The sequence below is a fragment of the Cannabis sativa genome, chromosome 9 (assembly GCF_029168945.1).
Source record: "Cannabis sativa cultivar Pink pepper isolate KNU-18-1 chromosome 9, ASM2916894v1, whole genome shotgun sequence".
Lineage (NCBI taxonomy): Eukaryota > Viridiplantae > Streptophyta > Magnoliopsida > Rosales > Cannabaceae > Cannabis > Cannabis sativa.
In genome coordinates this window covers 7,911,125-7,983,213 of record NC_083609.1, presented here as the reverse complement: position 1 = coordinate 7,983,213, position 72,089 = coordinate 7,911,125, and the positions used below count along the sequence as shown (strand labels likewise).

Sequence of the window (72,089 nt, the reverse complement as noted above, 5' to 3'; positions counted from 1 at the left end):
CACTAATTAGTAAAAAAAAAATGTACGATAAATATTATAATTATTGGGGAAGCTTTTGAAATATTATAAAAAATAAGATGTAAAAGACTATTTTTTTTTAAAAAAAAAAATTGTGAAATAGTAAGAAACATAAATTAGTGTAATTGTGTTGTTTTCTAATCACGATCTAAGAACTAAGGAGTCATTTAATTCTGTTGAAACTAATGTAAGGTTTCTCGTACTTTATATGTATTTAAGTTTCATTGTTTTAGACATTCATATTTAAGATGTTAAAAACATACTTGTTAGTAAATTTAGGTTCGTTAAAATATATTTCAAGGTTCAAACTTGTAATCTGTGTGGTATTATCTCAAAAGTAAATACAACTAAATGGGGAGTAAGTCGTTACCCGATAATCAAAGGGGTCGAACCACTATAAATTCATGTGTTACTTTTATTATTATTATTATTTATACGTGGTGATTATCAACAATTAATAAAGCTCTGCTGTCAATTAACCAAATTATGAGTCAATAATATAGAATATGACAAATATTGGGTAACATCAAAGTAAAAAAAAAAAAGAATTTTATTTATTGACTTCATGGGCAACACTTAAAATATTTTTAAACAATGTGAAATTTTTTACTAAGTTAGTAAACAATAATATGACTCTTTTCTATAATGAAAAATTAAAGCTTCCAAAACATTGAAAAATATGAGATGACATCTCATCATTCTTAAACTTTCCTTCATATAAATATATAAATAGAATCTTAAAATTTTACAATATTATTTTCATACATAAAATAATAAAAATAAAATAGTTTTTTTAACTACTAAATTATTAGTCTGAAATATGGAAATAATTTTAAAAATAAATTATCAACTCTCTATGAACTCGATATATACAATATAGATATAAGTAATTAAACTTAAATATATAAATATTATATTAGTTGAACTAAATTTTTTTATAATAAATTAAGTAAAACATTAATCAATAACCAGTATAAGTAAAAAATAATTAAATCTTATATTAGGTCATATCAAAGTAACAAAACTAAGAGTTTTATTTATATACTTCCTCCACAACACTTAAAATATTTTTAAATAATATGAATTTTTTTATTTAGTAAAAAATGATATGACTTTTTTTTTTATAGTGAAAACTCAAAACTTCTAAAATATTAAAAAAAAAATATGAGATGACATTTCATCATTCTTAAACTTTTTTTCATATATAGAATCTTAAAATTTTACAATATTATTTTTATATATAAAATAATAAAAATAAAATAATTTTTTTAACAACTAAATTATTTATTTAAAAAATAAAAATAATCTTAAGAATAAATTATCAAGCTCCATAAACTCTATATATAATATAGATATAAGACCATGAAATGTAAAAATTGTACTATATTTAGCACAAAAAGTAGTTTTGTGATAAATTTACACCAAATTTTAGCTTTGTACTCTAATGAACAATTGCAAAATTTTGATGTAAAATTTAATATCTAATTAATGTTTTATTAAAAATAAAATCTAATCTTTATAATCAATTTTATTATTATTTTAATATGTAAGATAATAAAAAAATAATATAAATGTTTCATAATTTAATGTGATAGTTAAATATACTAATAAAATAATAGAAATGACATAAATATAAATGAAAAATTAGTGCATTTATTGTGGTGTAAATTTTACATTAGCAAATAATGTGCCAAATTTAATTTGACACAAAATTTACTATGTGCCAAATTTACATCACCTTTTGGCACACTATTGAAGCACACTTTTTGTTAAATGAGCTATATTTTTTACTTTTTACGACTTATTTACACCTATATTGGAGATGCTCTAAAGTGGTGTTTGGTTTACTGAAATAGTGTAATCAATTTTTTTTTATTTGGTTTAGTATAAAAATAAAATTGAATAATTAATATATTAACCAAAATATCCCCATTTTATTTATAGTCAATGACATTTGATAAAGAGGTAAGAGAGAAAGGTAGAAAAGTCTTTTTGTAATGTATTGGTAATTGTAATCCTCATTAATGAGTCATACTCATGTAATGAGAATTCATGCAAGTGGTGTAATACTCGTTACAATGTAAAAGGATTACAAAAGTTAAAAGACCTAACCAAACATTGCGATTGTAATCTCCATTCCATTCCAATATTGAATACACCATAGCAAACATGCTCAGTAATTAAAGTTAAAGATAAAAGTGTGGTTTCAATAATTGTTGGTTTGAAACCTTGAGATGATTTGTTTGGTAATCAGGTTCATACGATGTACAGATTGTTGATGATGGAATGTTTCATTTATTTAGCCCAAAAAAAAAAAAAATTCGACTAAATGTGATAAAAATGACGACACTTTTAATATCTAAATATTTTGTGCGTATATTTGGGGACTTAAACCCCACGCGAATTAATCTACACGCGCCATCTATTTTCTTCTGATTGGTTTAGAGATCGTGGAGTAGGCGCGTCACAAGAAGCCTTGCCAATGTGCCGAAAGTCGCGTGACCACATCTTCCCGATCGATGGGATCACGTGTCTTTCTCTTTACCCCTTCGATCAGTTCGAAGCTTTTTATTTTTATTTTTTTAATAAAAAGGAAAATTAAAAAGCATAAAACAAGATGAAAGGAAAAAAAAACAAGATAAAAGGGAAAAGGAATTGAACTTTTTGTCCTTTTCCACTTTTTTTAAGTTTGGCGTTTCGAGTTGCCCAAAAGTGAGAAATTAAAAACCACAATAAAATATGTTTTCTAATTTTTATTAATACAAAAGGAATTAACACGTTGGCCTCTCTTTCTTTCATTATTATTATTATAATAAAATGGAACTATAAATACTCAAAGTTTTAAATCTGTAAGCGACATAAATATTAATTTATGTAATATTTATACTGTTAAAATAAACATTAAATGTATGACACTTACAAAAAACTTTAAATATACCGCTATTTATCCTTATTATTAAAATAATGATATACACACATAATTTACAAACAAACATTATACAATTATGCAAGAAGTTACTTTAGATAGGGGAGAACTATTCTTTTTCAAAAAAAAAACAGATAAGAGAGAACTATTATAAACATAATTTACACACAAACATAGCATATATTTAGGAGAAAAAAGATTATTGAGCCATTTATTTAAAAAATATATGGTATTGTTGAAAACTACTAAAATATATGTATAATTTTAATTAAAAAATATATTTTTTGAGCCCCATAGTTTGGTGGATCTTAGGCGCAGGTCTAATCCGTCTTAGCCCAGATTCGACCATGTGTGATAAATTACTTTTAATAAGTGAGAACCATCTTAAATAAAAATGATTAATTGACGTTAATTACTACATAAATATGTGTCATGTTTATGTGCATGTGTACATATCATTACTCTTTTTTTACCTACATATCATTACTCTTATTATTATTATTGCATTTTTTTAAGAAAATTTGCGGCAGAAGTACTTAAAAAGTTCACTATGATGCAGATTAGTCTCCAACCTCAAAAAATAGAGGCAATAGTTCTTAAGGTCACATATTTTGTAATTCTGTTAGCCTTAAATTTGACAATCCGTTAAGTTATTCATAATTAACACATGTTGAGTCATATTGGTCTAAATAATAATTTTAATAAAAAATAATTAAAATTAAAAGAATTAAAAATATATTTCAAAATATAATTTCTTTTAATATTTTTTTCTCCTTCTTCTTCTACCTCCAGCCACACCTGACCCATTTTCTTCACTTTTTTTCCCTCAAGCTCAATCCTCACATAGCCATGGAAGAACTGTGGAAAGACAAACATTTAAGCCCCGACCACAACTCCAAAGCCCTAAATCTCTCTCTATCCGAGGCTCGATATTTTTCACCACCGACGAAATCTCACAGTCAAAAATAGAGGCCACCACGGGCCTCAACGTCGTTCTCTGGAGGCAAGGCCACCATGGCCTTTGTCGAGTTTCAAACCACGAGCTCCGAGGTTCCCGTAGTTCCCTTCGCCGTTCAATCGCCGTCAAAAGCTCGTCGGAGTAAAAAATCTTAGGTCCGATCTAGTCGTATTCGAGATCCATTGAGTAAAACGACTTTCAAAAATATATTCTATTCGTAAAGATCTTTTAGACCTCGTCAATATTTTCTGTAAGCTTCGCCTTCGACGGTAGACGGCCACCGTGCGCGGTGGAACTCCGGTTAGCTCAAAGACCGTAGTGTGGCTGGAGAAAGAGGTGGGTCGGGGGTTAGGGTGTGGCTGGAGGAAGAAGACTAGTTGGGGTGGTGTGGTTGGAGAAAGAAAATAATTATGGGGTGGTGGGGTGGACTGTTAGAGGTAGAAGTCGAAGGAGAAAAAAAGAAAAAGAAAAAAAAATATATTTAAAAATATTTTTTTATTATTTTATTATTTTTTATTAAAATTATTATTTGAACCAATAATGGCTCAACGCGTGGTAATTATGAATAACTTAACGGATTCGTTAAATTTAAGACTAACGGGCTTACAAAAAATATGACTTTGAGGATTATTACTGTTATTTTTTGAAGTTGGGGATTAATATACATCATAGTGAATTTTTAAGGATTTTTGGTGCAAATTTTTTTTTATTAAGGATGCCTTTGAAAACCTTACCCAAAAAAAAGCCTTTTGGAAAAGTATCCTTTAATAAATTTGATTTAGTTTGAAGTAATTACTTATTTGATATATGGCTAGGCTAACTATTAATTACAAATAATTAAGGAATTAAGGAATCTCAATTAAATTGTGGTGTAATTATATTGTATAAATACAAAATTTTCATTTAAAATATTAATTATTAAATAAATATTATTTTTCAATATAATTATTAATTATTTTACCAAACACATACATCTAAATACACTTTATATTTTTTCGAAAAAAAATACAATATATTTTAAAAAAATAAGACAATACCTAATAATTCCATAATAATTTCTAGACACACTCTAAATTTAAATTAAATAGGAGGAGAACAAAATAAAAAGAAAGATTAAATTTGAAGAAATGAGTAATAAATAAGATAAAGTGGTTTGATTGTCAAAGATTCCATCCACTACTTACTTAGTAGTGATTGCAATAATTAGTTGAACCAAACAATGTCAATTGAGTTAGTTTGGTCTTTAGGTGGCCCCTCCTTTATTCCAAACTTTTGGTGATGTTTTGTCCATTCATCTCAAATCTCTAATTAAAATATTATTTATTTATGGCTAATGACAAAAAAACAAATCACATTACTAGAATGCAAGCCATAAGTTCATGTTTGGTTTGTCATTTAAGTAGGGAATATGGAGTTTTGAGATGAAAATTAAAAATTTTTTTTTTTATAATAAAATTAAAAAATATAATTGAATTATAAGTAGAGATGTTGACATAAAACAAGCATGCAGCATGCACAAATGTGCATTCCGACCGATGACCGATTCTCAATCTTTCACAAACATCTCTATAATAGAATTTTTGAATGTCTAAATATTAAGGTAGTATTTAGTTGGAGGTAATGAATTAAAATAGAATGGAAAGAAAATAATTTTTATTTTATTTATTTATTTATTTGGTTGTATTTAAAATTATTGGAATATCATTTCAACAGAATGACGTTTCAACTATTTTGATGGAATGATTATTTCATTTTGAAATGGAAGGAAAGACCATTCTAAAACAAGATTTGAAAATTTTTAATAATTTTTTTATTTTATGCGTTTTAAATTTTATTCCATTTCATTCCTATTTCAATTCTCATTCTCATTCTTATTCTTATATTTTCATTTATCTAAACCAAATGTCACCTAAGATCTCAATCTTTCACAAGTCTTTAATAGAATTTCTTTCTAAAAGAAACCTTGGATGATTCAAAGATAATATGAACATAAAGCATCTCTAAATCAAAAGTACAAAAAAATATCTAAATCATCTCTATTTTATTTATCTTTCACATTATTTTTAGCATTGTTAGACCATCTCTATTACACTAATTTGGTATAAAATCTTTTACTTTTAGTACAACAATCCCAATAATTTACACTAAATATGTAACGCCCTACTAGATTAAATACGTTGTCGTGATTTTAATTAAATGTGCACACTATTACTAATCAATGAATTTAATGAAAAATGTAATTAATTTAAATTTTTATAACTAAACTATTAAACTTGAATATATAAATATTTTACATAATTCAGGATCATGTTTTTAAAATTACAACTGTTTACAAAATACTTAATTACAAAAATTGTCACCTAGCGACTATCAAAATAAGGCATGTTCTGCCTATATCTACAAATATAAACAATATATGTGAGTCGATAGACTCAATAAGAAAATCATAATCATAACATAACGTCAACCAGATTATAACTAGGTGTCCATACACCTAATTACAATCCTATCCCACGTCCCACGCGTACTAAGTCTAGAATGTTTATACGACAGTACGATTGACCATAATATAAGCCTATACTCGATACTATAGTCGTACCGATGTAATATCATCAATACGTACTTTGCTAAACATATATCTTTCGGTATTCAGTGCAACTCTATGTACACTAATATCGCTCTTACTAATATATTATCTAATAGGAAATAATAAAGCATGCACGCTAAATATGTAAACACATATGATACTATTATACTAATCTTACCTTGATTTCGAATCGTTCAACCTGAGTGGAAATTGTTGCTTGATGATTTATAGGCCCCTAAGCCACAACATATATAAAACTGATAAGTGATACGCTAAATCACTTTTCGAAGACTTAGACTTAAAATAAAAAATGTCTCTATCGATAGATAATATGACAACCCTAAACATCGATAACATACCAAAAAATGAGATTTCTAAGAAAATACCACAAAAAATGGCAAGCCATTTTCTAAAAACGACAGGCCATTTTTTCGGGTCCTTGGCTACTAAAAATGGTAGACTGTTTCTATAACAACGGTCTGTCATTTTTTACTGCAAAAACACAAAGAACCTCATTTCTCCTAGAAGTTTACCTTAAATCTCACCAAATGCTCCAAAATACCCATTTGAGTCATAAACAACGTAATCCAAGTGGAAAATTCAACATCAAGGCACTAACTCAAAAATCACCATTAAAGAGCTAAGTTTGAGCTTCAAAAGCTCAAACCTAGTTCTTACTTGCTACAGCTCACCAAACAAGCATAAAATATGTAAAACAACCTTATAAACTCAATTCCAACAACAACAAAACTTAAAAGTAGCTTAAACCCAAAACTGCATATAAAAACCTAATTTTTCTTTTGAAATTCTAAGAGAGCTTAGGGTTAGAACTTACCTTAGAAGTCCTTGAAAACTACTTGAACACCTTAGAAGAATTCTCTCTTAAAGACCAAAAGCTAGTGGAAAAACCCTAGGTCTTCCTTGGGCTTGTCTTGGCTGAACACAAAAGGGAAAGGGAGAAAGAGGTTTGTCTTGGTTCTTTAATATTTGGATAAGAGATAACTATGAAATTAACTTATCTTTTATTCAACTTAAACTTAATTAATCTAACTAAGGAATTATACAAATTCCCACTAATAAATTAAGCTAAAAGGTAACTCCCCACTACTGACCAAATAATTAAATAAAAAAATGTCCAAATCATAACCCCAAAATAACCTTACATTCCAAACATCTAACTAAAATGCCCAGCTATTACTAAGATACTAAACCATATCTAAGTGATTCTATAGGCCAAAATCCATGGTGACATCCACCCATTTCCACTTAGGAAGAGTTAAAGGCTGCAACAACCCTACAGGTCTTTGGTGTTCAATCTTAATTTGCTGACAAGTCAGGCATTGAGATACATATTCTACCACATCCTTTTTCATACCGCACCACCAGTAATAAGGTTTTAAGTCTTGATACATCTTGGTGGTATTAAGATGCAACAAATAGGGAGTGGTATGAGTTTCATCAAGAATTTCTTTTCTAAGTTCCACACTATTTGGGACACAAACTCGGGTTTTGTAAAGTAAAATCTCGCTAGTTGATATCGAGAAATCTTTAGTTTGACTAGGTAAGACTTCTTATTGGATCTTCACTAATTCTGGATCCACCAACTGAGCATTTCTAGTTATGTCTAACAAATTTAATTACAATGTCAAATTATTAAGTTTGCCTATCACAAACTCAATACCTGATTTGACCATGTCATCTGCCAATTGAGGTAAAATCATAATCATGCTGAATACATGCCCGAGACCTTTCCTACTTAGGGCATATGCCACTACATTGGCCTTCCCGAGATCATAATCTTTAACCAACTCCAACCATCACCTTTGTCTCATATTCAAATATTTTTGAGTAAAGAAATATTTGAGGCTCTTGTGATCATTATAATTATCACATTTTCTCTATAGAGATAGTGCCGCCAAATCTTTAATGCAAAAACCACTGCAGCAAGCTCTAAGTCATGAGTTGGGTATCGCTGCTCATGTTCCTTCAACTGATGAGAGGCATAAGCGATAATCCTATCATCTTGCATCAAAATGCACCCAAACCTTGTCTGGATGAATCACAGTAAACCATAAACTTTTCCTATAATGATGGTAATGCTAATATCGGAGTTGTGATTAATCGGTGCTTTAGCTCTTGGAAACTTACTTCACACTTGTCCGTCCATAAAAACCACCGATTCTTTTTAGTTAATTCTGTTAAAGGCATTGAAATTTTAGAAAACCCTTCAACAAACTGACAGTAGTAACCAACTAAGCCTAGAAAACTTTTGACTTCAGTGACTGTCTATAGTCTCGGCCAATCCCTGACAGATTCAATCTTTCCTGGATCAACCATGATCCTATTCTTACTGACAATGTGTCCTAAGAATGACACTTAGGATAGCCAAAATTCACATTTCTTAAATTTGGTGTAGAACTTATGTTCTCGTAGTCACTGTAAAACTATCCGTAGATGCTCCTCATGCTCCACTTCTAATTGAGAGTACACAAGGATGTCATCGATAAATACTATAATATATATATATCAAGGAAATCCTTAAATACCATATTCATCAAGTCCATTAAAGCTACCGCTTTACCTGTCAGGCTTTGAACCTCTTTAGGTTTGGTAGAAGATCATATCTCTACCAATACTTTTATTTTTACTAGGTTTGCCTCGATTCCCCGTTGGTTCACCATAAATCAAGGAATTTTCCCGACCCCACTCCAAAAATGCACTTTAATGGATTAAGTCACATTTTATAGTGACGCAGGATTCTAAACATGGAATCTAGGTGAAGGACATAATCCTTTGTATGTTGAGATTTTACGAGCATATCATCAATATACACTTCCATTGTCTTCCCTAAAAAATATGCAAACATCATGTTAACCAATCTTTGGTACGTTGCACCTGCATTTACTAACCCAAAAGGAATTACTTTATAACAATACAAACCTCAGTCAGTGATGAAAGAGGTGTGCTCATGGTGTGGCTCATACATCGAGATTTGATTATATCCCGAGTATGTGTCCATAAAGCTAAGGAGTTCATGACCTACGGTGGCATCAATAAGCTGGTTAATGCTAGGTAAGGGAAAGTTATCCTTGGGACAAACTTTGTTTAAATTTGTAAAGTCGACACATGTGCGCTATAATCCATTGGGCTTTGGTACAAGAACAAGATTAGCTAACCAGTTTGGGTAAAACAACTCCCTTATGAAGCCGCATGCCAGCAAATGATCCACTTTCTCTTTAAGTGTTTGGTACCTCGCGGGGTCCATTTTGTGGCGCTCCTGTCGTACTCCTCGTACTTCGGGGTCAATGTTCAAATGGTGAAACATGACCTCGGGCAGTATTCCAAACATATCTGAACGTTTCCATGAAAAAATATTCAGATTCTGCTTGAGAAAAGTGATAAGCTTTTCTCGCTGCTGAAAAGTTAGTTTAGAACTATTTTTAGCACTTTAGTATTATCAAAGGATTCAATAGGTATCTCGATTGTCTCTTCTTCGGCTTGCACAGTGTTGGTATAGTCGAGGATCCTGGGATCCAAATCGTGTTTCTCTACATGCGATATTTCCTCAATTTTGAAAAATTCATGTCGAGGGGGAGGAGCTTCGAGAAAATAGATGATATTTATCGACTTCTTCTTTTTTGCGATTTTCAAAGTAGTATTATAGCATTCCCTTGAGTCCTCCTGGACTCTTCGCATTGATCCCACACCCCCAGGGGTGGAGAATTTCATGGTGAGATGATAAATTGACGGGACTATCTTCATTTTTTTTAGAATGGGACAACTTATCACTGCATTATAGACAGAATGTTGATCAATTACTGTAAAATCAGCCATTAATTTGGCAGTAATAGGTGCAGTCCCTAGAGTTATTGGTAATTTTATCATCCCTTTCAATGCGATTGTATCCCCAATGAAACCATATATACTCGAGGTCACTGGTCGCAAGTCATTTTCATGCAACCCCATTTGTTTAAAAGCATATAAACTTAGGAGGTTGACGAAACTTCCGTTATCAACTAAGACACGATGTACATTATCCCCTCCTATGTTAGCGACTACCACTAGGGCATTGACGTGTGGATGATGTACCCACCTCGCGTCACTTTCCATGGAGGTAATGTCATCGCATTCTTTTTTGAACAACTTCTCTAGTCGTTCACTTAAATTATTCACATTTGTAAGGGGTTTTTCTTTTGCTTCTTTTGCATAGCGCTCCTGCGCCTTTCTAGTCTTTCCACCGACATGCAATCCTCCTATAATAGTTAAAATATTGTGAGGAGCTCGAGAACCACTCATATCATTTGTATCATTGTTATCATCCGCTCGGGGATAATTTTCTCCATTCTTCTTATACTGGCCGAATTTCCCTCGTCTAATTAATTCTTCAATCTCGTCTTGAAGAAACCATCACTCTAGAGTTGTATGGCAAAAATCTTTGTGATATTTACAGAATTTCTTGGGATCTCTCTTTTCGCAATTTCTCTAGATTGGCGGTGGCTTCATGAAAATGCCATTTTGTTCCTCTATTGCATAAAGATGGTCGCGAGGAGCAGACAACTCGGTGTAATTGACAAAATGTGGGCCCCCTTTCATCTTCGAGGATGTCTATTTTTTAGAGGGGATTTGGCGAGCTTTCGACTCCATCGCCTTGATGGACTGCGTCTTCTGGGGCTTCGACCCCTAAAATTCTTTCCTTTCATGCTCTGGGAACGTGAACGGGGCACGGGAGACTCGCGTTTCTCTTTTTCTCTTTCCAACTCGACTAAATAATTCTCAATTCTTTTGTGCGGTTCAGCCATTGCAAAGAATTCTACCAACAACTCGGGTCACCGCACTTGTAGTTCCTTTCAAAAGTCAGTTCTTGGTAAAACGCTTGTAATCAACATACAAATTAGCGAAGACTCGGGGGACCTTCTCAATTTTGGTTATTCAGCGTTAAAACGTTTAAAATAATCATGTAAAGACTCACTGACTTCTTGTTTAATATTTGCAAGTGTTGTGTAAGGCAGTTTGTACGTCATCGTGGCTTGGAAGTGCGTTAAGAATAGGTCTACAAAAGTCTCTTAGGTTGATATCGAGGCCTCAGGTAATTGGCTAAACCAATCATGAGCATTATCTTCTAAGGTTGCAGCAAGTATCCAGCATTTCGCCAGTTGTGGTACCTAGTCTACCTCCATAATCGTATTAAATTTATCTAAATAATCGATTGGGTTAGTAGTACCTTTGTATTTGAGCGATTGAGATAGCCTAAAACCTTTCGGGAGCCTTGCTTGTCGCACTTCTTCTATAAAGGACGACGTCCCGTGGAACTTATAAATGTACTTTCTCTACTGCTCGATCATCCTTAGTGCTCGCAAGAGGCTCTCTTGGTTAATACCTCTTGGTAAGACAAGATTGGTCTGTGTTACCACCAGTACAGTAGCAACTGCATCTATGTTGGCATGGATTAGTACTTTTGTGGTCGCAGCTGGTGGAGTCGGTGGGTTGACTGGATTAGTCAGGTTGCTCACATTTCGAGTGCCTTGATCGCCCATGAGGGGATCACGGGGCTCGTCGTCATCGCGATTTCTTGGTGTCCAGGATCGCGCCCTGAAAATTTCATTGAGATGATCGCAAAGATCGCCTCTATGAACATAGTACCTACCTCCTCGTCAAGTCTCAACGGATCTCGACCTGGTATAAATGCTAGGGGAGCAACTGTTAGTAGATGAAGAATGAGATTCGACTTCATTTACCTCTACTCGCAGCTGGGGCTGACTCTGCAGATTTTACCGCTCAGGGTCTTCCTCTTGTGGTTTGTCTTCTCTTCCACGACTAGCATTGGGTGCAGCCGGCTCCCTGCTTCACGTGGAGTTATGTGTAGGCTGATTCAGATCGAGACTTTCTTGTTCATTCACACGTTCCCTGCAAATACGATTATTGTTAGGACACTCATTTTGTCGTCTATTTGCGGTGGTTACTTGAGGATTGCCTGAATGCATATTTGGAACTCAAGGTGGACGTTGGGTCCTGACTCTTCCATCAACTTCAGCCTGCAATGCTCGCATCTATTTCTTCATGGTCGTGTATTGTGTTGTTGTCAACTGGATAATTCCTTCAAAGGCTACGACCGGTGTGATAGGCTGGAAGTGGCCCACAGTGGCTGTCGGCGTCGATGTCTCCCCTACGAGACCAATTTCTGGGAACAAATTGAGAGGGGTGACATTGGTTTGCCCCACACCCCCGTTGATTGAGTCAGTCAGATTAGTTCCATTACTTGGGAGTGGGACATTCATCGTTCCGACATTGAAAGGTCCAGTATTGTTGTATCCATTTGTCTGGTTCACAGCCATGTTGATTTTCCTCCAAAATCAAAAGAAAAAGTTTCCACAAACGGTGCCAAATGTTGTCGGAGGAATTTGGACAACACCAAATTAGAAAATAGACAGTTAATATTTAACTAAAAGCAGTGACTACTCAATCTAAAACAACGAGTATTCGAATGAGACTGCCCAAACAAGAGAAAAACAGTAAAAATAATGAACACAAAGATGTATAGTGGTTCAGTCAGATCACGGTCTGCCTAGTCCACTGTTACAAATGATTTATGTATTGGTTTATTCATGTTGGATCACTCCTTTATATACAAAGCAAGTGTCCTTTTAGTTACATAGAACTCAATCGGTTATAGAACCGTTTTACATTAAATATTAACATTAAATTACATTAAATGTAAAAAAATAAATGAAAAACAATTTAAATCCATTTCACTAAATACAACAACGTATACGACTTCTATAGTGCGAGTTGCCTGTTCATATTCTTGCACAAGCTCGCAGATTTGGGGTGCGTTTTATCATTCAAAGGAAGGTTAACATACCTTGTATTAAGGTATATGCGTTCTGGTCGAGTTGCATGTATGGACACTTTTATCAGCATTGATAACATAGGACATGCGAGTCCTTATCGAGTCATCAAGTACGCTGGGTTATTTAGACCAATTCATTATGTAAAGAAATGATCTTTACTAAATCGCAGGAAAAGACTACTTAATCATCGCATATATCTCTATCACGGTCACATCATCTTGCGAGTTTGATTCAGGCGAGATTTATTTTTGAGGAGTCCCTTCTTGACAGCTCAGGAATTCTCAAGGAATGTGAGTCCACGCGTCACTCTTATGGAAGTTTGACCTCGAGTTTCTAGGTGAAAAATTCGCACTATAACAGGTATAGTTTGATGAAAATATACTTTTAATGAATACCCTATTAAAAACCAGAGATTGTTTCGAGAGGAGGGGTTTTGTGTTTGGGACACAACACCCACAGCGTATCAAATATCAAACCAGTCCCTCCTTCCCTCCCTTCCTCCAAAACAAAACCCCTCTTTCGGCGACTCATTATAGCAAAAATAGCCACTCTCCACTTCACTCGCTTCCCGTTTCCTCTCCCCCTTAGGGTTAGGGTTTTGCCTTTCCCCTCTTCAACCCCTACAAACCCTCTACTCGCAGCTTCCAATGGCGAGATACAGAAGCCGTAGCAGAAGCTACAGCCCTCGTCGCCGCAGCCGAACCCCGCCACCGCGTGGAAGCAAGCGCTATGAGGAAGAACCCCGTGATCGCCAACGTGACCGCCGGGACCGTCGCTCTCCTGCTCCTTCCGGATTGCTCGTTCGCAATCTTCCTCTTGACGCCAGGTATCTTCGATTCTTTCATTTGTTTGCCCCCCTTTTGGGTTTATTCCCCTCAAACAGTACATTTTGTGTATTCTGTTTGTTTCTTTAATGGGTCTTGTTTAATCTTTAAGCTTAGAAATTTCCCTGTACGATTGCTATAATGATATGTGCATGTAATCAAAATTTTGTGTTTTTATTTCTTTATTCATATGTTTGCACAGGCCTGACGATCTTAGGATTCCATTTGAACGATTCGGACCTGTGAAGGATGTTTATCTACCTAAGAATTACTACACTGGGTATGATTCTTGTATATTATTTAAGTGGTAAATGTTATTCCTTGCCATGTTTACGAGCTCCCATTAAATTTTGTAAAACGATTTATGTGTGAATTTTCAGAGAACCGAGGGGCTTTGGATTTGTCAAGTACCGTTATGGTGATGATGCTGCTGAAGCGAAGCAGCAATTGAACCATACAATTATCGGTGGGCGTGAGATAAGAATTGTGTTTGCCGAGGAGAATAGGAAGACTCCTCAGGAAATGCGCACAACCACTCGCCCAAGGTTTCAAAGCAGTTTACTTTTTCCCTACATTATTACATTTTGCAGTATGCTACTTTTAAAAATTTTGTTCTTGACTTTGCTGTTCCTTCTATTAGTAGTAGTAGCCGACATGGAGGAAGTAATAGACGGAGAACACCACCGAGGTCCCCAAGACGCCGATACAATTGTCAGTTTGATATTTACTTGGCATTAAATCAATCTTGAGTAGAAGAAGTTTGCTGAAAGTTGAAGCTATTTTTATTTTTCACTCTTTTGCTGAATTTTCATAATTTTTGTCTGTTCCAGCTTATTCGCGGTCACCATCACCTGTTAGGTATGACTCCAGGTTTGGATTTATAGTTAATATTTATTTCAAGTATTTTAAGGATTGGTATCTTGTGTGACCTTATTAGTCCTTATTAATTGAACTGATTTTGTTTGTTTTGATCTTTAGTCTTTAGTGTGTAGATGAAATTTAGATATGAATTGTGGCTGTTTGTTAGTTTTGTAAGGTGTCTATGTTTATTACATCTTTGTTGGTAGTTAAGCAAATCAAATGAATGGTGGTCGGCTAGCACCTGGATTTTCAGAAGTGTCTCTCACTTGTGTTGGGGTGGGGTCTTTTCACCCAGTTGTGGATAAGAATTATTTGGATGTAAGAGGTTGTGTCAAAGATGCATATAATCATATAAACATTGAATTTTGTAATATCTGCTGGTGACCTTGTTTATGCAGATATTAAAGTGAAATGGGAGAGACAATAAAGACTTCTGGATTAATAAAGATTAAAGAGAGAAAGGCCCTAAACGTAGTGAAAGGCAACTTGCTTGCCTTATGCATATCATAATCTCACTCTGACCAGTGTTACATTGTACACCGTGCATGGACTTCATAGTCTTTCTTCTTTCGGTTTCACGATGATAGCTATCGTTGAATGACCTGACAAAATGATTGACAGTCACAAATCAGCTTTATTTGCTATTTTTTATAAGCATATTAAAGTAAATTTTGATAGATAGAATTTATAAAATTTAATATATGTTTTGCATATACCATTCAGTTAGTAAAGAACATAGAGCTTATAGTTGGCCAAAGAATGATATCATCTTCAAAGATGGAAGCTATTCAAAGTTTTTACTGGTAGATGTTTGGTGACATTTTTCAAGGAAAAGATAACAAAGTTTTAGAAAGTTGGGGCAAAGAAGCTATGATGAAAGATGCTCTGATCCACCTGTACTGTACCTCAATATAGAGCCTAAACTGTCATTGTTTGGACAGTGTCATATTTTTGTCCAGAAACCTTGAAAAGGTTCAGGTAAAAGTTGCATTTTAAATATTAGATGAGGATGCAAGTAGAATTGAAACAATAATTTGGTTTTATTCTCAATTTTGTGCCAAATTTCATTTTCCCATCGAGCTTTTGTGGTTTTCCAGATGTGACCATAGGTAGGTTTTGCAAATGGGGATATGTTTCAATTTGTGCTTAATATATTTCCGATCATCTTGTCGTGCAATATGAGCTAATTTTGCAAGGTATATATTTTCATTTAATTCACCTTCTATTTGTTGGGAATGATCACAGGTCTAGGGATGATTATCGCTCTCCAGTGCGCTCTCGATCAATTTCGTGCTCTCCTCCCCGTGAGACTAAGAGCTATAGAAGGTCCCCAAGCCATTCTCCTTTGCCTAATGACAGAGATTACAGGCGGTCCCCTAGTCCAAGGGCGAACGGTCGAAGTCCATCTTTTGAAAGGGTGCCCCCACCAAACAGGTCAAGGAGTCCAAAGGTCAAGACTCGTAGTCCTTCAATGTCTCGTTCAAGATCTTATAGGTAAATGCTGTTTGTTGCATAACAATGCTTCTCAATAGGCACGGATCATATTGATGAAAGAAACATCTCAGTTAGAACAATTTGGTTATTGTCTGGTAGATGAATTAGTGAATTCATTCATTAAAAAAATGGCAGAATCAACTCGCCCTATAGAAATTTGATTGAACCAATATTTGCATCTGTTTAATCAATTCTGGTTATTTGTATTCATTTGCTCTTCAAATCGATTGAGTGATTTTAGTACTGATGTCTTACATTTTGGTTTGTCATTCACAAAAGGCTGAAAGTTCTACCTTTAGATTAATAGATACTCTTTTTCTTTTTTCTTCTCGAAGTCTTACAATGTCTGGTTTTTCCTCTGTGCAGTCCTCGCTGAGACCTGGTGGATGCACTGCTGTTATTTGGGTTGTTTTTGTTATGTCACCTATGATGTATGTGGGTATTCTAGTGGCGCATGAATGCTCTTGTAACTGTTGCAGGTAGAGTTTCTCTATATTTAATAGACTAAGCTTTGGATGTTGACAGTGTAAATTTTGGATCTTAATAGTAGCTGTTTGTGCAGTCTAATGGTGTTATTGATTGTTGGGCATAAAACTGTGCTTTTATTAAAGTAGCCTAAAACGAGTTGATGAGAATCTAGCTTTCAAAAATGTGTTATTCAGATATTTATAGGCAATATTTGAGGGTTTATATATAACAGCACTTGAAAGATTCCTTGTTTTTGGTTTTTGGTAGGAGAGGAAAGAAAATTGGAATGATAGAAAAAGTGGACGGGAAAGAAAAGAATAATACTTTCTCTCCTACTTGTTTGCTAGAAGGAGAGGAAAGAAAATTACTAATATTTGAATTTTTTTGGGAGTAAATAAATATATTTTGACATTTTTAGTCTTATATTGTATTATGTTCTTTATATCAATCTTTTTTTAAATTACTCACTATCTTGACCGGAAAATTTAGAAAGCTACCCAACCTATTATTAAAATTTAGAATTAATTGGGAGAGGATACAAAGAATTTTCTCTCTAATTGAGAGTATTTTGTGTGGATGCCACTTTTCCTTCCCTCCCCATTTTATCGTTTGCCTACAACCTTCTTTTTCTCTTCTCCCCAGTTTTATTTCCCCCCATTTTTCTTTCCTAACTAACATAGGGTAATACTCTTCATTAGCCAGATGAATGTTAATTATTTATCATTGACCTTTAATTAAAAAACCTTTTAGCCTTTTTGAAAAAAAGTTACATTTTAGCCTTTATTTAAATCACCTTTTAGGATCTTGAAAAGCAACTACTGTTTAATAGATTTCACACACAACACATATAATATATATTACACAATGGAATTTGAAAACACACCCAACCAACTACTGTATTAGTTTTCATGGTGGCATGGCATCTGCACTTTATGGTTTGAAGAGGCTTAACATTTTCATTTCAGTTGCATTGGATGATCTATGAGCTAATTACAAAGGGCATGATTTCTCAAATATGATCCTTCAGTTTTGGGCTAATATGTTTTCTAATTTAAAAGAATACAATTTTATGGCTAATTAGGATTTTTACAATTTTGACATGTATCAAATTATGCTTTTGAATTTTTTAACTTGTTAAAAATTTCTTTTGAATTATTGAAATTGTTAGATTTAAGGATTTCTGTCTAATTTGATTCAATTTTACTAATATTGTGATTGTTTATATACTATATTTTGTTCTTGAATTTTGATATTTATTAAATCATGCTCTCTGAACTTTCAAAAGTATAAAGTTGTGCTCTCAAAATTTTCATCTACATTAGATTTTGTTTAGTAAAATTGGGCAAAAGTTCTTAAATCTAACAAATTCAATAGTTCGGGGGAAATTTTAATATCCTGAAAAATTCAAGGGGCATGATTTGGTACATGTCAAAGTTTAAGGGGGCAAAAATTTAAATTAGTCAAATTTTAAATATGTGAGATTTTGAAAAAAAAAATGCCATTTAAAATCACCAAATATCTAGTTAATTCATCGAATAATTACTCAATTTTTTAAAACTACTTCTGTCTTTTACAATTATTATGATTTTGTAAATATTGATGTCGAAAATTAGTTCAACAATAAATTATATTCCGACTTTGAATTCTTTACACTAGATTCGGTCTAATCAAAATATAATCTCAATTAGTTTACACAAATTTTCTCTTAATTCTTTCAATTTGTTTGGTTCGTTTGCTTTCCAAGCTTGAAGTGTTTCTGAGAATGTATTTCGACAGAGTTTCGACTAGTCTGATGTGAGCAAGAATTCATTTGTCTTTTTGAATGAGGGAGTTTTTTTATCTATATGCGTGAAGGATTGTTAACTTTTCTTTTTTTACCTATTCTGATTGGTTCACATGGATTAATTCTATTCTGCTACTTCTCGAACGTTCCTCTTCTTATTTTCAGAGCTCTTTAAGCTCCTATTTTTTCTTTTCTTGAGTTCTGCTCCAAATCCCTTCCTATCTAGGCTATGCTTCTCTTTTTCTTCCGCATTATGCTTGTTCGGTAAATTTGACATGCAAGTATATACAATCAAAACAAGTAATATAATGATAAATAAAGTATTGTTCCCTCGAGGATTGATTATTAATTACCAATTAATTAATTTTTTAGTTCTATTTTATGAATAATAATTGTTGGATAAAAGCAAATAAAATAATGCAATAATTAAAATTTAGAAAAATAACAATGATAAATACAAGAATTACTATGATTTCTAACTATCATTTATTTTACTTCATAATATAATTACCCAATTACTCTTCTTCCTAATCAATTGATAAGTTGAGTTAAGAAGTTTATCATCTGGTTAAGACTTATAAACCAATCTATGTGAAAACTTCTTATATTTTTATGGTAAGTTTAGTCACAAAGATAACATTAAGCATAACAACTAATAAAATCATACAAACAACCTAGGTACTTTCGTCCTAAATCAATTTACATTTATATTAATCAAAGCATATTCAAATCTCACATTTTAGAATTTTGATTTGAATTCATAAATAAAAATTAAAGTTGATCAATCAATAATTATAAAATTAAAATAGATTGTGTGGAGTTGAATAAAGAGAATAAGAAGAAATTGAACAATCACATAAACTCAAGTAATTCACATAATAATCCTTAAAAGAACTTAGCTACTAAAAGACATTCTAAAACAAAAGAAATTTAAATAAAGACATAAAAGATAGAGTTGGAGAGATGGAACACTGTTGGAGTCCTCCACTAGTGCTTTCTGCTCCTTACTCTCCTTCTACACTCAAATTTCCTCTTAATTTTTGAATGGTGTCAAAGATTTGTCATCAACCTTCCTTTTATAATGCAAAATCTAAGTTTCCCTAAAAAAAACACCAAGATTGCAGCTTACAAGCGATTTCCTCTTTTTTTCGCTGATTTTCACAGTTTCTCGTTTTTAGTTTCATACTGCAACGACAGATAGTATTTTGGCCATAACTCTCTCGATATAACTCAGAATTGGATGATTCAAGATGTTTTGGAAATATAAAAAAAAGATCTAAAACTTAGGCTGAATTAAGATTATTTTATTTCAGTTTATGCTATTATTAGATTAGATAATTAAGGATAAAATCAAAAACTAAGAAAATTACATAACACTCTCATCTCTCTCTTCTTCCTCTTCAAAACCCTAAGAACCAGTAGAAATCAGAGCAATTTCTTCACAAATCAACCATTTCTTAGCTGAATTAACCAAGTCTAGGAGGTGTTCAAGCTTTGAGGTAAGCTTTTCACTTATTCTTCTTGAATTCTAGGGTTTTAGGTTGATTTTTGTTGGGGATTTTGTATGATTTTAGGTCTGTAGGTTTGATTGAGTTCAGAGCATGTTCTTAGGTTTAATTCAAGTTTATCTGAGTGTGAATTTGATGTTTTCAAGGCTATTAGGTTTTGATTTGAGTGAGTTGAGTTCAAGAACTCAAAACCTCACTCAACTATGGTGAATTTGCAATTTTAGTATAATTCTGAGTTTTGAATGTTTGATTTTGTTAATTTTATGTTGTTAAATTGTTCACGAAGGTTTTAATAGGTTTGGAGGAGTTTTCGATTGGTTTTGGTACAAAAACCAGATTATCCGTCTTTGTAGCAGAAATCAGTTAACTGGTTTTACAAGGCACTGTGGAACCGGTTGACCCAGTCAGGAACCCTATTTTCTAAAACCGGTTAGCCATTTGGAGTGTTTTTTTAGAATTTAGTTTTATGTGTTTTTTCGATGTTTAGGCTATTTCTAAGCTAGTATCGATAGAGGTTCACTCAGTTTTGAGTTTAGGGCCTTTTATAAGTTTGATTAAGTTATTTATCAAGTTGTCGCTGTCGTGACATAGAGCCCCAGTATTTTTATAAAAATTGGGCAAAAAATTAATATTTTTGTAAGTTTCCTTTTAATTTTATAATTTGACAATTTTAAAAGCCCAAAAGCTAAAATGAAAAGAACCCTAAAAACACTCATCTTTGAGGAAATTATACTCTATACTATTTTTATATTGTCCTCTTTTATATTTACCCTCTTTTTTTAAAGTATCATTTTTACCTCTTTTTTAAACATTGTACTAATTTTACCCCTGTCACTTCAAGATACTCTCTATGTGACTCTCTTATGTCAGTTTATTTTTGGTACTATACATATAAAAAGAAGTATGTTTCAATTAAATATAAATTTAAAGGTAAATTTAATTAATTGATTAATAAAAGTGGTATTTTTTTGACTTTTCCCCCATCTTTTGCATCTTTTGCTCTTTTGCACACTAGTATTCTCCTTTACACTTATCTATTTCACGCAGCCATTAACACAACACACATCAAGCTTTCCACTTCTCCAGAGTCACGCACACAGCAAGCTCTCATCCCCTCTCTCTCTCTCTCTCTCGTATTCTGAAGCCTAAGCCGTAGCCACCCTACTCGCTGTACTATCGAAGACAACTTCTCTTCTGCTCATTGCCGACGACGACATCGAAAACGACGCAGCTCCTCCCTCCCCGACAACGGCACATCTTCTCCCTCGCAAGCGGAAACAACTCAGGGTAAATCTTTTGCTCATTTGGTCATTGATAGTAAACCTTGTAAATTGATATTCGATCTAGGTTTCTATTGTTTTTTTTTTTTTTGGAGATTCTGTTTTTGAATTGTTGATCAAATCAAATATAACTTTTAATTTTCTGAATTTGTATCAATTTCAGTCTTTGGCCAAATAGAGTTTTTTTGTCTATACTTTGAAATATCTTACTTGAATAACAATTTTGTGTATACGTAAAAATATAATAGCCGCTGTATATATTTATAGTTTCAAAGTTCTAAGTATTATTCATGAAAGAAAAAATTACTATAAAAGTAAAACTAAACAAAAAGTAATTTTATAGATACAAATTATTGAAAAATAGAAGACTGCAGGAAAATGCAGAATGGGAGTAGGGAGATAATGGAATCAAATTAGATTGCTACTGCAATTGGCAAAAATCTTAATCATTGTTGATACAAATTACAAAACCCTTTGGAGAGTACATTCTTTCTTCTAGAAATTCATAGGCTGGATCAATGAAACTCTAATTTAATTTTAGTGGAGATCGATATACCTCTCCTCCTACTGTGTATTGTTACCAGCGTTGATATGCTTCTTCATTTTGGTCAAAATAACACACATATGACTTATGACAACTTTAAGAACAAATGTACTTTATTTTTTATGGGTGTTTATTCAAATGATTGGATGCAATGAATAGATTCAATACAATTCTAGACCTCTGTTAAAATTTACTAACAAAGTGTTAAATACACAACAAAATAGAGTTAGATAGATATTTATATAATAGGTAAGATATGTGTGTTATGTTTTAGGCCTATGCGAAGCCTCCTGGCCTTTCAAAACAATCTGCATTGCATATGCCATCTTATGGATAACTTGAAAACTACCCCTTACACATTAACCAAATATAACTCTAAAATAATTTTAATTGATAAATATTCTTCTTTTATAATTAAAATACCAAATATAACCTTACAAAACTTATCAAAATTAGACTTCTTAATGCACATAATAGGAGTATAACTTATAAAAATGGGTATAAATTAAAAAGTAGTAAAATAAGGTAAGAATTAAAATATGAAACAAAAAGTGGGTAGTGATTTGTCATATACTTATAGTTTGCAAATTTTGTTTGGCTGTGATGTTTTGGTGATATATAGTATCACTTTAGTTCATTGCTCAAAAGATGGTCCTTTGCCCGTCATCTTATAAATTTAAAAATAAATATAAATGGGTTGGAATTTGTTTTGAGAAGTGATGACTATTTTGGCAATAAGTAATATGACTTGACTTGTAAAGTGGCAATAGAGAGCATTGATTCTGGGGCTCTGGTGTATTGAGCTCGAGAGCTGAAAGTCATATCTTGTTTAGAATTTAGAATTTAGAATAAATGGGATTTTCAAGCTGATGATAGTGGTAAGATTTGTTCACCAGAATTATTTTTTTTGTACAAAATTTTCCTCGTCAAAGTACATTGGAATTTTTTGAGATAATTTATTATTATGGCAACAAACCACATATATAATTACAATCTTATTTAATTAAATTAAACTAAATGTAATATGCTTTAATATTCAAGAGAAAATTACACTCTATACTTTTTTTATATTGTCCTCTTTTATTTTTACCCTTTTTTTTAAAGCCTATCATTTTTACCTCTTTTTTTAATCATTGTACCAATTTTGCCCTTGTCACTTCAAGATAGTCTCCATGTGACTCTCTTATGTCAGGGTATTTTGGGTACGATACATATAAAAAGAGGTACGTTTCAAATAAATATAAAATTAGAGGCAAATTTAGTTAATTGATTAATAAAAGAGGTATTTTTCAACTTACCCCAATATTCAAATATTAACTTCAAAATTATGAAGGGATAATTGCATAAGACACCAAAAAAAAAACAGTTTTACGCTTAAAGATTTTTTTTACATTTTTACGAATTTTTATAAAAATAACACGAAAATAATAAGAAAATTACATAAAAGTAACATGAAAATAACAATAAAAAGTAACTTGCAAATAACAAAAAATTAACAATAAATTAACAAGAGTAAAACATAAAAAGATCGTATTTTTTGTAAATAAAATCAAAAAAATAATAAAAATGTTTAAAATTCTGCGAAATTGTATTTTTGTAATTTTTTTTTGTTTTCGTGTATTAGTGAAACATCCCAATTATGAATACTTAGTTCTAAATTTTATTAATAGAGTACTGTATAAAAATAATTCTCTTATGGGCTCTCAAATTGTGGGCTCTTGAATTGTAGTAGATTTGTCTTAAATCAATCTTAGAAAACCATTTACAAAAATATCAGAAATGTAAGTGAAGAAGGGATGAATTTGTAGTTTTACTTTTTTTTTTTTTTTTTTTATGTAATGGATAAATTTTTAGTTATTTTGAGAGAAATTTCTTAAAAATAAATAATTTAAGGAGTAAAATTCTATAAATATTATTATTAAGATGTAAAAATCTTATTCATTAGTCCAAAATTTATGACTATTATTAGTTTTCTTCTTTCACATTTTTTTTCTCTGTTTAGTATTTTTTTCCTGATATATTTAATCACAACAAATAGTAGGCATCTCTTTTTGGTTTGTGATCAAACTGCCCATTTTGGCTTTTATAACAATATTGCCCTCATTATTCAATTGTGTCTTTTTGACCAGAATTGTCGTTTTTAATGTATTTGTCGTTAATTTAGCTCATTGTCAATTTTTGGTTGCAAAGTTCTTTTCCTAAAACCCTAAACTCTAAACCCTAAATCCCAAACTCCACAACTCTTTCAGACCAAGATCAGTACTATAGGATTCTATTCTTTTTCTCAAATTCTTGTACTAGGATTTTGATTTAATTTTTATTTTGGGGGTGGGTTTTCAGATTGAAAAACATGGGTGACAAGAAGAAGAAAGCTACGATCTTCATTCGACTTGTTTCAGCTGCTGGAACTGGGTTTTTCTATGTGAAGAAGAAGCCATCGAGAATGGTGGAAAAGCTTGAGTTTAGGAAATTTGACCCTCGAGTGAATCGTCATGTTCTGTTCACTGAGGCCAAAATGAAATGAAGTGAAAATGGACCAAAAATTGGGTCCATAGGTTTGTTATTGTTAAACTTTATTTCCTCTTTATTTTGTTCAATACTCAGATTTTTTTGATGTGTCTTTTTTAGTCAATCTTGTTCTTATGATATGAAATAGAATTGGGTTCTAATTATTAATTGATTCTGCTAGTGGGTTTATTCTCTCAAGCTATATTGAATGAGAGAATTGATCCATATCTGATATTTATTAAAAAATAAAGTAAAATAAAGATTATGTATGCATATATTTTGTTTATTTACAATTTTTCCATGAATTCTGACAATGAATTTTGAATGAACTCTATTGTGTGTGTATTGTTATTAACATTATAGCTTTAAAAAACTTGACAACCTGAATTGTGATAGATCTATCTATCAATATTAGGTTTTGGCTTTTGAATGAACTATTTCTCTTGTGTTATTGAGTTGTTTGTGGAATGATCTTATTATTATTATTTTTGCTTATTGTAAAGTCAAGACTGTTCTGGCTGAAGGTTAGGTTAGGTTAGGCTAGGCAGATATTATAATTTGTTTAGTGTGGAAGTACTAACTAGAGGCTCTAATTTTCTTTTAATCCCTTAATTATAATTGTATCATTTATAGTTGGTGATCAAATAATTATACTTGATTCTACTATATTTTGTTGGATTAGATATGATATGTAGGATTAATATATGTTGGTTAAAATCCACTTATAACCAGTCCCTTTACAGTATACATCCACATCAGCAAAAGGAAATAAAATACAAGTAAACAAAAACAGTCCTAGGGTGGCTTCGCCTCTAGTGGATCAAATCTTAGTAGTTAGTTACAACTGAAAGTGTAACTAACTCCTAAGATCTTGATCAACCGACTTTACAACATTATAAATACACAGATCAAAGCAGAAAAACCTAGATCTACAATACAGAACACAGAACAGAGAGAAAGTGAGAAGAGATGAAGTCTATACCCTAGCCTTGAGCTCTCATATCCAAGATCCAGAGAGAACTGGTCCAGATCTGAGAGTAAAACTCTCGTGGTGAGGATTATTGAGCAAGAAGAAGTACATGCACAAGAAGAACACAAAGTCAGATTCAGTTTTCAAAGAACAGAAAGAGAAGAAAACAATAAACTTGTAAAAGCAACAAAATCGAGTCTTACCTGATCGATTTTGTGACAGGAAGCTCCAAAACCATTGTACTGCACCATTGTTGATAGTGGATATCAAGCTAATCTCTGAGACGAGCTTGACAGAGACGTAGCCCTAATTTTTTGGGGTGAACTCTGAAACAAATCTGGTGTTTTCTCTCCTTATCTCTCTTTTTCATTCATCTAAACCTAAAAACTATGTGTGTGTGTGTTTAGATCTGGGTTTTTTCTGGGCTTTCTGGGTTTCTAGGGTTTGGAATCGAGCAAGTTCTCAGAGAGAACTTGCTCTGCTAGGGTTTCGAGTTTGTGAGTGTGTGAGTGAAAAGTGTCTGAGTGTTTGAGATTCTAGACTCTTCTATTGAGTCTTTGAATCAAAGGATTCATACGACATCAAGATTGGTGTCGTGGGGGGTAATACGGGGTCGTATTGGTCTAAGTTTTACTTAGCTAAGGAAAGGTCAATTCTGACCTTGAGACTGATATTATAAGCTTTGTTGGTGTAGGGTTAAAACAGTAAAATCCTACAGTGGTATCAGAGCCTGGTTTGGCTAAGGAAGATCAACAAAGAATCAAGAAAAATATCAGGAAGGAATCTGCAAGAAAATCTTGAAAGAAAGATTGACAAAAAGAACAACACTCAAACAGCAAGAAGATCAAGATTCAAATTCAAACTCAAATTTCAGAAATACAAAACTGAGAAATTCTAAAACTCTATCTGTTTCTTATCAATTTTATTAAAATGAGTAACATAAAAGTTGACATTGATAAATTTGATGGTACAGGGGATTACAGAATCTGGAGAAGGAAAATTAGGTCACTTCTAGCTCAACAGAAACTACTAAGGGTGCTAGATGAACCTATTGAATGGCCAGAAGGAACTTCTAAAATACAACAAGAAGAATACCTAGAAACTGCTACTGGAATACTAATCTTCAATCTATCAGATGCAATAATAAGATTAGTAGATAAAGAAGAGACTCCATCAAAGATTTGGAAAAAGCTAGAAGAGCAATTTCAACAGAAATCTTTGACAAACAAGATTTATCTCAAGGAAAGGATTTTTGGGTTCAAAATGAACCAATCCAAGTCCTTAGATCAAAATCTTGATGAGTTCTTGAGGATGCACATTGAGCTTGCAAACTCAGGGGAGAATGAGGCTCTTAGTGATGAAAACCAAGCCATCATCATACTTAATTCATTGCCAGAAACTTACAGAGAAGTTAAAACAGCAATTAAGTATGGAAGGACCTCAATCACTCTTGATGAGGTCATCTCTGCCTTAAAATCTAAGGACTTAGAGATGAAATCAGAAAGGAATGGTGGCTCTAATGGTGAACTAAATCTGAGTAGAGGCAGATCTACTCAGAAGAAGCCTTGGCATGGAAAAGGGAGGAGTCAAAGCCATAGCAGGGGTCCAAACAGAGGACAGAACAAGGGTAGATCTAATTCTAAAGGGCCACAAGACACAGATGGTTGTTACAACTGTGGGAAACCTGGACATTTCAAGAAAGATTGCTATTTCTTGAATAAAAACAGAAAGAACAAATTTAATGGACAAAGAACTGATTACAATTCAGAGTCCAGAAACCCTAAGGGCAAAACAGATCACCAAAATGCTAATTTCAGTGATTGTTATGAAAATGGGGAAGTTTATGTTGCAGGATCATCTTTTAAAGATGATTGGATACTTGACTCAGGTTGTACATTTCATATGACTAATAACAGATCTATTTTAACTGATTTCAGGGATTCAACTAAGGGAAAAGTGATTCTAGGGAATGACCAAAGCTGTGAAATTAAAGGAGCAGGAACAGTAGCATTTAAGATGCATGATGGGGTCACTAGATCACTAACTGGGGTAAGATTTGTACCTGATTTATCTAGAAACCTAATTTCACTAAGTGTGCTAGATGATTTAAAAATAGAGAGCAAGATCAAAGATGGACAAATGAGAATATGCAAAGGATCTATGACTATCATCAAAGGAGTTAAAAAGGAAGGCCTATACTACATGATTGGTGAACCTATAGCTAGAAGCAACAACACTGTTGGACAGAACAACATTTTACAAAGTCCTGAAGATGCTAAAGCTATACTATGGCACAATAGACTTGGACACTTAGCAGAAAAGGGTTTACAGATAGTAAATGAACAACAACTACTGGGCAAAGACAAAATCAGCAAAGTGGAATTCTGTGAGCATTGCATACTTGGAAAACATCATAGGTTGAAGTTCAAAACAGGGACACATAAATCTAAAGGTATATTGGATTATATACATTCAGATTTATGGGGCCCTGAAAAGACTCCAACTCATGGAGGTAATACCTATTTTCTATCTATAGTTGATGATTTCTCTAGAAAAGTGTGGATTTTCTTACTGAAAAATAAAAATGATGCTTTTCAAAGGTTTAAACATTGGAAAACACTTGTTGAAAATCTTACTAACAGAAAGGTTAAAAACCTAAGGACAGACAATGGTCTGGAATTTTGCAACAATGAATTTGACATGTTTTGCAGAGAAACAGGTATTCAAAGACACAGAACAGTTAGGCTAACACCACAACAAAATGGTGTTGCAGAAAGAATGAACAGAACCATTCTGAACAAAGCCAGATGTATGTTAATACAATCTGGTTTGTCCCATGGTTTCTGGGGAGAAGCAGTTATGACATCTGCTTATTTGATAAACAGATGTCCCTCAAGTGTTATTGAATTCAAAACACCTGAGGAAAGGTGATGCAGTAAACCACCAGATCTTTCAAACCTGAGAGTTTTTGGTTGTAGTGCATTTGTGCACCAGAGTATTGGTAAGCTAGAACCTAGAGCTATTAAAGGAGTTTTTCTAGGCTATCCTGAAGGAGTTAAGGGTTACAGAATTTGGCTAAGAGACAAAGGTGGATTCAAAACTATAATTAGCAGAGATGTTATTTTCAAAGAAAATGAATTTCCTTGTTTGCTTAAAACTAACCCTGCAGGTACAGTAGACACTAACCATGCAGGTACTATACGGTTGACCACTACTCTATGGAAGCTAGATGACCAAGAAGAACCTGATATAAATCAGGTGGAACCAGCTGGAAGTGAACCTGATCAAGATCAGGTGGAACAAACAGAAAACTCCAACAGAGAAGGAACTGAAGAAGAAGAGCAACAGGGAGATGAAACTGAAGTAGTTCAGCCCACTGAAGCCCTGGATGACTACCAATTAACTAGAGACAGAGAGAAGAGGACACCTAAACCTAATCCTAAGTACAGTTCAATATACGGAATGAAGACATAGCCTATGCCTTCATGAGGCTGATCGCATGAAATCTCTAAATACAGAACCTCAAACCTATGAAGAAGCTATGACAGGACCTAATGCTAAGAAATGGTTTAAAGCTATGGATTCAGAAATGGTTTCACTGAAGAAAAACAAGACCTGGATAATGGTTCTAAGGCCTAAAGGGAAAAGAATAATAGCCTGCAAATGGGTTTACAAGCATAAAGAAGGGATACTTGAAGGTGAACCTATAAGATTCAAGGCTAGGTTAGTAGCCAAAGGTTTTACACAGAAAGAAGGAGTTGACTACAATGAGATATTCTCACCAGTAGCCAAGTACAAGACCATAAGGATAATGCTATCTATAGCTAATCAGTTTGACATGGAAATTGATCAAATGGATGTCACTACAGCTTTTCTACATGGAGACCTAGAAGAAGAGATCTATATGGAACAACCTAAAGGTTTTGAGATTAAAGGGAAGGAAAATATGGTCTGCAGGTTGGTTAAGTCCTTGTATGGACTCAAACAAGCTCCTAGACAGTGGAACAGAAAGTTTGATGCTTTTATGTTAAAGCATGGATTCAACAGAAGCTACCATGACACATGTTTGTACTACAAAGGAGACTCTATAAAAGATGTCATCTACTTACTACTTTATGTAGATGACATGCTTATTATAAGTCAAGAAAGGACTAGGGTTGATATGGTTAAAGCTCTACTTAAGACAGAATTTGAAATGAAGGATCTTGGAAATGCTACCAAGATCCTTGGGATTTCTATACTAAGGGACAGAGATAAAGGAAAGCTAGTGCTTAGACAGGAAGATTACATTGAGAAAATCATAGATAAATTCTCAATGAGGGATGCTAAGGTTGTTAAGCAACCTATTACTAGTCAGTATACACTCTCTAAGGAACAATGCCCTAAGACAGAGAAGGAAATTGAAACTATGAAGGATGTACCCTATTCTAATGCTGTAGGGTCTGTAATGTACTTAATGGTAAGTACTAGACCTGACTTGGGATTTGCTATGAGTGTTCTTAGCAAATACATGGCTAATCCAGGAAAAGTTCACTGGCTAGCCATGAAATGGGTGTTCAGGTACCTACTTGGGACAACTAAGGTTGGATTAACCTACAATAGACAGAAAGCTAACACTATAATTGAAGGTTATAGTGACTCAGACTATGCAGGGGACAGGGACAACAGGAGATCTACATCTGCCTATTTCTTTCTAATTGGAGGTAACTGTGTAAGTTGGAAAGTTCAGCTTCAACCTGTTGTGGCACTATCAACTACAGAAGCTGAGTATGTGGCCACAACTGAAGCTATAAAGGAAGCTATATGGCTAAAAGGACTAATGAGAGAGCTAAATCTACTTAAAGGAGTACCTACTGTGTACTCAGACAGCCAGAGCTGTATATTCCTATGTAAGAACCCTATGTTCCATGACAGAACAAAGCACATAGAAATCAAGTATCACTTCATCAGGGACAAAGTGACACAAGGTGAGATAGACATAGAGAAGGTGCCTACTGAGGATAACCCAGCAGACATGGGGACTAAGATTGTGACTCTTAACAAGTTCATACATTGTATGAACTTGTTAAGAATCGACAAAGGAGACTAAAAGTAGGACCTATCAAGCTAAGACTCTCAGAGATAAACAGACAATCATCAGAACTGGTTATAAGAGGATTTCAGGTGGAAATTGTTGGTTAAAATCCACTTATAACCAGTCCCTTTACAGTATACATCCACATCAGCAAAAGGAAATAAAATACAAGTAAACAAAAACAGTCCTAGGGTGGCTTCGCCTCTAGTGGATCAAATCTTAGTAGTTAGTTACAACTGAAAGTGTAACTAACTCCTAAGATCTTGATCAACCGACTTTACAACATTATAAATACACAGATCAAAGCAGAAAAACCTAGATCTACAATACAGAACACAGAACAGAGAGAAAGTGAGAAGAGATGAAGTTTATACCCTAGCCTTGAGCTCTCATATCCAAGATCCAGAGAGAACTGGTCCAGATCTGAGAGTAAAACTCTCGTGGTGAGGATTATTGAGCAAGAAGAAGTACATGCACAAGAAGAACACAAAGTCAGATTCAGATTTCAAAGAACAGAAAGAGAAGAAAACAATAAACTTGTAAAAGCAACAAAATCGAGTCTTACCTGATCGATTTTGTGACAGGAAGCTCCAAAACCATTGTACTGCACCATTGTTGATAGTGGATATCAAGCTAATCTCTGAGACGAGCTTGACAGAGACGTAGCCCTAATTTTTTGGGGTGAACTCTGAAACAAATCTGGTGTTTTCTCTCCTTATCTCTCTTTTTCATTCATCTAAACCTAAAAACTATGTGTGTGTGTGTTTAGATCTGGGTTTTTTCTGGGCTTTCTGGGTTTCTAGGGTTTGGAATCGAGCAAGTTCTCAGAGAGAACTTGCTCTGCTAGGGTTTCGAGTTTGTGAGTGTGTGAGTGAAAAGTGTCTGAGTGTTTGAGATTCTAGACTCTTCTATTGAGTCTTTGAATCAAAGGATTCATACGACATCAAGATTGGTGTCGTGGGGGGTAATACGGGGTCGTATTGGTCTAAGTTTTACTTAGCTAAGGAAAGGTCAATTCTGACCTTGAGACTGATATTATAAGCTTTGTTGGTGTAGGGTTAAAACAGTAAAATCCTACAATATAAGATTTTTTTTTTTATTATTATTATTATTATATGAAGGGAGAGAGAATTCGAACTTAAGACCTCTTCCTTATAAAGAGAAAAGTGTGAAATTACTAAGTTATTTCTATGATCACGATTTACATAAGTTTTTTGTTCTTATAATTTATTATTGGAAAGTTAGTCAACTCATTCATTGGTGACTTATAAATGATTGTAATGTATGATTTTGATTCATTTAGTTCATCAATATGAATTCTGTTTGCTCTGTTAAATCAACTTCATATTCATATTCCAACTATTACAATTAAAACAAAGAGAGAAGGACTTGGGAATTTTAATGCAAATTGTACCATTGACTCACTACTTGTATTTAGACAACGCATTAAACCTAATTAATATATATATATAAATATCAGTATGTATATATATATTTTTTTAGAGAAACCTAATTGATATTGACAATTGGTGATAGTGTGTTTGTTTGTTCCCACTAGGTTATGAGTGGAGCCTTTGAGACAAACATTTATTTCATGGCTATGTCCTAACATGAAGGGTATTCTATTTTTCCAATCTAATAAACACAATATTTCTAGAAGGTCTTTAGCCTAAACACAAGGCCATTTGATTGGAAAAAAAAGGGCAAGAATTTATAAATGCATCTGAATTTTCAAAAATTTGACTTAAATTGATTTTTGACACTTTTTTAATTGTTCATTTATTTTCTTTTGTGATATTTTTAATAATTTTCATTTGTTTTGTATAAATATATTTTATTTTTACTCTAATAAAATTTTATATATTTTCTTGGTTTTTTTTTGTTGATATTTAAAATATATTTTATTTTATATACTTATTTTTATAGAATGCTAGAAGGAAAAGGAAAACTAAATATAGTGCATTCATACTTAAAAAAGAAGAAATTACATTGTATACTTTGTTTACTTTATTTATTTTAATTTTTACTTCATTTTTATATTTTTTAAAATATACTCATTTTTATAGATTATGTTCTTATTAGACTCCTTAATTTAATGTAAATTATATGTAACACTTAAGTAAATAGTGAGGGTATATTGAGCAATCCACTCATAAAAGTGGGTATAATTTAATCAAATATAATATACAAGTATTTTTGATTAATGGATAAAAAAAAAATATATTTCTCAATTTATCCCCCAAAAGAGGGGCTCTTTTGCCAAAATACAAGTCTAGCAGTCTTGTTCTTTATCGTTTACAAGTGCTATCTAACAATGGTTTTATCGACTAAAAAAAACAATGATGTTATTAGTTGCTAATTTTCTTTGTTTTTTTATGCGGTTTGGTACATTTGGAGGAAGTAGAACAAGTAGTTTTAACTTAAGAGTGGAAGATGGAGATTTCCAGTAATACAAGGATATTGTCTGGCAATATAAGTCACGTTTGATAGTTTTTCCTTCAAAGTTCTTTGAACTTGTTGATTCTGACCCCTTAACAATTGTGTTTACTTTTGCTAGGAGATATTCTTTTTTCAGTGATCTAGGATCATTGTTAGAGGATGTAGCAAGTATGTTATCCAGATTTTCAGAGTGTCACTGATCCGTATTCATCGGTCGGTCATTGTGGCTGCATATGGATTAGTTGTGCATGCTCTTCGGATGGATAAATAACTTGTTTGGCTAAAGATTATCTATTTTTTTTTACATGTATAGTCCTTTAGCCTGTTCGACATTATTTAATTTTTAATGATTTTGGTCATTGCTTACAGAAAAAAATAAAAAGAAAATAATATTAATTTTATCCTTAAAAATAAACTAAATTATTTTTAATAAAAACTTTGAAAATATAAAATAAAATGAGAATTTCTTTTTGACAAACAAAAAGAAAGCGGTAACAACAAGTTGTACTATCTCCCCAATACTAAATAAAACAACGAAAGTTAGTTTTCATAGACCAGACTGTTATCTCATGAGCGATGACATTAGAAAGCCTTAGATATTTTATTTTTTTGAAATGATACTAAATGAGATTTAAAGAACTCAATTATTATCTAGGTTGATTTATTAATAATTTTTACACAAATTAAATATATATTTTCTTTTTAATTATAGGGGAAGCAATTCCAATATAGAAATTAAAGAAAGCATTATCTCCCATACTTGATGAAATATTATCTATTACTAATAAGAGGAGCGCTACTGTTAACTTTCTGTTACAACCTCTTAGTCAAGTTTCATGCCCAAAACACATGTCGGAATATTTTTTTTTTCATTTTTTTTCCACGGGAGTGTTCATTATGCTTGCAACATCATCCTTGTAAATTTTTAAAAAATTTCGAATAGTTTACAATGCCGAAAATACGTTTGAAGTTTTTTGAAAGCGCGTGGTAAACTGGAATATCAGGAACTCTGTTTTCGGTACTGTAAACTATTCGAAATTTTTTAAAAATTTACAGAGATGATACTGCAACTATAACGAACACCGCTATGAAAAAAAAAATTAAAAAGAAGTATTTCGGCATGTAATTTCGAACGTGGAAGTTGTAATTAGTATTTCTCTACTAATAATGTTATGAATACTGAGATATATAATAAAATATACATTCTTGAATACTATTAGTCATTTAATTAAATTTAAATAATTACATGTTCCCAAATAAAAAGGGTATTTCTTGCAAAAATAAAAATAAAAATAAAAAGGGTATATATATGTTGTATAGAATATAATATATATAAAAATAGGGACATGATTTTGTTCCGTGATTGTACTTTCACGTAATGTATTTCGTGATGTACGACAACCGTTAGATGAGAGAGTTATTTAATCTGAGCGTTGAGATTGATCTAGGGGTAATTAGGGTTAAAAAATAGTAACGTACCCTGACACCAATCTAATGTACCCTGAGACCCATCTAATGTACTACGGAATACATTCCCTGAAAGTACATCACGGGACAAAATCGTGTCCCTATAAACATATTATTATGTTATTAGAATTAGTTATAGGAGTATAGATAGGTTTGCTCTTATCAATAGGGTTGTTCTACCATACATGTATCTATTTCCAACATTTATTTTTTTAGCTTTTATAATAATGAGATTTTTTTTGCTGAATAATAATGAGATTATTAATATTATTATGGAAAAAAAAATTATTAATTAAGAGGTAAATCCTCAGCTACCCAAAGAATCATACATCATAACAATATTCTCGGGTGTATAAAATAAAGTGGAAATTACATTGTATATCTATTTTATTTTATTTGTTTTAATTTATTTTTATTTTTATATTCTTTAAGATATACTTATTTTTATAGATGATGTCCCTATTATACCTCTTAAATTAATGTAAATCATGTGTTACACATAAGTAAATGTTAAGGGTATATTAGGCAATTCATTCATAAAACTAAATAGATTTTAATGAAATATAATATGAAAGTATTTTTGATTAATAAATAAAAAAAAATATTTCTCAACTTATTACTAAAATAAAATTGTTTCCCGAAGTAAAAAAAAATGTTTCAAAGCAGTTAAGCAAAAAAAAAAAAAAAAAGTCTCAAAGCCTAACTTTATTACAAATTCACAATTTTAGTTTACTAGAATCAACGACATCATACTATCTAGGATAGTACCCAACAACCATTTCAAAAAAAAAAAAAAAAAAGAAAAAAGCAACCCAACAACACTCTTATGGTAGTTTACAACCACCAGACATTAGGGGTTTTCATCAAACCGCCCGCACTGCACAAAAAAAAAAAAAATGCGGTTTGAAATTTTTTGCGGTGCGGTCGCAATTTGAATTTTTCCTAAACTGCACAGTTGGTGCGATTTGCGGTTTTGAATTGTTAATATGCGGTTCAAACTGCACTACACCGTACTGCACATTATAAAAATTCTAATTTTTATATTTATTTAGGTCCAATATGTGAATGTCTAACCCAAAACCCACTAATTATTGTATTATTGAAAATTAATTTTTTTTTCATATATATATTTATTTTCAAGCCTTATGGTATTTTTGACAAGTATTACTCAAGCTTTGTTATATTTGTGATAGTTTAATTATTGGTGATAGTCCAAACCGCAAAACCCGCACCGCATCGCACTATTTTTTGTGGTGCGATTTTTGCGAGTTTTTAGTTTTGCGGTGCGGGTGCGGTTTGGGAAATTAAAAAAACCGCATGTGCGGGTTGGTTTGAAAAAAATAATCAAAAACCGCACCACTCGAACCGCGAACACCTCTACCAAACATGGGATAATTATTATTCACTTAAATAAAAAATAACAAAATAAAATAGGAAAAATTTATACTCTTCATCACCTTAAAGAAGGTGTTTCAGTTTGATAATAAGAAAAAAATATTTCACAATATATTTATTTATTTTGGTATTTAGGAGAATTTTTTAGTTTTATATACATTATAATTATTTCAGGCTACCTACAAATTTTTAATTTTTTTTTTAAAATAGTTTATCATATTAAAAATAAAGTTAAAATAATTACTTGCTATACATATAAAGAAAAAAATAATTAAAAATGCTACAAAATATTTATGTAACTAGTAGTTTAAGTAAGTGAACCTTATATATAATATTCAATTATGTTTACCACATAAATATGTGTTGAATTTGTCTATAATTTATGTGTAAATATATCATTATTTTACTCAACTATGTATATGTATAGACTAATAATGTAGAATTTCTAAGTTATATAACAGTTAAACTCTTGTAATTATCGTTTCTTTTATATTTAACTCTCTAAGTTTAAAAGGTTAAATTGCAAGTAAAATAATAATTGAGAGGATTTAATTATAAAAAAACTCAATAACATATTACACATAAATTATAATTAAATAAAAATAATTTGTTAAAATTAATAGAAATGTGTGTGAATGTGTTGGTAGCATTTCTTCCCGTTGCTCCTAATGATTATCGTGCTTGAATACAATGAATATCAACCAATAAATAAGCTATAGAGTAGACTCACTAGAGTATATAGTTGACCATAGATTCCAAAGCTTAAGTAATATTGTATTGTTAGATATTAGTGATTAATAGAGGGGTGTTAGATTGGTTTAGTCTATATAATTTTTTTTTTTTTTAACTAAACTAGGAATATTGGTGTTTTAAAATTTAAAATCAAACCAGATTAATTAAGTGTTCAAATCAATCAACTTAAGAATAGATTTTAGTTAGTTCAATACAATGGTTTGTATTTTCTAAATATTCTAATTCTTTTTTATTATTTTAGCTTATAATACTTAAATAATAATAAAAATAAATATTATTAAAATAATTATTATATTATGTCTAAAAGATGGTTTCTAAATATTAATATTTAATATAAAAAAATCGTATTAAGTAAATATAGATAATTAGGCGGTTGGTTTGATTTGAATTGCGAACAAAAATTTTAAAATCTTAACTGAACTAGAGACTCATAAATAGTTTGAATTGACTAAACTATTAACACCAAATTTATTTGGTCATGTCTAAAATAGTTTGTAGTGTCTAATATTATTATAAAGTGGTGCCTTAAAAATAGTTAGTGAAATTTTATATTAAATTATGGAATAATTACATAAGGCACCATTTTTTGTAAAATATTTACATTTTTACGTTCAAAGAATGTTTTTTTTTTTTTTACATTTTTACGATTTTCCAAAATTAACATGAAAACAACATAAAATCAACAAGAAAACAACATAAAAGTAACATGAAAATAACAACAAAAAAAAAAGCAAAAAATAACATACATATAACAAAAAATTAACAACAAATGAACAAAATTTCAACATAAAAAGACCGTATTTTATGTAAATAAAATCAAAAAAATCGTATAAATGTTTTAAATTCCGTGAAACCGTATTTTTGTTGTTTTTTTGTTGCTTTTGTGCATTTGTGAAATTAACCCTTAAATTATTGAGACTTACACTTCAAAACAGTTTTTTTTTTTTTTTTTTTTTTTTTTTACGAAATTCTATATAGAAACTCTTATTGGAACTAGCGCTGCAACTACTTTAGAAATTCAAAAACCGTAAATTTAAAAAAAAAGTTTTTAAAACAGTATATGGAGTAATTCCCCTTATTTGAAGTATGATGCTTAATAATATTGATAGCCATATAACATTTTTTTTTTTTGAGTGCATTTATTTTAGGGATAACTATATAAGGTATTATTTTTTTGTGAAAAAAATATATTTTTACGTTTAAATAATTTTTTTGTTTATATTTTTTATAATTTTTTATAGAAACAACACAAGTAAAAAAATAGCATTCAAATAATATTAAAACAACAACAGAAAAAATAACACATAAATTACAAAAAATAAACAATAAATTAATAAGAGTATAACATGAAAAAACCGTATTTTATCATAAAAATTATAAAAAATATTTAAATTTCGTACAAATATATTTTTATAATTTTTTATTATTTTTATGTATTTGTGTAATAATTCTTTTATTTTATGGTATTCTTTTCAAACAGAAAAATAAAATAAAAAATAAATAAAAAATAGAAAAAGGCATCATATCTATCTATCAATCTATCCATTTGGGATTTCTAGTGACGTGGCCCAATGAACGTGGGCATACCATGTTGCTCTTCAAGAACAGTAATGGTGTGTGTGTGTGTTGTTAAGGTGAAGACTATAAATATGGAACCAAAATCCATGGTGATATGATATTTTTGTACGAGTCAAATTAACCTTTTCTTCCGGGTTGGCCACTATTTTGGTCTTTAAGAAGAAAAAAAGAAAACAATCTTTCACTCATTGGTGACACTCACTATCAACCTCTCTCTCAATTATTATTATTATTATTATTTTTTATATATATATACATAACTCTCTCTTCCACCACTTCCTTAGTGGGAGTTTAGACTGGGCATTCCATTTTAAACTCAGTTTTCTTTCTGGGTTTTTCTCCATTTGGCCTCTAGTTAAGGTTTTGAAGCTGTTTGAGCTTTGTTCTTGTAATGGCGTTTTGTGCATTATCATTTCCTGCTCATATTAGCCGGGCAACTACACCAGCACCTTCAGATCTTCACAAATCTAGTTCTTTCTCTTCTCGGTTTTATTGGGGTGCAGATCTGCTGAGGCCATCTCAATACAAGGTTAATCAGTTTTTTTGTGATTTGTTTCTAAACCAGGAAAAGGAAGAAGAGAAATGATGTTAATTATGTGTATGAAAGAATACCCATGTTGTAGAATTGGGTTTCTTTCCATTGTCTGAATTTTTAGCTTTACTTCTTGCTTTGGTATTTGTTTTGAGTTTGTATATGTTTTCTGGGTAAAGCATGCTTACATAAATCCAAAATGAAATATATAAAAGAAAATTAATTTGGAATCTCATTATATCTACCAAAAAAATAAAAAAGAAAAGAAAAAGAAGTTACTGAAAGTTATGGCTTTTTTGTTTGGATTTGTTTAGCAGGTCAGGAAAATACAAAGTGGGGTTTATGCATCACTGTCAGAAAGTGGAGAATATCACTCAAGGAGACCACCAACTCCTCTCTTGGACACCATAAATTATCCAATTCATATGAAAAATCTCTCTGTTAAGGTATAAACTGATGCCTCAGAGGCCTATCTATAGTTCTTAACCAACTCAAGTATGATTTTCTTTTCTTTTTTTCATCTTCTTTGAAGTGTTTTATATAACACCAAGAACAGCTTTTAATACTTAGTATCTTACATAAGATTTTTACAAATATTTTTATCCTAATTCCAGGAGCTTAAACAACTATCAGATGAACTAAGGTCTGATGTGATCTTCAACGTTTCTAACACCGGGGGTCACCTGGGCTCAAGCCTTGGTGTTGTTGAGCTTACTGTGGCTCTTCATTTTGTCTTCAATACTCCTCAGGATAGGATACTATGGGATGTTGGTCATCAGGTTTCAATCTCACTCTATGTGTTTCCATAAAGAAGTATTGAAAAGAAAAAAGAAAAGGAAAAAAAAAGTGGAGGAAGAAGAAGAGGTATGTTTTTTAAATATGACTGACTTTATATTGATTTTGTAGTCTTACCCTCATAAAATTCTGACTGGAAGAAGAGATAAGATGCACACCATGAGGCAGACCAACGGGTTAGCCGGATTCACTAAGCGGTCTGAGAGTGAATATGATTGTTTTGGGACTGGTCATAGTTCTACCACCATCTCAGCTGGCTTGGGTAATTTTTTGGTCTCATCTATGCATTAAAGAACCTTTGATTTGATTTCACTCTCAAAAGGTTACAATAACTTTAGATAAGAATGATACAGTATATGGAAAGGTTACAATAATTTTTACTATTCCATGATAGCTTTATCTTTTGAATTTTTTGTATTTGTTTGTGAATACCACATGATATGGTGAAAATTCTTTCTGATTTTATAGGCATACATAGATAATATTAACTCATCTTATTTTAAGTTAGCTACTAATATCATATGTTAAATTTCTTCATCTTGGTATAGGAATGGCTGTTGGAAGGGATCTTAAAGGAAGAAAGAATAATGTTGTGGCTGTCATAGGTGATGGTGCCATGACAGCAGGTCAAGCTTATGAAGCCATGAATAATGCCGGGTACCTTGATTCCGACATGATTATTATTCTTAACGACAATAAACAGGTTTCTTTACCTACTGCCTCTCTTGATGGGCCCATACCACCTGTTGGAGCTTTGAGTAGTGCTCTCAGTAGGCTGCAATCAAACAGGCCTCTTAGAGAACTAAGAGAAGTAGCCAAGGTAAGTAATCGATAGAATCGAATATTGTGAGGCAATTCTATCATCAAATGATTGAATCTAAACTGACTTGTTTCTGAACAATATTTATTTAGGGAGTTACTAAACAAATAGGTGGATCAGTACATGAATTGGCTGCAAAAGTTGATGAATATGCTCGTGGAATGATAAGTGGTTCTGGCTCAACATTGTTTGAGGAGCTTGGACTCTATTATATTGGTCCAGTTGATGGTCACAATATAGATGATCTTGTTTCCATACTAGAGGAGGTTAAGAGCACTAAAACAACAGGTCCAGTCTTGATCCATTGCATCACTGAGAAAGGAAGAGGATATCCATATGCAGAGAAAGCTGCTGATAAGTATCATGGTACATATACACTCCACTATAATTGCTGAATCTATCTTTTAGATTGAAGTATGAAGGAATATAATATTAATGAGATAACACTTGCATATATGGCTGCAGGGGTGGCCAAGTTTGATCCAGCAACTGGAAAGCAATTCAAAGGCACTTCTAACACACAGTCATACACTACATACTTTGCTGAGGCTTTGGTTGCAGAAGCAGAGGCAGACAAAGATGTTGTGGCCATCCATGCTGCAATGGGTGGTGGAACAGGCTTGAATCTCTTCCTTCGCCGTTTCCCAACAAGATGTTTTGATGTTGGGATAGCAGAACAGCATGCTGTTACTTTCGCTGCTGGTTTGGCTTGTGAGGGCCTTAAGCCGTTTTGTGCAATTTACTCATCTTTCATGCAGCGAGCCTATGATCAGGCAAGTCAAAGGTTTCTTCCATTTCCATCATTGCTTGCATTGTAGTAAATTGGCATATTTATGTTAAAAAACTTCTGGGTTTATGCCACAGGTAGTACATGATGTTGATTTGCAGAAGTTGCCAGTGAGATTTGCAATGGACAGAGCTGGACTTGTTGGGGCCGACGGCCCTACACATTGTGGTGCTTTTGATGTAACTTTCATGGCATGCCTCCCAAACATGGTTGTGATGGCTCCTTCCGATGAGGCAGAGCTCTTCCACATGGTTGCCACCGCTGCTGCCATAGATGACAGACCAAGTTGTTTCCGTTACCCCAGAGGAAATGGAATTGGTGTTCCATTACCTCAAGGGAATAAAGGAACTCCTCTTGAGGTAGCTTTTCGCTTAATCTATGTTGTCTTGAGACAATTCTTTTCAATATCCAAAACCAAAACACTTAATTGTATGTTTTGTATGTAATCTCCATTCAGATCGGAAAAGGCAGGGTATTGGTTGAAGGGGAGAGAGTAGCACTTCTAGGCTATGGAACAGCAGTTCAGAGTTGTTTGGCTGCTGCAGCCTTAGTAGAACCTCACGGTCTACGGCTAACAGTTGCTGATGCACGATTTTGCAAGCCTTTGGATCATGCCCTCATTCGCGAATTAGCCAAAAATCACGAGGTTTTGATTACAGTGGAAGAAGGATCTATAGGAGGTTTTGGATCTCATGTTGCTCAGTTTATGGCCCTTGATGGCCTTCTTGATGGAAAAACAAAGGTACATAGTAAACAGTCTGGCCTTTTCCATTGAATTGAACTAACAAATATTAATACTATTTCTCAATATTATACATACAATACAATCACCATACTCAGCTACTTGAATTTGAAACTTAATTTTGCAGTGGAGACCAATTGTTCTTCCTGACCGATACATCGACCACGGTTCGCCTGCTGATCAATATGTCGACGCGGGTCTCACGCCACCTCACATTGCAGCCACAGTTTTCAATGTACTAGGACAAACAAGAGAGGCCTTGAAGGTTATGACAACATGAGAATCAAGAAACTGATATAGAAGATAAGATAACAATTTTTTTACACATTTCATAATGTAAAAAAGTAAAAAAAATATATATATGTTGACGTGATGAATAAGTTTATTGTCTGTGTAAAGATGATTAGCATATAGGGCAATGTGATCCTTCTTCTAATGTTTTAAAGTTGCACTAATCATCATTTGATTCAAATGTAGAAAAGTGGGCCAGACACAAATAATATGAAATATACACATGAATAGAATCTCTCCTTAAAGAGTTAGTTTTTGTTACTCAATAAAACTTATTTGCCAAAGAAAAATGCTAAAGGCTACCAGTAGTGCTTAGTATCCTCCTATGTGTTAATATCGCTATTGGTCTAATTAAGTATCAGGTCCCATATAATTTAATATAATAGCTTTTAGGGAGTATCGCTAGCCAATTGTAACGTGACATATCGAGAAGGTGTTAGGCACCACTAATGCTTAATAGCAATGCTCTTTGCGAAACTCGTATTGAAATGTTTGACCAATTTTCTCACCAATGGAACAATAACACGCTTACAAAACTCGCCTAAACCAAAGGTTAATTTGTACCATGCAAAAATATGGTGCGTGGCATTATCATCGTACAGTGTTGTGGAATTTTTTAGTTTTTGGTATGTTGAACTTCAAAGTCACAATCACAAGTCTATCTTTCTAAAATGTTTAAAGATGGAATCTTTGAAGTCCAAAGTTGGAGTAATGTAAATGTGTGCATCTACGTACTTACGCCACGTGTTTGATCAGGAATTCACTACGTTGCATGGTTATAAACCACAAAAAAGACTATTAAAAATTCATTTGGTACAATATTACACTTTATTGTATTGTATAGTATTATATTAAATTATATTTTATGTAATATTTTTATGTAGTATTAATTTTTATAGGTACCTAAATATATAATATTTTAGTATAAATTAATATTTAACATAGTATTATATAAAAATATGATACATAATTCAATATAATATATTATAATATTATACGACCTAATACGACATTCCAAATGAGTCCTAAATCATCTCTTATGCATCATATAAACATTTGTTAGAGAATCGACTAAAATAGTGGTGCAATGTTATAGATTAGCACTTTTAAGAAAATTATTAAAGGCTGTTTAATTGTATTTTTAGTTTTTAATTTTTAGAATTGTATTTTCAAAAGTGAGAACAGCAAACAATTTTTTATCATTTTAAAAATTTAATGGTCTTTGGCTTAGGTTTTTTTAAACTATTTTTATATTTTTTTTACTAAAAAAATAAAAATCAATATTCTACACTATACCATGATATGAACTCATCTAACCTCGGACCGAACCCCAGACCCAGACCCAAACCCGAACCCGAGTCCGAGTTTGGATTTAGGTCGGGTCAGATCCGGGTCTGGGGTCCAGGTCGAGGTCCGGATGCGAGGTCTGTAGTCCAGGTTTAGGTCTGGGTCTGGGTCTAGGTTTGGGTCCGGGGTTCGGGTTCGAGTCGGGGTCGGGGTCAGGGTCCAGGTCCAAGTTTGGGATCTGAGTCCGGGTTTGGGTCTGTGTCTACGGTCTGAGGGGTCGGGGTCTAGGTCTGGGTCCAGGTCCGTGTCCGTGTTTGGGGTCCAGGGTCCGGGTCTGGATCCAGGATCCGAGGTTTGGGGTAGGGGTCTGGGTCCAGTTTCTATGGTTCGAGGACGGAGGTTCGGGATCTGGGGTCCGGGTCTGGGTCTGGGTCTAAGGTCCGGGTGTGTGAGCAAAAATGTAAATTATAATATGTTAGACAAAAAAAATTGAACTTTTTGAAAATTAAAAGCTACATTTTGATGCTTTCTGTTTTCTAGTTTTTTATAAAATATTTTTTAAAAATTTGGCCAAACGACCCCCAGTAGTTTTTAAAAGTTTTTTTCTATTTTTAAAAACCGAAAACATCTTTTAAGTTATGAAGCCAAACAACTCCTTAGTTTTCTAATAGTGTGTAAAATTTTGTGCTAATAAGAGCATTTATATTAGAGAGCTAAAAGTGTAGTGTATATACATATATTAGTCCATCTTCATAAAAGTGAACTCCAATAGTGGTGTATAAAGTGGTCCAAATTTAGCACATGCTAAAAATTATGCAAAATTTAGCACAAAATATATAGCATGAGCCAAATTTTATACACAATAAATAGTACATTTTTATTTACTCCTTTGCCACTTATTAATGTAATTAATCATTTTTACATTTTATTTATATATTTATGTAACACCCTAACTGCCATAGGCGTATTACGTGATTTTTAAACATATTGTGCAGCTCGATGCTAATCACCGAGGTTTATGGAAATCGTGATTAATTTAAATTTTTGCTTTTTAATTAAACTTATAAAATATTTCATATAAAATACTGTGGGATCCCATTTACAAAAAAGCTTTACAAAAGTTTACTGTCTAATACAAAATACTTGATGTCTAGCGTCTAATTACAAAAAGCACTGTTGTCCCGAGGATCGTACGCTCCAGGCCTAACCGCCCCGACATGTACAATCTTCACCGGCTCGCTCTCACGGTTCCTCAGCCTTGGCCTTGCCCTTACCTACACATAAACATAGCACTGTGAGTCGACAGACTCAGTAAGAAAAGCATAAATCATAATCATACATAAATCCCGGGTTATGATCAGACGCCCATACCCCCTGACCGTAACCCTAACTGCCGTGTCCCACACGATACTGAGTCCTGAACGTTCATAAGACGGTACTATTGACAAGTAATAGCCTATACTCGGTTCACTGGTCATACGTCCAGCTGCTAGTCATACTCTAGCCTAACCGATGTGTTACAGTATCAGCCTATACTCGGTTCACTGGTCATACTCCTGCTGCTAGTCATACTCTAGCCTAACCGATGTGATACGATCAAATAGCACAGTACCACCAACCCTAGAATCAGTCTATACTCGGTATACTGGTGATACTCCAGTGGCTAGTCATACTCTAGCCTAACCGATGTGATATGGTCGGATGGTACGAAGCCAACATACATATCTAATGTAATCTAACAGGCTTCCTAACATGCACGCTAAACATGTAATGCATATGCATACTGTTATACTAATCTTACCTCAATTCTGAATTCAGGTGTGCCGGTCAACCTGACTGGAACGAACTGCGCGACGATTTACAGGCTCCTAAACCATAACAATCACAACACTAATAAGTGATACGCTAAATCACTTCCCGGGGACTTAAACTGGAAACTAAAAGTTTCCCTATCGATAAAAAGCATGGAAATACCCCAAATAACCTAAAAACAAGAAAATCTAGGGTTCCTGAAAATCCCCCAACCGGCAGACCGGTTCTGGGAATTCCTGAACCCCATCCGGAATTCCAGATGCACAATCGGAATTTCGGTTCCTCGCAGGAAACTTTCAAAAAAATCATAACTTGCTCAAATCAAAACCAAACCACACCAAAACTTCCAGACCTGTTCTAAATACCCCAAAGAACAATACCAAAGCAACAAAACAACCCAGAACACACAGATACTAAAAATTTCATTAAAGCTCCAAGCTTTGAGTTCAAAACTCAAACTTGGTTAAATCTAACTAACATGCATCCAAATCAGTTCAAACCTACTTAAACATGCATATTATCATCTCAGAAAACATCAGCAAGCAACAACAATAAGTGCAGCAATAGATTCTTCATTTTCTTTGAAAAACATAGTTTTGAGTAAAAATTTCATATCATTAAACAACACCACTAACATGCATTACAAGCAGCTCTATTCTACTCAAATAATCATGAATAAACTTCAGAAATCAACCACAACATACAGCAGCAAGAACACTCTAAAATCAAGCATGCAATTCACTAACTTTTTCTTAAAATACAAGAAAACACCAAGAAAGGCTACAAGGAAATTACCTAAAGTTAAAGCACCTCAAAATCAAGATGATTCTTGCTGGAAATGCAGAAGAAAAACTCCAATTCCAGCTGCTCAAGAAGTGGCCGAAAGAGAGAGGAAAAGAGAAAAGCAATTTTCCAAATTTTCTAATTTTCTTACTTTGAACCAAAAGAGAATAAATTCATATAATAAACATTTATTTCAGCCAAAAGAAACATAACATAATATCAAATTTCCAATTTCTAAGTCCACTAAAGGACAAAACATAAATGGGGCAAAATGGTCCACACTAAAATAACATAAAGAGCACTAAATGGGTATTTTGGGAAATTCTAAATTCCCGACCAATCCTGACATTTCCATTGTCTAAATAACCGTCCCCTAATACTAACATACTAAGTTGTGATTTTACTGAGCCAAACACCGAGTTCCATGTTACCGGGCACCGGAAATGTAAAATTATGAAATTCACTATATGACATAAAATGCATTTCAGAATTCAATAATAACAACATAAATAATTATTTAAATATCTATAAATAATTTTCCATAATTAAACATAATTAACTGCTAATTTCTAAATTAAACTAAGCGGTCTTTACAATTTAATAGAATTTTTATATATTTTAATAAAAATTTAATACTTTTGCTAGCTTTTTTTATACATTTCTATCAAAAAATAATTAATTTTACCCTAAGTGCATTGGAACAATATTATAAAATTTGGGTCAAATATAATATTAACTTATTTTTTAGCTCAAATTATACACCATTCATTGGAGATGATAAGAAAAATGCTATGGGAGGTGCTAAACACCATAGATGGTGGCATATATACCGTCATTGGTGTTAGGTTTAGTGTCCTAACTAAAACTCTATTTCAATGTAATCTTGAATTTCATTATAAATAAAAGAACATAAGTTATTTTATTAGTTGTTTAGTGTAATGCTTGGTTCACATGTTTATTTCATGATCATATGTTTGATATATAATTTTTTATTAAATTCCTATCATATTATTATTCGTGATTATTGTGTTGTCTACACATTAGAAAATAATCAAAATTATGTAATTAAATTAATTAGTCTCATGATTTATCAGTGTACTAGATTTACACTGATATGATAATCAACAATGTGGTTTACTTACACTTGCATAAGTGAAAATGTCTTTTTCAAGGTATTAGCAAAATAAGCTTGTATTGGATTGGTTATACATCGGACTAGACCGATATTCATAGTGGAAAAGATATCATAAACTTACCGTAATATCTTTTATAAGTAAATATCACTTAATTGATCTTAGATCGATGATCTCAATCTTGAGATGGATAGATACTGACTTAAATGTATTACATGCATTCTTTGACTTGTTCGTTAAAGCTAACCAATTAGATTGGCCTAACACTTACATCTTGGGAACACGGTAGTGAAATTGAGTGAGAGTGCTAATCATAGATATAGAATCTATAGCTTCTATAATCACATAGAAGTGAAACGATATTTTTCTTAAAGCTTGGCTAAAACGGTAAATTTCTCCCTACTCGATGTAAATTATCTATAGAGGATCACTAATTATTTAGATTGAAACAATCAATATTCATAGCGTATCTATACTTGGTATAAATCGTTCTATGTAATCAAGAGTGCAATTTCGAATTTATAGGGGAGTCAGGAGAAATTAATAAGATAAAGAGTTTATAGGGTAAATTCTAAAACTACTTGTTGTGAGCTTAATTATATAGACTCATGGTCCCCACGCTACTTGAGATAATATTGTCTTGTAGACTCAATTAATTGATTTTATTAATCGATTAGAATTCTGAATAAGACTATGACTTATTTATGAGTTTTACTAAGCAAGGACAATTTTAAGAAATAGAGATTTTAGGGTTTGTTCTAAGAGATTTTTAAAAGTCAAACTAATAAATAAATCAAATGACAATTTATTTAATAATTAATTATAATTATTAAATATATAAAATTATCATTTATACAGTTAGAATGAAAAGACAGATAAAATCTCATAAAATGATAAAATCAAAACCTATGGGCCTACATGTAAGTTTCGGTCATATGGTTTAAATTAGGGATAATTTCACAAATGCACAAAAACAACAAAAATACGGTTTCACAGAATTTTAAACATTTTACGATTTTTTTGATTTTATTTACATAAAATACGGTCTTTTTATGTTGAAATTTTGTTCATTTGTTGTTAATTTTTTGTTATCTGTATGTTATTTTTTGTTGTTATTTTGATGTTAGTTTCATGTTACTTTTATGTTGTTTTCTTGTTGATTTTATGTTGTTTTTGTGTTATTTTTTGGAAAACCGTAAAAATGTAAAAAAAACATTCTTTGAACGTAAAAATGTAAATATTTTACAAAAAATGGTACCTTATGTAATTATTCCTTTAAATTAAGTAAAATTTATCTTTTTTTTTTATTCCATTTAAATTCTAAACCTAACCCTAAAGCAGACCCGACCCTGGGCATAGGTGGGCAAGGCCTGTGCCTAGGCCCATCTAGCCGAGGGGCCCAAAAAAATTTTTCCTTTTAAAATTATATTTTTTTTTACTGATTTTAAAAAATACCACATTTTTTTAAATGAGGGTCTAAAAATATTTTTTTCCTATACCCCACTATTCAAGGCTGGCCCTGTTCTAAAGTTACCATATAAATAGAATATGATAGCTCTTATTTCATAATGTTATTGACTCACTTTGTCAGACCAAATAGAAAATAACCAGAGCTCTCATAATTTCGAAATCTCTTCTTCTTCTTCTTGTCAATTTTGAACCCCTTAAGTGATTGAGTGATTGCCCACATTTCAAGATATACTCAAGATAATGTAGAAGACTATGCAATCTTTTTGTTACTTGAAGAAGAATTCAAGTTCAGATCTTGATCATACTTTGCAACAGAAAGGATCAAGGGTTAGAGATCTGAACGGAAGGAGTTAAATTATTTTGCTGCCATGAATGTACGATTTTTTATACCTTTATGTGTTTAATTCATTATTTTTTAAGAAATTCATATTTTGGATGTTAGATTGTAGAATTATAATCCAACATACATGTTAGTAATTCTAAATTCTGGTAAAATATTTCCAACAATTGGTGCATTTCAATATCGGGTCCACAAATTTTTATTTAGTGAATAATATGGGAAACTACTAAGTACTAACCAATTATTAAGTGTCATATCTGTGTTGCGTTGGACATCTTAAGGTGCCAAATAATAATATTCCATTATTATTAATAATAATAAAAAATAGTAAATACCATTTTGAGCCACATGTTTTGTAAAAGTTACCGATTAAACCCTGACCATGTATTTTCTAAAATTGTACAAATAGGACCATGAACTCAATTTTTTGACAATTTCTTTTTTAATATAACCAACTTGAAGACAATTCCTATCTCTAATATATGCATAAAATATAACCAGTTTTGTTATAATACATTTAAATCGAGTTATTATTAACTTTTATTTTGACAGAAAATAGTTCAGGGGTCTATCATTTAAAAAAATACAAAGTCTATTTTATTATTTAACAAAATAGAGAGTCTAATCAGTAACTTTTGTAAAATAGGATCCAAAATGGTATTTATTCAAAAAAATATTGTACAAAAAATTATACATAAAAAAACCCATAAAAGTTATTGTAAAAAAAGTTGAAAAAATAACAATCATTCATAACAAAAAAGAAAAAAAAAATTATATCAAGTTTTGCATTTGTGCATTAGAGCATAATGCTAAAAATTGATGCAAATATATTACAAAGTTTTTTTTTTACCAAATATAGTATAATTTTTACATATCCCATTAAAAATGTTCTTGCAAACTTATATATAATAATAATAAAAAAATTTAATTAAAATTAATAAAGATATGTATATTAATAACGAAAAATATTAAGGGAAACATTAAGGTGTTTAGCATCACAAATTGTAGCACATCGTTATTGGTGCATTTCAATATCTGGTCCTAGAAATTTTAATTCAATAAATGATTTAGAATATTGCTAACTAATTATTGGGTACCACATCGACATGATATTAAACACTTAAGCTTGATTGGTTTGAGATTTGAAAACAATTTTATATTTTTGAAAACTTAAAAGGTGGGGGTCCACATAAAAATAGTTGATTGGTATGGTGTTTTCAAAAACTAAATTTGAATTTGATTTTGAGTTTTATGCTTAAAAATGAAAACAACAATTTTATGTTTTCTATGTTTTCAAATCATTAAATCTAAAAACTCTTCAAATACTCTCTTATTTTTTTATTTTGAGATTCCCAACCAATCACAAATCCAACTTTTTAAAACTCAAAAACACAAAATTACACTACAACCAATCACATTTTTAGAAACAATTTTTCACATACAAAATTCAAATTTTTGTTTCCAAAACACTCTTTTAGAAAACATAATTTTTAAATCTCAAACCAATCAATTAAAGATGTCGCATAGCAATAATAGTACAAAAAAATATTTACTATAAAAAAAAATAGTGCAAAGATTATTCATAACAATAAAAAAAGAAAAATATAATCGAAGCTAATAAAAATATATACATATTAATAACAAAAATATTAAAGGAGACATTAAAGTATCAAACACTACAAAAGATAGCACACTGTTATTGGTGCATTTCAATATCAGTTCCCACAAATTTTAATTTAATAAATGATTTAAAAAACTAATAACCAATTATTGTGTATGTCAATCGGTATGATATTGAGCATCTTAGGGTACCATGTAACAATAATAGTATAAAAAATCATTTATAAAAAAATAGCATAAAAATCATTCATAAAAAATAAAAAAAAATTACACAAAAGATAAAAAAAATAATAGGTAAATTGTGGCATAAATACCTAATGTTTCAGATTTTATACACTTAAATACATAATGTTTATTTTTGGAGGCAAAAATACCTAATGTTACAATTCTCTTACACCGTGACTACCACTTCCGTTAACTCATAAATATGGACACGTGAAGGGTTCAGATGCATTACATTTATTTTTATTTTATTTAAAACTTAATATTCTTAATATCGAAAACTAAATGCTACTTGATTTAAAAAAAAAACTTCTTCTCATTACATATACTACACTGCTTCACTCAGCTATGGTAATTTAGTATTGCATCTTTTTTTTTTTTTTTTTTTTTTTTTAAAAACAAGTAATATTTAGTTTTTTATATTAAGAATATTAAATTTTAAAATAAAATAAATAAATGTAATGTATTTGGGCCCTCCACGTGTGCATATTTATGAATTAATAACGGAAGTGATAGTAATGGTGTAAGAGAATTGTAACATTAGATACTTTTACCTCCAAAAAGTGTATAAAATCGGAAACATTAAGTATTTATGCCGTAATTTACCCAAAAATAATTAACACAAAAGACAAAAAAAAAAAAATAAATACTAACCTCATCACATTAATCATTAGTGAGAATAGAGGTAAAAAAAAATTACTACCCAAAAATTTAAAGAAAGAGAAAGAGTAAGTTCTTTTTTCTGTTAACATCCATTTATATATGATATATGTTAGTTGTCCTTAGTCCACTATTATCTCCATTAATTAGAACTCAAGTAAAGTGTGTATGCATGGCACCAAATCATAGAGTGGGGCGGTGATGATTTATTTATTTATTTAGGCATTATGTCTATTGTGTGTCGTTATATGTGTGCTTGGTCCCAACAAAAACTCAAAGCTGTAGAAATGAAACTTTTGTTTTGGATTAATAATGTCCTACAATACAAAAAATGATGTACTACTCATCGCCCATAGCCCACTCAGTTTAAACCATCTTTATCTTATTGCAAACATCTTTATTATTAGTGTTGTATTATTTGTAATAAGTAATATAATAAATGGGAGATCACCAACTTTGTCACACAGTACTTAAATATTGCTAATTGTTTGGAATAATTAGATAAAGAACCATATTTTATAAGAAAAATTACAATTTTTTAAGTTTAACAATTTTTTTTACATTTTTACGGTTTTCCGTAAAAACAACACGCAAACAACAAGAAAACTATATAAATGTAACATGAAAATAAAAATAAAAACTAACACACATATAACAAAAAATCAACAACAAATTAACATAAATACAACATAAAAAAGACCATATTTTCTGTAAATAAAATCAAAAAATTCTTAAAAATATTCAAAATCCGTGAAACTGTATTTTTATAATTTTTTATTATTTTTGTGTATTTGTGAAATTTAGCCTAATTATTTTGTGGGCCGTAATTTCTCAAAAGTCTCTCGAGTCTTTAATTCTAGTAGAAATTAAATTACACAATATAGTAAAAAAGTTTAGGAGTTTACTTTTTTATGGTATAAATAAATAATATTATGGGATTATGTATTTTTTTTTTTTTTACATTTATATAGGATTTTTTATACCATATTTTTGTAAAAAAAGATAGAAATCTAATATTTGTAAAACAATAATAAATTTCATCGGAAAAGTCACCGGTATTGAAAAAGTCACCGAAAAAATTAGTGTTGTCGGAAAAGTTGTCAGAAAAGTTACCGTCGCCAAAAAAGTTGTTAGAAAAGTCACTGTTGTCGAAAAAAGTCACTGAAAAAGTCATCGGAAGTAGATGTCTCAGATATAAACAAAAATAGAACCAGTTCTATAACATAATGAATAAAAATAAATAACACAAAATAACTCAAACTGGTTATAATTAAAATATATCCGATTCTGTAATATAATGAATAAAAATAAATAACACAAAATAACTTAAACAAGTTATAATTAAAATAGAACCGATTTTATAACAATGTTATAATGAATAAAAACAATAACACGAAATAACTCAAACCAATCATAACTAAAATAGAATCAGTTATATAACATAATGAATGAGTATTTTTGGAGTAAATATAGTATGTGTATAATTATTTGGTGAGTTGGAATTAGAAATGACAATTTGTGCCATTTTCGCGGGTCGGATCGGGCCCCAGCACGACGGGGCGACTTTGGCCTGAATGATTCGGACATTTATCGGGCTCACAACCCGACCCGGCCCGGTACATATTATTTTGGGCCAGTCTGAACTCGTTTGCAATCAGATTGAATCGACTCCCTCGTGATGATTTAATCCGATCCCTAATACAACTCAAACTCCTCCTCATCGGAGGAGGAGGACGGCACCATGTCATGATCTCTCTCGTCGTTCTCCACTCTCCCAATCCCATTCGCTGCCGCAAAAGACATCGTCCTCACCGATTAATTAAACAATGAATTTCTGTCACCGACTTTTATATACAGTAGAACCTCTATTTAAGAATACTCTATTCAAGAATAACCTCTAATTTGTTATAAAAAAATCAAGTCCCAATTTGGGCTAGTTATAAATAAGAATAACCTCTAAATTGTAATTAGTTATACTTTTTCAAAGTCCCATATTAATAAAGTATACCTCTATATAAGAATAATTACATCTTTTTAAAATATATACATATATTTTGTAAATTTATTTACATAAAATTAATAATTTTATTTCAAATTGTAATATATGTATCAACATTATATTTACTTTAAAACAATTCTATTATAATATAGTATTAATAATTATTTATTGTTATTATTGTTACATTGATATTTTTTGGTATTTTGATTTTTTTTCTAGTGTAACTCTATTTAATTATAACCTCTCAATTAGAATATAATTTGCTTAGTCCCAAGTGTATTCTTGAATAGAGGTTCTACTATATATATATATATATGTATATGTACTTGTGTTAACATATGGTCTCTGTTTTTTTTCTTCAGGGTTGTTTGCTAAATTGAATAATATATGGTCTCTCATTTTTTTTTTTTAATTTTTGTCTCTAAGACTCGGGTAGCTTTCAGTATATAACTATATAATTTTTCTTCTGTCATCATGCCAAGTTTGGTGAGCAATAAATTTAACAACAAAATTTTTACTTGCTATTTTACTCTCTCCATTATAGTCACTTTTACTTGTTATCCAACATGTCATTGGTATATTCTGGGATAAAGGGTACTCTTTAGTTTAAAAATGGTATCTCCAACTCTTAACCCTGTTCTTGAATAATCTTTATTCTTTAGTATAAATGGTGCATATTGTTTTCTTATTCATTTTAGCCTATTTTTGCTGGTTTTTAAATTGAAAGAACTTTTTCTATTTGGGTTGGTGACTGAAAACTTTTATGTTGGGGATAACAAGGAATGGTGGTTAAGAGTGTTGATGTGATGAGGGGTGGGAATTTTACATGGTATACTAGCTTTTGCTATTTTTTTATAAAAATACTCCCAGTCGGTATTTTTTACTTGTTTACTGTGTTTTTTTTTTAAGTTTCATACTGCAGTATACTGTGTTAAGTTTTCACTGGTGTTCTAGTAGTATTTTTTAGTTGTTCTACTGTTGTTTTGAGTTGTTCTGTTTTGTGTTTTACTGGTATTTTTGAAAACTTTTTCGTGTGATAATATTTTTGTAAAAGTTAACCTAAATTCCAGTATTTTTGTAAGTTTCCCTGAGAGAATTTATAATATGTTTTGCTGATTTTTTATTTTTTTTTTTTTTTTTAAAAAAAAATAGATCGGGCCTACCCGGTCCGATTATTTTGGGTCAGGCCTGACCCACTAAGATGGAGAAAGTAGGCGGGGCCGGACCGGGTCAAAATATAATTTTTTGATCTTGATCATAAATAAGATTATATTGAAATTAAATTTATTTATAGCGTAAAACTCTAACAGTTTCTAAATGGCGTAGCACACCATCAACTTCCCTACAACCGTCTTATTTTGGATTAATTGGACAGCTTTTAGGCAATCAAATTCAATGTTAAACCTTGGTAATGCTCATTGAATTCTTGCTTGTAAACTATCATGAATCACCAACAGCTCCACTTACAATGGTTGATATTCATGCTAGAGTAGATGAAGCAAACACTACCTGCCCCTCTCAATTTCGAATAACAGAAGTCACACCAGATCAGCTCATACCTCACCTCACACTAACATCTTTTCAATGCCTCAAAAGCTAGTGGAATCCAAACCGCAGCAACCCTTTGATGCTCCCTTTCTTTAAGCCCAATCAATCATCTCCTCTGCCTGTGGTGGGTAACCCCTTATTTAGTATTATTACTAACAAACCAAATATTTCATGATAGAACCAAAAAAATACTCAAACATAGTTTGATCCCATGACTTTGATAATCTCATTAGAAAAAATAGTACATCTTCTCCTCCACATGTTGTACTTGTTTCTTTAATCCACATAGCTTCCATACAGCTCAGTTTGCCTTGCAACCCCACAATGCATGAAACACATTTTCTATTAGCAAGGGCCAGTTGAGCACAACTCTGTTCAAACACCTTAATTAGCAAGGGCCAAATAGGTATGAAACCAAAAATGAGTCATCTTCCATACAAAACAAAGTGCTTTACCTTTAGTGGTATTTTTAGCTTCCACGACTTTTCCACCATGCCAACACATGATGATCGTCAAATTGATCTACCTTTATTATTGTATTATTAATTAACTGAATATATATTCTCTATTTTTACTATAATACCAAAGAATCTTATCTTTGAGCTCCCATCTTGTACTTGGTATTTGCAATATTATTTGAGTATCCTCAACACTAAAAATAACACAATAATTTATTCAAAAAAAAAAAAATAACACAATAATCATCCCACATTCCATTCTGTTGCTTATAACATAAAATTGTTCAAGAATAATTGGTCTATAATTTCTTTTAAAGCGCGAAGCCTTGACAACCATCCAAAATGATCTTCTTACCCCCAAACCTACCTCCAACACTCTCACATTTACACTAGCTAATATATTTTCTTAGTTTGCTTCGATGAACCTCACCAAAATCTTACTGGATAATATTAATTATATTTTGGGTAAATAACATTTTGGACCCTGTGTTTTGCAAAAGTTACTAATTGGATCCTATGTTTTGTTAAATGACAAAATGGACCCTGTATTTTCTAAAATAGTACAAATAGGACCCTGAATTGATTTTTAAAGTTTAATTATAATTCGATCTAAAAGTGCTATGACAAAACTGTTTACATTTTTTGTATCTGTTCGTATTAGGAATTATCTTCAAGTTGGTTGTATTAAAAAAAAATTGTCTAAAATTAAGCTCAGGGCCATATTTTTACCATTTTAGAAAATATAGGGTCAATTTTGTCATTTAACAAAATACAGGGTCCAATCTGTAACTTTTGCAAAATACATGGTCCAAAATGGTATTTACCCTTATATTTTTTGATAAATGAAAGAAACTCATCATAATTGTGAATCTAACAAATAAATTTAGAATCATACTTTTTTTCCCTTTATTCGTGACCACATTCACTTAATACATCATGCTATTTCTTAATATACAAATTTCTTTTACTACAAGCTCTTGAACTAAATAAATAAATAAACTACAAAAATAACTAAATGTATAATCCAAATTGATTAGTGAATATACTATTACAAATATCATCAGAGTTAGACATGTACACTACATGTATTAATTAGTCTTACATTAGAGAACAAGCATTTGGATTCTCGTCGTTGAACATCATCATAAGCGTTTCAGTGTCATTGCAATTATTATGATAATTATTAAAATATAAATTATTATTATTATTATTACCCTCTTCTTCTTTTGGTGTCTCCAAACGACAATCTAATAATGATTTATTATTGTCGTTTTTAAGAATAATCTCTACTTTCTTCCCTGTTTTCTTTCTCAATTTCTTCAAAACTTTTTGTGGGTCAATTTTTCCTGTCACAACTACTCTGTGCTTGTTCATGTCTGTCATATACTTCTCCACACCTATATATAATAATAATAATCAAATTAATAATCATATATATTTTAAAAAAGAAGAAGAATAATGATATGGTAAAATTTTTATCACCTTTAAATTTGGAGATAGTTTTGGCAACGGTTCTTTCACATGCATTACAATACATTGAGACTGAGAATTCTGCAACTACTTTCTGAATCATTACATTTATATGAATTAGAAGATATTCAGTTATTATTATATAATGTAATACATAATAATTAATAAAAAAAAATGTTTGTACGTACTTACATTTCATAAAATAATATATAATAGTAATCTGAAATGAGAAATGATTAACTTACTTTGGTTTGCTCTTGAGCTTTTTTCTTGTCCATATTAGAAATTTAAATCTTTGTGTGATTATCTTGACAAAACGATAATGGGCTTATTACATGTTATACTGTAATAATTAATATATTTAATCTAACTACTTTTAATTTAGAACAAGAAAAAGGGTTTTCTAATATTTCATGGTAAAATTAGTAAATAAATACACATTAATATTAGTTGTAATTACCAGAAGCCACCTATTATTATCGGTTATTTATGAATATGGTTTTGTAATTAGGTGTAGATAGATATATTTGTTAAAAATACTAGATTTATGTTAGGTGCAACCTAATATTTAATTTTATTTTAAATTATGTATTTTGATTTTTAAATAGCATATGTAATTTTACTATTTTAGAATAAACTATGTTTTTTAATAATAAAATTATAATGCTTGATTATATAGAATGCTAATAGAAGAAAATACAATATAGTAATGTAAAAAATAAAATTTAAGAAAATATTGTGTAAAATTTTCTATGTATATAAAAATAAAGTGAAGGCTAAAAATATATATTAACCACTAAAATTGTAATTTATTGTGACTTAAATTTATTTTTAATCACAATATTTATTGTGATTAAACTAAATTTTGTATTTAAATATTATATTTTAGTAACAATTGACTTTTATTGTGGGATTAAAATCACATTTAGTCACAAAAATTTATATTGTGACTAAAGTATGTGAATGTTAGTTAAGTTGTGAATATAAATTTAAATGTATTGCACAAAAATTTTGTATTTAAATATTATATTTTAGTAACAATTGACTTTTATTGTGGGATTAAAATCACATTTAGTCACAAAAATTTATATTGTGACTAAAGTATGTGAATGTTAGTTAAGTTGTGAATATAAATTTAAATGTATTGCACATATATACCGTCTTGTAGGGAATTTTTTTTGTTCATATAATAAAGTGTAATTTACAGCATAAATATTTAAGTTTAACTTTCAGTTGTAAATAAATACTTAAGTTTAATTTTTGGCAGTAATAATACATAAGTTATATTTCTGGAACTCTGTAAGTACCTAACCGTTAAATGTTAAGCCATTATATCCATTTGTTATTTTCTTATTGGTATATTTAAACTAATTTTTTTAAAATAATAAAAATTTAATGACTTGGACTAATTAGGGATCGCCATGAAAATTTATTTAACCAGGTACTTACAGAAATTTTAAAATTATAACTTTTTTTTTGAAATTTTAAAATTATAACTTAGGTATTATTACCACAAAAAATAAACTTAAGTATTTATTTACAATTAAAAATTAACCTTAGTTATTTATACCGTAAATTACTATATAATAAAATTCTCTCATAATAAAATTATTAAAAAAGCTTCCAAATGAGATTTTAAGTATTATTAAATTATGTGAATAAAATTTTGATTTGTTTTTAATAGTGGAATAAAAATCTTTAATTTAATTCGTATCCAATACAACTTTTCAAAGTCAAATTAATATAAAATAATCTAAAATAAACACTAAATTTTTCTTCTTAGCTTTCTCCAAATCTATAACTTCTTTCTCAATCTCACTTTTTGGTCCTCTAAATTACATTAAATTAATATATACATGTTATTCCGAAATTAAAAAAACAATGAAATTGGAACGAATTACTGATAGAATAATCTGGCTAAGTCGCGGACAATGTCGCTTTCTTTAAGACGTTTAGCGGCTTTACCCAAAGTGTGCACGGCAGTCTAGCAACCACGACATTCTCAGGATAAAACAACCTCTGTATACGTACGATACATTCTGCACCGAATTGTATCGCTCTATAACACCCTAATTAATAAATGTATTTTTGATTAATAGATATAAAAAAGAGGTATTTTTCAACTTATCTCAATTAAACATGAGATTATTTCACAAATACACAAAAACAACAAAAAATGACAAAAATACGGTTTTGCAGATTTTTAAATATTTTTACGATTTTTTTGATTTTATTTACAGAAAATACAGTTTTTTTATGTTGTACTCTTGTTAATTTATTTTTGATTTTTTATTATTTGTATGTTATTTTTTGTTTTTGTTTCGACGTTGTTTAGATGTTATTTTTATGTAATTTTTTTTTATTGTTTTCGTGTTACTTTTCTGAAAAATCGTAAATATGTAAAAAAAAATTTCGTAAAAGTAAAAATATAATTTTTTTTATAAAAAATAGTGCCTTATATAATTATGAGGTAAGTTGAAAAATACCACTATCAAATTTACCTCTAATTTTATATTTAATTGAAACATACATCTTTTTATATGTATTGTACCTAAAATACCCTGACATAAGAGAGTCACATGGAAAATATCTTGAAGTGATAGGGGCAAAATTAGTATAATGTTTTAAAAAAAAAGGTAAAAATGATAGACTTTAAAAAAGAGGGTAAAAATAAAAGAGGACAATATAAAAAAGGTATAGAGTGTAATTTCCTCTATAATTATTCCGTCAAACATCCCTTTGCCATTGGGGGTAAGTTGAAAATACTCTTTTTATTAATCAATTAATCAAATTTACTTCTAATTTTATATTTATTTGAAACATACCTCTTTTTATATGTATTGTACTCGAAATATTCTAACATAAGAGAGTCACATGGAGAGTAACTTGAAGTGATAGGGAAAAAATTAGTACAATGTTTTAAAAAAGAGGTAAAAATGATATATTTTAAAAAAAAGGACAATATAAAAAGGGGGTAAGTTGAAAAATGCCTCTTTTATTCATCAATTAATCAAATTTACCTCTAATTTTATATTTATTTGAAACATACCTCTTTTTATATGTATTATACCCAAAATACCCTTACTTAAGAGAATCACATGGAGAGTATCTTGAAGTGACAGGGGCAAAATTGGTACAATGTTTAAAAAAAGAGGTAAAAATGATAGATTTTAAAAAAGAAGGTAAAAATAAAAGAGGACAATATAAAAAGGGTAAAGAGTGTAATTTTCTCTATAAAAAGGGTATAGAGTGTAATTTCCTCTTCCCTCCCGTTGATGCTGAGATGGGCCTTCTTTGCTAAATAAGGCCCACATAAGGAGCTGATTCAGGTGTAGAGTGAAGTGTGAGACCACAAAAATAACCGTAGTGTGCCGTTCCACTGAATACTTTCCATCTTTCTTCTTCTTCTCCCTAAACCCTGATTTCACAGTCCGTACTTGGGCTTTAAGTCCCTCCCTCATACACAGACCCCCCAACCCGAGTTAACTCATACACTACACTCACACTGGACTCGGTCCTCGGAAAGCCATGAAATCCGTGCTGATTGCTCGTAGACTCTCTAGGTTTTTCAAATCTCCGATTTTTCTCAACTCTGATCGCTTCATCGCTCCTAATGTTCAAATCTCCGAAGCTCTATACACTTCTCTTCAATGGCGGAACAACATCAGCTTCTGTGCTCATTCACCCTTATTCAATGGTACCTTCTGAAATTCTCGTTGCCCGTTTCTTTTTTTTATTACAATAAATCCATTTGCTTGCTGAGAAGTGAAATTCCGAAAATGATATTGAGTTTGTCAAGAACATTTTTTTTTTTCAATTAATTTTTACACATTGAATTGCATTGGGTTGCTCGTAAAAGTAAATAAAATTTCGATCTTTTAAGTATTTTTTTGATGGGTTGTTTTAGCTTTAGAAAGTTGGGTGCTTTTTAAATTTATAAGGGAATACTAGAGCTGTGTTCTTTTAAGGGATAATTCTCAAGTAGTTTGCCACCAACACTTGAATTCGATATGAACAAATGAAAAGATTTGTGAATGAGGTTGACATGTTGCACTTGCAGGCACTCACTCAGAAATAGAACAATGTGCATTGTCTAAGAGGACGCTGCCACGAGCAAATTTTTCATCAAAAGCAAGTATTGTTGAAGGCAGTCCCACAGGTTGTTGATTTTCTTGACCCAAATGAAATTGGCATTTGTTTTTCAAGTTCTTGTAGTGAGTTTTGCTTTGCTATTTGGAATGCAGAGGCTGTGAAGGAGCTCTATGATCAAATTATCCAATCCGTGGCTGTTAAACGAACAATGTCTCCAAATGCTTGGTTATGGTCTTTGATAGAAAATTGTAAAAACCATGATGATGTCAAGCTTCTTTTTGATGCTTTGGAGAACCTCCGAAGATTTGTTAGTTTATCTTTTCACAGCTTTAGAGTGATCTCAACTTCATGTATTTGATAATGTAGTATGAATTTCATTCTTTTGATTGTTCTATGCTTTGGTTTTGGTTGCAGAGAATGTCGAATCTTAGAATTCCTGATAATTTTAATTCTAATCTCTGCCGAGAAGTTACCAAAACATGTGCACGTGTAGGGGCCCTTGACTTCGGTAAGCCATTCAAATGTGTTTCCAAAAGTGTTTTCTCTTAGTTATCTGATTTTACAAAATTTATATAGTTAGACTGACTTTCTTGCATTTTGGTGCTACACTTTTTTTTAATAAGTGGGTTCTGCTGGATGTATGTCCATTAAAATGATTTATTTTATATTTTCAGGTAAGAGAGCCTTGCGGAAGCATAATGTACATGGATTAACTCCTAGTATTGGATCTGCCCACCAGTTACTGGTGATGCATTTAACTTTTCTATGTTGGTTTTAACATTTGACTAGTTGCTTTGCTAGTCTAGCTTCTGGCATTTGTATTTACAGATGCTTTGCTGTAATATGACTGTAGTTGTATGCCAAGGAGAACAATGATGCTAAACTTATGGTCGAAATAATGGAACTTCTAGAGAAGAATGACTTACCATTACAACCTGGTACAGCAGATATTGTTTTCGGGTAAGCAGGATAGTCTATACCCTTATATAAAAGTTAAAAAGAGTTTATTCATAAGAGTTTACAGTAGTTGTGCAAAATACTCATCTTTGAGTGAAATTTAAATTAGCTGAACCTTGAAAATAGTCTTTTCTGTAAATTTCTCTTTGGTCTGTAAACTATTATTCTCTTGGAGTGCTGAATCCAATACATCATTGATGTAGGTTTAAACCCTCATTTCTCCTGGATTTGTATGTATAGTTGCATGTGAGCATTTCTATAAGTATGTTATACTTTGTTTTTCAACAAGAATATGTATCTACATCTTAACCTGTGTTGGTACTGATTTCCGAGTCCTGTCAGATTCAAGATCTGTTTCTAAATACTTTACTGGCCACTGTCATTGTACTATTCAGTGTTCTGTTTTCCTCAAAATGCTTTAACGAGGTTCTCTTTGTGATATTATTTTGAATTTGAATTAAACTGTTACTTTGCAGCATTTGTTACAACACTGATAATTGGTCATTGATGACCAAATATTCAAAAAAGTTTATCAAGGCAGGAGTCAAGCTACGACAAACCTCTTTTGATGTGTTGATGGAGTTTGCTTCTAAAATAGGTCACCCTGAACCCCCTTTTGCTATGTTATTTCTGATATATCTACTTACCATTTCTTTAGCTATCTTATTTTTTTTGTTTTGAAGTTTTTCAACTGTTTCCGTTTGTAGGAGATGTTGAATCACTACGGATAATTGAGAAGTCGAGATCTGAGTCTATGAAGAATCATACTCTTTCAACCGGATTTTCATGCGCTAAGGTAACTTGCATGTTCATAGTGACATTTAAGAATTAACTGTTTTGAATTGTGAGATGGAGTGGAAGGCACTTCCGAAGAAGTAGTAAATTATATATAAAATAGTTGCTTTAAAAGTTTATACACTCAAAAAAACAGTTTATACAGTCTATCAAGTTTAAAGATTATACAAAGAAATAGTGAAATAATAATTCTGATGTCTGCCCATGTGATGTAAGCTTACATTTAGCATTTGTGTTTTCAGGGGTGTCTTTTAGAACACAAGCCGGAGGCTGCTGCTACCATCATTCAAGTCCTAAACCAGGTGAGGTGTTCACTAATGAGAAGCTGACAATGAAGCTAACCTTTTTGCTTAAATGAAGCAAGTTTCCTCTACTTTCTTTAAGAAAACATAACATTAATATGCGTATACTTGACAGTTGTGGACTAATATCATCATTCGTAAGAGACTGTACAATTACTAATTGTTGACACCGATTTATGTAATCCAGGATCTACCAGAGGCAAAAAAGTCAAGTATCATGGTTGAACTACAAAAACTGGTAACTGAGTGGCCCGTGGAGGTTATCAAGCGCCAAAAGGAAGAGACCAAGAAGGTAGCTAGTTATGTTTGAGTTCTGAAAATCTTTCGAATGATTATATGATTGTGTGTTTCCGAACATAAGCCTGATTAACCAAACATAATGTTGTTTTCTGATTCTCAGGAATTAGCTGCGTCTTTGCAAACTGATATTCCTGCCATGATCAATGCGCTCATTAACATGGGTTTAGAAGCTAGTGTAAACATGGAAGACCTCACTGGCAAAGAAGGTATTCCTAGTTAAAGCTCCTGAGGTAGATCATGATTAAAGCTCTCTTCATTGGTCATCCATAGAAGAAACATACACTATAGGTGTACCATCCCCCATCAGAGCCCCTTCGGAGCATAAGAAATTTTTCTTTATTACTTTTTTGGATGTAATACATTCCATTCAGCAAATTTTGGTTGTCTTCTAATTTTTGATACGTTTACAATGTACAAATCTATAATAATAGACCCTAATTGTCATTTTGGTTGGTTTGCCATTTAAACGTGAACTGAAATGAAGATTGATTTGGGATTAAGCTAAAAGATGAAAGCTATTTCTTGTTTGTAACATGTCATTAATGAACATATGTATATGTATGGTAAGCTCTCTTTCTCCCCATTCTCTTATTTGAGTAAAAAAAGGTATCTTAATTAGGGGTGTTTATTCATCACATCTTATATTTTCAGGTCTATTTAGATCATTCAATTATATATTAGATGTTATATTTTAACATCCGATTCAATTAATTTCAATCATTCAATGGATTCAACATTCATTGAATGTTGGATTGGATCGGTTCTATCCATTGAATATATTTCATATATATTTATTACTGTTTACCCAATATATTAGACTTAGTATTTTTTAGATTTGATCAAATTCATTTAATATTTTAGATTCAGTATTTATTAGATTGGATTGGATCTATCCATTTTTTTAAAAAAAGAGTAAAATTTTAATGTTAATTTTCATATTTGTGGTGATGGTATAGTGTATTTGTGGTGGTTGTAATTTTTACATAACTAACTCAACCGTTTTTACTAATAACTGATTCTTGGTTAATTTTTTATGTCTAACAATTGGTTTCTAATTGTTGAGACATCAGTTTTATTTGTTACAATATGACCTGATTTTTAGGTAGCAGACACTTATTTGGGTTATACTTATTTAATTAGAGCTCTCAAGTCATTTTCGAGGTGAAGTCTTAAAGTTTTTAGGGCCAATTTGACATAATTCTGCTATAGGGAAAAATAATTGTAGCTGTACTGTGATGAATTGAGTATTTGATAAATTATAAATTTTAAAATACTATGAGTTGTTAGGATCTATTATAAAAATAACGATAATTTATAATCTAATTCATTGTAATCACAAATATATATATATGTAAAATTTATTTCATATAATATAATATTTATATTTTATATTATTTTCTTTTCAAAGTATAAATTTATATACATTTGATAAAAATAATTTATAGTATTTTTAAATTATATTTTATTAAATGTGAAGAAAACTTAAGTATATAAAAATTTTTTTAAGTTAGAATATGTGGTTTGATAATATTAAATTAAAAATATAAAATATTTTTTTATAAAAAGTAAGAGATTTAATTTTAATTATTATTTATTTTATTATAATTTATTTATTTTAAATATTTTTTATTTTTTTTATTAATATATAATAAATAAGAAAGGGAAATTTGAAAAACTATCCATAAAAATTTCTAAAATTATTTCCCTAAATCTATACCTATTAAAATTGCCCATATATGACTCCATTTCATTTTTCCCCATAATACCCCCCCCCCCATTTGAAAAACAAATCCCAATCAAAAATCAAAAATTCTCTCCCTCTCAGTGACCACGCAACACCACGCCGCCCTACCACGCCCGGCCACCGACGACCACCCAACACCACCGACAGCAGCCTCCGACCACCGTCTGACCACGCACAACCCAGCCCAGCCCCCCTCTCTCCCAATCGGACCCAGCCCCATCTCTCTTCCTCTCTTTCAAACTGAAAAAAAAAAGAACTCAGGGGTCCGATGGTCGGACCATGGGTCCGATAGGGGTCCGAACCATCGAACCCATCGGACCCATGGTCCGACCATCGGACCCCTGGGTTCTTTTTTTTTTTTCGATTTGAAAGAGAGGAAGAAAGATGGTGGCTGGGTCCGATTGGGCCGATGGTCAGACCATGGGTCCGATGGTTCGGACACCTATCGGACCCATGGTCCGACCATCGGACCCCTGGGTTCTTTTTTTTTTTTTCAGTTTGAAAGAGAGGAAGAGAGATGGGGCTGGGTCCGATTGGGAGAGAGGGGGGCTGGGCTGGGTTGTGCGTGGTCGGAGGCTGCTGTCGGTGGTGGTGGGTGGTCGTCGGTGGCCGGGCGTGGTAGGGCGGCGTGGTGTTGCGTGGTCACCGAGAGGGAGAGAGAGAGAATTTTTTATTTTTGTTTGGGATTTGTTTTTCAAATGGGAGGGGTATTATGGGGAAAAATCAAATGGAGTCATATATGGGCAATTTTAATAGGTATAGATTTAGGGAAATAATTTTAGAGATTTTTATGGATAGTTTTTCAAATTTCCCATAAGAAAATATAGTTTTATAAATAAATTTATTATAATTTTTTAATTAATTTTTTTTTAAAAATTGGGTTGTACCAATTTCAATTTTTAACTGTAACTTCTTTATAAATTCTTCAAAAAATTATTTTTTGATTGTTTATTAAAGGGTAAATAGCGGCATAAGTACCTAAAGTTTTAAGTTCGTAAGTGACATAATTCTATGTTTATTTTTAGCGGCATAAGTAACCAATTTTTGTAAAACTGTAATTTTTCTCTAATTTCGTCAGCACAAACCCTGTTATTACTGACAAAACTGAAGAAAAATTACAGTTTTACAAACATTAGGTACTTATGCCGCTAAAAATAAACATTGAATTTATGTCCCTTACAAACTTAAAATTTGGATACTTATGCTGCTATTTACCCTTTATTAAATACAATTTTATCACAATTTTTTTTAAAAATATTTTTTTAGCTTTTTCAAAAGTTATGACAAACTGCTTTTTTAAAAGATTTAAAGTTGGGATTGGGATATGAAAAACACATTGAGAGATTTTGTAAGGGTAGCAAGTAAGAGAGAGAAGAGTTGTGAGTTTGTCTTGAAGATCAAGAACTCGAGCTGTAGCAAGTGAGAGAGAGAAGAGTTCTTGCTCGAGTGAGTCTATGCATGGGTTGTAGAATTACAGTAGTATTATTTAGAGAACTTGAGATTAGAAGCCTTGGAGTTTGATCTTTAGTAAATATGAAGTATTAGTTACGATTTTTCTATATGGTTGTTAGAGGTTTTATTTTTCGTTTGTTTGTAAGAATTATGAGATTCTATCTTAGAACCAATTGGTAATGATAGGACTAAGTCCATTAATCTTATATTCTATTGTCTTTCTACGAATTAGTAACGTGAACTTTCTAACAGCGACATATCCATTCTAACTGGACTAGTTGCGCTCATAAGAGGAAAAGGAACTATTGTGGCTCACAAATCACAATTATACAATCTCACCAACAATTCTCCAGATTTCTATCAACTCATGTTGCCTTTAGGCAAATAAATTATTGATGTATTAAAATTGGTTTTCGTATTTATTAAAAAAAAATGGTTTTGGTATTATCTTTCATTAATTCCCAAGAGTTCATTTTACAAATTTGGACCATTTGCAATGGCAATGATTTGGGTCTCAGACACTTTACCAGCAGTACAAATATAGGTCCTTTAATTTTTCAGAACTGTTCGTATACTGGTAGAATGGTACTTTTTTTTACTATGCTATAATTAAAAAGGGAAATAAAAACAAAATAAGAAAGATTCAGCTTGAGGCTCAACCTCACATGGCCTTGAGAATATTGAATCCATTAACTCCTGTCATTAGCCTGTTTTTGTTAATATGAACAAGTTCTTTTGTTAAGTAATTTCTTGTCACTGTCCTAAGAACCACACTCCACAAAGATTCATATCCCTATATACCCTTAAAATTCAAACTCTATAACATCAAAATGTCTCTCTTAATCTCCTCTACAATATTGCTTCCATTACCATTCACAAAAGCTGTGACAGTAATAGTCAATTGGGTATGGTGGACTACAACATTTCCAGCCAAAACTTCAACCAAGTGCTTATGGAATACCATGAAAATTTGAGTCACTAAACCCTGTCGTTTTAGGCTCTGTATTGCAAACAAGGCAATGTTACCAGATAATGTAACAGTCACAGATAAATTTCTGGTACTACTACTTGTACATGGCAAAATCAGCTTCCCTTTTTCTGCCATTGATCTTGAGGAGGAAGAAGAAGAAGAGGATTCCTTGAGCTTTTCCAAGATTTTCTTCTTCTCTTCAAGGTATTTTATGTACTCAGTTGCTGCATGAAGAACCTTATCCTTTGAAGCCTGAACAAAACAATTAAATTAAAATGAGAAAAATATGAAAACAGAATATGCAAAAATGGTGAGAAGTTCTTGGCATTGTGATTATTAATATCAAATTTAGTATTGCAAACAAACTAAATGAAGAGAAGAGAAGATAACCCATTAATCAAAATCGCTTACAAATCAACAAAATCTCTTTTTCTTTCTGATCAAGTAACACCCAATAAAAAAATATTAGAGAAGATTGTAGAAGTACCTATTACTCATTGCATATTCAAATGAAATCAAATTAAATTCAAAAGAAGAAAATAGAGAAAACCCAATTGAGAAAATAGAGTCCAATGCTTGAAAAGATAGTATAAGGAAAGGAAAATTAACCTTGGGAAGAATACCCGGGACCAAGGATTGAAGAAGATCATAGCTCTCATTCATCTTCATTCTTCTGTCTCTTTCAGGAATTGATTTTGTTCTAGCTCGCTTTTTGGAGGTTGAATCCTGTTGAGCAACAACAATGGCGGAGGATTCAAGTAGTGATGACGGCTTAAAGTGTGACAATGGTGGAATGACAGTGTCACTATAACCTTCCATTATACCCAAAACCAGTTTACTTATTTCTTCTTCTTCGTCCTTCTCGTCTTTAGTCAGCTCTTCTTCTTTAACTTTTCGTTTTCCTTCATTTTCCATTATAAAGAAAAAGAAGAGCTTAAGCTCTCTACATGAGAGAGAGAGAGAGAGAGAGAGAGAGAGAGAGAGAGAGAGAGAGAGAGAGAGAGGAAGGGGTTGTTGTGATTGGTTTTAAGGAAATTGTTATAATTTGGTCTGAAGCAGAGATTTTGTTGCAGAGCCAAGTAGAGATGTGCTGCTTTTGTACCTCCAAAACCAACAATATGGTTTTGATTCTCTCTGATTTTTCATCATCACTTAACTCCCTCTCTCTCTCTCTCTCTCTCTCTCTCTCTCTCTCTCTCTCTTTTCCCTCTTCTTTTTCTTTATTATATATAAAAATAATTTTCTTTATATATATTTTCTATTCAAATAAAAATATTGTTATAGGAAAAAAAATACCAAAGTGCCAAAAAAAGAAGAGAAAAACTATAGATAGAAAATGAATTATTTATTAAGATTATTGGGAAAATTCTTTAATAATAGGGTTTAGAATAGAGAAATTAATTCGTTTAAAAAAATAGAGAAATGAATTGTTTTTATTTTTTAGCAAATGGTATTTACATAATAAAAAATAGAAAAAAAATTAAAAGTGAATAGGATTTGGTGTTTGGTTACATAACATATTCCTGGTCATAAAAAATGTATTCGGCCATAGAGGTTAATTGGACCATTGGCCCAATTTTAAGAAATTGTGTTTTGCTAAAATGGGAAAGGGAAAGTAGTAAAATGATATTGAAAATTTGTTAGTTTCCAAAGTCTTTGCTGAATATGTATAGGAGAATCACTTTCACTGTCCTTTCAGCTAAAGCACATGGCCTCTCTCTCTCTCTCTCTCTCTCTCTCTCTCTCTCTCTCTCTCTCTCTCTCTCAAGTGGTAATTTGTGAGACTTGAAAGAAATGAAAAAAAAAAAAATGTAATTCCAGCATTTTGTGTTAAGAGTTTTAAATAGGGAGATAAATCAGGATATTATAAATCAATTGTAAAATAATACAAATATTAAAGAGATTAATTACAACAACACATACATTATATATCTATATAAATATATATGAAAAAAAATAGAAAAAAATGAAGATTACAATGTAATATAGCATATATATATATAGTTATAAGAACATGAAAGATTTGAAAAGAACATTTACTCACAATTTTAAATGTAGAATAGTGAAGTCATCCTGACTTGAATACTTGAATAATGTAATACACTTTTGTTCAAAAATTTATTTTTTCTATCTCTAAGTACTAAGGAATTTTTTAGAAAATAACTTTAAGAATTATCAAGCTAAGAGTTTTCTAACAAATCCGCTTGCCCCAAAATGACCTAGCCCAATAGGAAAATCCTAATTTCAGGGCGCCATATTCTAGGAGCTCAAACTATGTGATTGAATAAATCCTCCTCGTACTATTTTTGGTGATCACACTTAGAATGCACACACATCACATCTTATGATTGTTATATGCACATAAATAAGTGTAAAATTCATTAATAATGAAGATTTGGTAGTTACACCAGATAGAACTCTTCCCAATGTTGGTACAATTTTCAGTATACTTAAAATTTGTGTTTTGTTACTCCTTTCAAACTAAATGAGTATTAATCCAATTCTCAACAACTATAGTATCATAGTTTTGGATTCCATAATTAATTTTGTGTAAAAACTCTCTTATTACACCAAAATGTGACAGTCAAAAAAAGTTACAAAAGCAATTAATTTATAGCTCATTTTTATGTTACAAAGTGTAGGTTAAATAAATCATAAGTTACACAATTTATTTACCAAACATATCATATATATTATTAACATAATAATATATATTGTCACATTTTAATATATTTTATATTATTATAACAATCTCCCACTAGATTAAAATATGTAACACACTTGTAATATTTATTTAATTAATCAAAATATTATATTAAAATTTAACATCCCCCACATTTATTAAATAAATATACACTTGTATAGATGTATTACTTAGATGCATTAGGTAAAACGTCTTTCGACTTGAATTTTACTTTACTGTAATTACCACAAAGTTTAATAAAATTTTAGTTGTCATAGCATTGAGCAACTATTTCTTTAGTAAGAACCGGTGATAACACACACCCTTGCTAATGCTCACTTGAGATCTTATATCTCGATCTTGCACTGTTAATGGCCATGTAAAAAATATTAATTCATGGACTTTCTAGAGTATACTCCTAATGCTCATAAGAGGCAGCACCACCTCTAATCCATATAGGTAGAATTTTAGTGTCTCACCACTCTTAGATATTTCTTAAGCTTAAGTGAGTTTTTTTTTAAGTTTAAGCTCCATTAAAAAATCTTTTGATTTTTCCCGCAATGTTCATTTCAAAGTAGGTGACCAAGTTTAAATGAAGCTTTGCCCTTACTGACAACACACTGTAGACAAATGACCTGACCTAACAAGAAGATCGATGTCTCCACGATTTTTGTGTTCCTTTCCCATCCTAGCTCGCATCGGTCCTACCGCTTATAATCTTTAGCTATCTCTGAACTCTATGATTCATCTAGTGTTGCATATGTCTTCACTTCATTTAGCTTTGGGACCTCAACAATAAGCTTCTCCTTTTCTTCCATACCTCAATGTCGATCTTGAGTGGTTGCTTAAACCAGAATCAGCTGATTCTCTTCAGAACTCACAAGACCAGTCTTCCACTACAAGAATCATGGACTTCAATAAAAGCACTATCACTTGCGCCATTAAGTATTTAATAAAAATAAGAATATCACCATCGACATTTAAGAGTCATCATTGATAAAAATCTATTTTTGTTGGTAAAATAATGAATTAGCTAGTGGTGACATGGACTATTTGTTGGGACTACAATTAAAGTCCTACATTGGCTAGAAATAGGAAGGATCTTGAGTATATAAGGATGAAAACAATCTCTATTGGAATGAGGCCTTTTGGAAAGGTCCTAAAAAATAAAATCGTGAGGGCTTAATCCCAAAGTGGACAATATCATACCAATAGGGAAATAGATGGTGTTAGACGGTCCTAACAAGTGGTATTAGAGTCAGATTCCAAAATTAACCATGTGAATGAGTCCTCAGATTGCCAAACAACGAAGGTGACACGTGCTGCTAGAGCAGTCGGAGGTTCAGATCTGATTCGAAGGGATTTTGAATCTAGCTGGTGAGGGGATTCATCTAGCTTACTCAAGGGGATCTTGAGTGTTGAAATTGAGGGATCATGTATTTGAAGGGATTTCGAATCTAGTTGGTTAAGAGATTTATCTAGCTTACTCAAGGGGATCTTGAGTGTTGGAATCGAGGGATTCAGGTTTAGATCTGTAATCTTCTGAGGGGAGGCAAGATGGTCCTTTGTTTGATGGGAGAATTGTTGGGTGTACAACTAAAGTCTCACATTGGCTAGAAATGCTAAGGATCTTGGGTATATAAGGATGTTCATTATCTCCATTAGAATGAGACCTTTTGGGAATGTCCCAAAAATAAAACCATGAGGGCTTAGGCCCAAAGCGGATAAAATCATACCAATGG

At 31.5% G+C, this 72,089-nt stretch overlaps 6 protein-coding genes across 10 annotated transcripts; 4 read left to right on the top strand and 2 right to left on the bottom strand.

The window, feature by feature from the left end:
• Positions 1 to 13,728: 13,728 nt before the first annotated feature.
• Positions 13,729 to 17,077, top strand: LOC115722691 (serine/arginine-rich SC35-like splicing factor SCL28). Of its 2 annotated transcripts, none has more exons than XM_030651965.2 (7): positions 13,729 to 14,163; positions 14,364 to 14,441; positions 14,542 to 14,706; positions 14,802 to 14,872; positions 14,992 to 15,019; positions 16,268 to 16,516; positions 16,883 to 17,077. In XM_030651965.2, the coding sequence occupies exons 1-7, from the start codon at positions 13,985 to 13,987 to the stop codon at positions 16,890 to 16,892; spliced, it is 780 nt and encodes a 259-aa protein (XP_030507825.2). In that variant the 5' UTR covers positions 13,729 to 13,984; the 3' UTR covers positions 16,893 to 17,077. The 2 variants fall into 2 exon arrangements, with proteins under 2 accessions (XP_030507825.2, XP_030507824.2); XM_030651964.2 differs by having other exon boundaries at positions 14,992 to 15,031.
• A 4,212-nt stretch (positions 17,078 to 21,289) lies between these two features.
• Positions 21,290 to 24,880, top strand: LOC115721796 (uncharacterized). The gene is made up of 2 exons (XM_061104476.1): positions 21,290 to 21,562; positions 24,440 to 24,880. Exon 2 carries the CDS (start codon positions 24,450 to 24,452, stop codon positions 24,621 to 24,623), a length of 174 nt encoding a protein of 57 aa, XP_060960459.1. The 5' UTR covers positions 21,290 to 21,562; positions 24,440 to 24,449; the 3' UTR covers positions 24,624 to 24,880.
• A 13,390-nt stretch (positions 24,881 to 38,270) lies between these two features.
• On the top strand, positions 38,271 to 42,511 carry LOC115722576 (probable 1-deoxy-D-xylulose-5-phosphate synthase, chloroplastic). Of its 4 annotated transcripts, none has more exons than XM_030651817.2 (10): positions 38,271 to 38,812; positions 39,133 to 39,261; positions 39,430 to 39,594; positions 39,722 to 39,872; positions 40,159 to 40,430; positions 40,523 to 40,796; positions 40,896 to 41,203; positions 41,295 to 41,576; positions 41,675 to 41,959; positions 42,087 to 42,511. In XM_030651817.2, exons 1-10 carry the CDS (start codon positions 38,675 to 38,677, stop codon positions 42,237 to 42,239), a joined length of 2,157 nt encoding a protein of 718 aa, XP_030507677.1. In that variant the 5' UTR covers positions 38,271 to 38,674; the 3' UTR covers positions 42,240 to 42,511. The 4 variants fall into 4 exon arrangements, with proteins under 4 accessions (XP_030507677.1, XP_030507676.1, XP_060960458.1 ...); XM_030651816.2 differs by having other exon boundaries at positions 38,339 to 38,812; positions 39,130 to 39,261; XM_061104475.1 differs by having other exon boundaries at positions 38,379 to 38,812; positions 40,896 to 41,207; positions 41,299 to 41,576.
• Positions 42,512 to 54,530: 12,019 nt separating this feature from the next.
• On the bottom strand, positions 54,531 to 57,375 carry LOC115723541 (heavy metal-associated isoprenylated plant protein 19-like). The gene is made up of 2 exons (XM_061103845.1): positions 57,065 to 57,375; positions 54,531 to 56,979 (listed from the first exon to the last, which is right to left on the bottom strand). Exons 1-2 carry the CDS (start codon positions 57,249 to 57,251, stop codon positions 56,681 to 56,683), a joined length of 486 nt encoding a protein of 161 aa, XP_060959828.1. The 5' UTR covers positions 57,252 to 57,375; the 3' UTR covers positions 54,531 to 56,680.
• Positions 57,376 to 60,382: 3,007 nt separating this feature from the next.
• LOC115723225 (uncharacterized) lies at positions 60,383 to 64,081 on the top strand. The gene is made up of 11 exons (XM_030652658.2): positions 60,383 to 60,749; positions 61,113 to 61,211; positions 61,297 to 61,451; positions 61,559 to 61,652; positions 61,819 to 61,889; positions 61,998 to 62,104; positions 62,578 to 62,699; positions 62,809 to 62,897; positions 63,139 to 63,198; positions 63,386 to 63,490; positions 63,599 to 64,081. The coding sequence occupies exons 1-11, from the start codon at positions 60,581 to 60,583 to the stop codon at positions 63,716 to 63,718; spliced, it is 1,191 nt and encodes a 396-aa protein (XP_030508518.2). The 5' UTR covers positions 60,383 to 60,580; the 3' UTR covers positions 63,719 to 64,081.
• Positions 64,082 to 67,336: 3,255 nt separating this feature from the next.
• On the bottom strand, positions 67,337 to 69,250 carry LOC115723297 (basic helix-loop-helix protein A-like). The gene is made up of 2 exons (XM_030652735.2): positions 68,274 to 69,250; positions 67,337 to 67,916 (listed from the first exon to the last, which is right to left on the bottom strand). Exons 1-2 carry the CDS (start codon positions 68,577 to 68,579, stop codon positions 67,512 to 67,514), a joined length of 711 nt encoding a protein of 236 aa, XP_030508595.2. The 5' UTR covers positions 68,580 to 69,250; the 3' UTR covers positions 67,337 to 67,511.
• Positions 69,251 to 72,089: the final 2,839 nt, after the last annotated feature.

Bases quoted from the DNA above. Each gene is read 5' to 3' on its own strand.
- LOC115723225 (XM_030652658.2), top strand. From the start codon at position 60,581: ATGAAATCCGTGCTGATTGCTCGTAGACTCTCTAGGTTTTTCAAATCT. The intron at 63,199-63,385 runs GTGAGGTGTTCA...TATGTAATCCAG, and splicing joins TCATTCAAGTCCTAAACCAG to GATCTACCAGAGGCAAAAAA. The intron at 63,491-63,598 runs GTAGCTAGTTAT...TCTGATTCTCAG, and splicing joins AAAAGGAAGAGACCAAGAAG to GAATTAGCTGCGTCTTTGCA.
- LOC115722576 (XM_030651816.2), top strand. From the start codon at position 38,675: ATGGCGTTTTGTGCATTATCATTTCCTGCTCATATTAGCCGGGCAACT. The intron at 40,431-40,522 runs GTAAGTAATCGA...ATATTTATTTAG, and splicing joins AACTAAGAGAAGTAGCCAAG to GGAGTTACTAAACAAATAGG. The intron at 41,577-41,674 runs GTAGCTTTTCGC...ATCTCCATTCAG, and splicing joins ATAAAGGAACTCCTCTTGAG to ATCGGAAAAGGCAGGGTATT.
- LOC115723297 (XM_030652735.2), bottom strand. From the start codon at position 68,579: ATGGAAAATGAAGGAAAACGAAAAGTTAAAGAAGAAGAGCTGACTAAA. The intron at 67,917-68,273 runs GTTAATTTTCCT...TGTTTTGTTCAG, and splicing joins TCCCGGGTATTCTTCCCAAG to GCTTCAAAGGATAAGGTTCT.
- LOC115723541 (XM_061103845.1), bottom strand. From the start codon at position 57,251: ATGAAATGTAAGTACGTACAAACATTTTTTTTTATTAATTATTATGTA. The intron at 56,980-57,064 runs GTGATAAAAATT...TATTATATATAG, and splicing joins AACTATCTCCAAATTTAAAG to GTGTGGAGAAGTATATGACA.
- LOC115722691 (XM_030651964.2), top strand. From the start codon at position 13,985: ATGGCGAGATACAGAAGCCGTAGCAGAAGCTACAGCCCTCGTCGCCGC. The intron at 14,873-14,991 runs GTCAGTTTGATA...TGTCTGTTCCAG, and splicing joins CCCAAGACGCCGATACAATT to CTTATTCGCGGTCACCATCA. The intron at 15,032-16,267 runs GTTTGGATTTAT...GAATGATCACAG, and splicing joins CCTGTTAGGTATGACTCCAG to GTCTAGGGATGATTATCGCT.
- LOC115721796 (XM_061104476.1), top strand. From the start codon at position 24,450: ATGGGTGACAAGAAGAAGAAAGCTACGATCTTCATTCGACTTGTTTCA.